The following is a 72,089-nucleotide window of genomic DNA, read 5'->3' as shown; positions in this document are numbered from 1 at the left end:
AGGCATTCTGACCTAACACAAGAGAAACGAACGTTCTATAACATTTTATTGATTCTGTCATTCGAATCTATTGGTAACAACGTCATGGTAAGTAATACGAATAGTTAACTACCAGTAAATTTAATGTTCTTGACAGTAGTTCGTAAACCTCAGCTGTCGCAGTCGTATGATAAATTTCATCACCATATTGATAATAAGCCAATCGCATATCGGTAAAAAGTCACGTGAAATCACCCAGTCCCCATGTGCTACACTACTTGTTGCATTCCAATATACCTGCAGCCTTTAGGCCGCAGGCAATAAAATAAGACTTCTTAAATAGTGTCTGTGGTATAAACAAAATTTTTTCCACGCACAATTTCGACCTTACATGGATTTTTCATTGCAGAGCGATAACGAACTTTGTTTAATTAACGAGAACAACAACAACAAACAAACAAACAGAATACCATGACTGAACGTAATTTTCTTTATAATCATTTTCCCAGTAGTAAATCAAGAGAAAATATTTATGCATAAATCAATACAAACAAATTGCACCAGATTTATACCTAAAAGAAACGCATTCCTTTTAAGTTTTATGTTTTGGTTACTTGAAGAATACGGCTTCCAAGAAATGGAATTCATCACTGGGTTTAGGTATGGATGAAAATATACGGCGCGCGAGTAATAGCTGTGCATTAACTCTAAAGTATTATGACATAAAACTGACAGCACTTTATAGCTATTAGTTTGCATGAAAACTTTCGCGGAAATGAAGGAAGTTTTCACATTAATAATGGCGGATTTTATAAAAACAGAAACATATCATGAAGACTAGTTAGATATCTTAACACGACATTATGCTAGTAAGTGCTATGAACTTATACCACTTAAAGAAAGTTTTCATTTTCGCGAAAATAAATAGTGGTTTTGATGAAATCAGATCAATTTTCATGAAAGCAAAATTAAATTTTCTCTGAACTGACACCACTTAAAGAAAGTTTTCAGGAAAAGTTTCGCGAAAATAATAGTGGTTTTCAGAAACCAGATAAATCAGAGTACCGGTATGTTGCGCTCATTTGCGCTAAACAAGAGGGTTATGATGGCCCTTTATCATTCATCTGGGTAACTTTGCACATGTTATTGAACTAAAAGGGTTTGAAATTGACCTCAGAGTAGAAGGCGTCGTCTACCAGTCAAGACGTACCTCCCTATCAAGTGTGAAGATCAAGGCAAAATAGTTTGACAGTTACTTTAAATGATAGGTTTGCTTTTGACCTTTGACAAGACACACATCCATAAATTTGACGGGTGTAAGGCTCAAGTGCTAATCCGTTATTTAACATAAAAGGAGGGTAAATAAGGGTCATTTGCTAGGCAAGACTCCTTAACTCTCTATCTATTTGGAACACTTCGGTGCCATCTAAGGAACATGATAGATTTGCCCTTGACATTTGTCTCATTGACCTCCAACTTCATAGAGGTCACCTGTCGTTCAAAGTCCACCGGTGTATGAAAATAAATAATCTTAGTCCCAATGCTTTGGCAAACTTAACAATACCCCCATAACACCGCCTGAACGAAATAAAGACATGTATTAAAGCTGTAAAATGGCCATAAAGGACCTGACTGTGTAAAAGACCTGTGACTCTAAAACAGTCGCAATTTTACAGCTATAACATCAAAGAATACGTAGTTACCACCCCTATAAGAAAAAGAGCCACGTTGAACATGGCCAATTCCCCCGCCGAAACAAAGTTTTCATCTGAAATGTTATGAAATAAATTAATTTTTGGTACTGAAGTGTAAACATATCAGTTAGAGGAGCTGGTTTATTCACTGTTATAAACTTAATGTCTTCTATCATTATGTGAAGTATCAATTTAATAAAGGGAGATAATTGAAAAAATAGGCATGGTAGAGTTATGGTTCTTGTACTCTGCACTTCCCCGTATTGTCCTCTATTTATGTATACAGTTGGAATAAATTCCCTCGAGTATTTTTAGAGTTACGCCCCGAACAAGTTAATTTAGTTAAGGGAGATAACTAAAAATTTTGGTATGGTAGTTATGGTTTTTATACACTGCACTTGTCCTCTATGTATGCAGTTTGAATGAATTCCCTTCAGTTCTTCAAGAGTTAAGGCCCGGACAAGTAAATTAAATAAAGGGAGATAATTCAAAAAGTGAGCAAGATAGAGTTATGCTTCTTGTACGTTGCACTTTCACTTAATGTCCTCTGTCTATGTATGCATTTTGAATAAATTCCCTTGAGCACTTATAGAGTTACGCACCGGACAAGTGGATTTAATAAAGGGAAATAATTAAAAAAGAGGGCAAGATAGAGTTATGGTTCCTGTACACTGCACTTCCCCTTAATGCCCTCTATCTATAAATTGTTTACCTTGTTCGCTGTACGGAACGACAGATTGAGTGCTGAAGGCAGAAGAAGCGGTCCGAATGTTCTGTTTCTATTTTCAGTAAAGTAGACTAGTTTATTTTTTCACGAAAAAAAACCAACAACCTTTTTCAGAAAGTAAAAAATATCATGAAAAGTTTACTTTCATGAAAAGTTAGCTAATATCATGAAACTTTATCTGGTATGTTGTGGCAGTTTAATGCACTAACTAGCAAATTTTCATTTTGAGATGTTTATCTTGCATTCATGAAAAATTTATCTGTTTTCACGACATATTTTTTTAGTTTTCATGAAAACCCTTTATTTTCGCGAAAGTTTTCATGAAAACTAATAGTAAAGTGGGGGCAGTTTTATGCCACTACACAGAATAGCCTTGTTACCACTCTCAAGCCAGATATTTCCATCTGCAACTGCAATTAGTGAAATAGTCGTACAAGTCTAGCATCAAGAAAATGAAACGTACCATGGATAAATGACAACTTGTTCGTTCATTGATAACACTGGTTCTCATATATTAACGAACATATTGGCACATGAAAATATTCCAAATAATGCCATACACAATGCAAGTTAAAAGGAAAACTTGATTTTAGTAGGGAAAAAAACAAATACGGACTATTGGTTTAGAGGAATAAAACATAAAAAGCATTTATAAGTTTGTTCAATTGAGATTGTGTGAGCATTATGGTTAATATGCTGTAAACCTAGGTCATTGGTGGTTTTTTATGAGGAAAAAAACAAAAAGGTGTCCACTTGATTGCGTTGCGTAGCGACCTACTCCGAGCTGCATTGCATTCGGTTTTCGGCCAATTTTTCAGAAACAAACCTGAATAATTCTGTGAACTGTATGCTTAATTTGTCTTAAGAAGGAGCCTTTTAGATATGAAATGTTTCAATAATTGCTTGATCATGATAAGCACTGTACGTACACGATGCGATATTACCAAAAACTGATTCAAGACACATACCTTTAAAGGTCTAGGACACACTTAGAAGTGAAAATTGTTGCATAATTTTTCGTGACTTGTCTATAACTTTTCTACGAATGGATGGATATTCTTGTAACTTGGCACAAGTACTCACCATTACAGTTTAACTAGATGACTTGTTGAGTCTAGACACTTAATTCAAAAGTCAAGGTCCCACAGGTCAGAGATTTTTCTCAATTTTTCTTTTTTGGTGTGTAAATTTTGTATTTTTGTACACATGCATGGATATTCAAACAATTGGCGAAAACATTCACCATAATGATACAATGTGTCAAGTACAAGTCTTAAACCACTAAATATCAAAGGTCAAGATAACTATTTAGTGTCAAAGATTTTATCTTGTTTTTCTTTTCTGGTCTATAAAATTTGTAACCGGATCACTTTGGGAAAGAAACTTCTTCTTTTTCTTCTTGTCGTTCGCGACTATACTGTCAGACCAGTAGCCTCGATGAAACTTGTGGTTTGCCGCAGATCCTCAATGCCTCCATACAGTTTCTGGTGGATTGAGGTATCTATCTGCCAAGTCGCAGCTCGCTCCTGGTCATGCCTTTTACATCTCTGAAGTATATGCTCCGCAGTCTGATCTTCTTCACCACATGGACAAGTTGGCGATGATGTCAGTCTGTATTTCTTGTACATGTGAGCATTGAGCTTGTTGTGCCCTGAGCGGAGCCTGACCATCATCACTTGTTCAGGCCGATCAAGGAGATGAAAAACATCTTCCTCCATCCTTGGTCTCGTTAGTGCCTTGATGATGGTGACTTTCTCCTTGTAACTTACAGGTTCTGTTGGTTGTTCTGACTGAGCTCCTAGCTTAGCCAGTTTGTCTGCCTCTTCATTGCCTGCAAGTCCACAATGGGATGGAATCCACTGATGTGCTACTTTGCAGGTTATACTCAGGCTCTGCATTTTCCTGGCTAGCTGCGGAGCTTTATTGTTGATCAGAGCTTCCATGACAGATAGTGCATCTGTGAGAAAGACGACTGAGGAGCTTTCTTCTGCCGAGTCTTCAACCATAGAGACGGCCTTCATGAGTGCTTCAGTCTCTGCCTTGTAATTACTGCAGTGTTTTCCTGTGGCTGCATGTAGTGTTTCTCTCTTCCAGATGGGTATTGAATGAAAAACTCCTGCTCCTCCATCTTTGACGGCGCATGTGGCTGATCCGTCTGTATAGACATGAGTCCATGATTCCGGAGGATAGTCTTCATTGATCATAGCAAGTGTGAGGCTCTTCCGAATGCCTTCATCCTCTTGCTTCCCGCGGTCAAGGTCTCACAGTCACTGAGGACAGATCATTCGCTAGTGAGTTTATAATGTTTTCACTACCTAGGGGAGTCGTTAGTATGCTCAGCTCAGTTTTGAACTCTCGGTTGAGTTTCATTGCCTCATCTACGAAGCTGCTACGTTTTCTTTGTGTAGCCATCTAGCTTGGCTTTCATGGGATGGTCTTGAAAAGACCTGAACTTCTCTGCTTGAAGCAGAACCTTTGCATGTCTTCTGTCTTGTAATGGCTGTGTGCCTGTTAGCTTCTCATGAAGGAGATTGGTGTAAACTTTGTAGCAACTGTCATGATCCGCAATGCTTGGTTCTGAACCTTGTCTAAAGCCTGTTGGTTAGCTTTGGCAGTAGTGGACCAGGCAGTTGAGCTATACTCTAAATGGGGTCTCACTGTTCCCTGATATACTGTCTTGAGTATTTGTTCATTTGCTCCCCACGTTGTTCCAGCAAGTTTGCGCATCATGGCAAGCTTCCTACGGGCCTTCCCTTCTGCTTGACTAATGTGGGGCTTCCAGGTTAGCCGTTTGTCAAAGGTCACTCCGAGGTATTTTGCCAGGTCTGCTTCAATCAACGAAGTATTTCCCATCTTGATTTTACCCGCCCTCTGCTTTGACGACAGGGAGAATAGTGTGGTGGACGATTTCTCTGTATTGATCGATACACACCAATCTTCAGCCTAAGCTGAAAGCTTGTTGATGGCTTCTTGCATCCTGTATGTGGCTGTAGTTGCATGTTCTTCCTTACACCATAACACCAGATCGTCAGCGTAGAGAGCAGCCTTAACTCCTTTCGGTAGGTCAGACACCAGATCATTGATGAAAAGCAAGAAGAGTGTAGGGGATAAGACTCCGCCTTGTGAGACACCATGACGCAACAGGAACTTCCTACTGCTGGCATGTTCTAAACTGATTCTTGCTCTCCTGTTGTGGAGGTATGACTTAATCCACCTCAGCATGTGACCTCCTACTCCAGTCCTCATCAGCTTGACGAGGAGTCCAGACTTTATCAAACGCCCTCTGCAGATCAATCCATGCTGTAAGCACGACTTTCTGCTCTTGGAAGGCGTCCTCTATCTCTTGCGATAGATAAATGGTCTGGGCCCGGTTGTTCGAAACTTTAACCAGCTGTTAAACTAACCTCCGGTTAAATTTTGATTCAAGATACCTGTCTTAGTGGGACACACTAGTATGATGTTTTGATTTTATTGTAAAGATTTTCCAGTGTTCAAAATTCTTACCTCATACATTTAGTTTTCAAAGTTTTCTGAAATGCCGAAAAATAACCCTGAAAGTTAATCAACCGTTGCTTAATCGCCTGTTAAAGTTTCGAACAACTGGGCCCTGGTCCTCAGTGGAGCGGAATTGTCTGAAGCCAGCTTGTTGCGTTGCGAATAGATTGTTAGTCTCCATGTACCACTTCAGGGCTGCATTCACAATCCTCTCCATGGTCTTTCCAACACAACTGGTTAGGCTGATTGGGCGGTAGCTTGCAGCCTTCTTTGGATCCTTCCCTTTCTTGTGGATGGGGATCATGACTGCCTCTTTCCTTATCTGTGGAAGTAGTCCTTGTGTCCAGCTGTAGTTGTAAATATCCAGGAGTTTGCAAATTGCTTCAGTGCCTAGATGGGTCAGCATTTCATTTGTGACTCCATCTGGTCCAGGAGACTTCTTAGTCTTCAACTGCCTAAGAGCTGTCTGTAGCTCATGCAGTTTAAGACCCTGCTTCATGCATTCTGGTGTCACTTGGCTTGTCTGCCTTTCCCTTTTTTCTCTTCGGGCTTCCCTTTGCCGTTCCCTGTTGATGGGGATGTTGGAAACATCTTTGTAGTTAGAGGCAAAAGTGTTTGCCGCTTGTTTACCCGTCAACAGTTCACCATTTTCTTCCAAAGTTACTGAGCCTCTTCCTGTTTCTTCAATGAAGGGAAAGAAACGTCAAAAGGTCCATTCATTGAAAAACTTAGTTAATAAACCTGCAGATTTACATAAAACAATGTTTGTCTGTATGAAATCTGGTTTAAATTATTTCACAGAAAAGTTCGTCTGGTGAGCTTTTACCAAGTTTGTTCTAATAGTTCTCGTTTGGCGGTAGTCACTTCCATATCATGTAGTACTTCCTAGAAGCCTCTAATGGAAACTTGTAAAAATATTATTGTCAGATAATGCTGGTCCAATTTCACAATAATTATACAAATGAGCGGCGCCATGAGAAAACTAACATAGTGGCTTTGCGACCAGCATGGATCCAGACCAGCCTGCGCATCCGCGCAGTCTGGTCAGGATCCATGCTGTTCGCTTTCAAAGCCTATTGCAATTAGAAAAACTGTTAGCGAACAGCATGGATCCTGACCAGACTGCGGGGGGGGGGGTGGGGTTCGACCAAAGGTCAAGATCATACTGATGTTGAAACCGAAAACGTTTCTGCTCTGCTCAGTAACTAAAGAACACTTACGTCTACAGCTTTCAAACTTTTATAGGAATATTGCTTTGGCCAGTAAATGACCACTATTGATTTAGAGGTCTGTAGGTCAAAGATTAAGGTTACAGTGGCCGTAAGACTGAACAAGAGCACCGCCTACCGTTGCCATCGCTCGTCTGCAAGTGCTGGACAATATTTAAGAAAAAGAGTTATAGTTCAGATTTTCTAAGTACAAAATGGGCCAGAATTCTGATAAAACGTGGGTTACGGTTATGGTTCTTGACCTACACTGTCCCCTAATGATGGTAAACAAATGTGCAAAGTTTCAAAGCTATAGCTCTTACAGTTTTTGAGAAAAGGTGGACCTAAACAAAAAAAATAACCAATAAACTCAAATTTTCAAAGTACAAAAAGGGCCATATTTCTGATAAAATGCATATCAGAGTTATTGGTCTTGGCCTACATAGTCCCCTAATAATGATAAACAAGTGCGCTAAGTTTCAAAGCTGTAGCTCTTATACTTTTTGAGAAAAGGTGGACCTTAGACAAACATTTTAACAAAGAAAGTACAAAATGGGCCATTCTTACAAATTGCATATCAGAGTTATGAATAGTAAACAAGTGTGCAAAGTCTCAAAGCTGTAGCTCTTAAGTATTTGATAAAAGGTGGACCTAAACAAAAATGTTAACCAACGCCGATATCGACGCCGACAATCAAGTGACGACAATACCTCCTAGGTTTTCTTTTCAAAAATCAGACGACCTAAAATGGTTTTCATTCAATAACTTTACCTTTTCAGGGAATTATCGAATATTGAGAGTCAGTCATACTGAGTACACAAGTTCTGTAACCTGTTAATCCTGAAGTCAGGCATCCGAAGATAGCACTAAAAACCTCGGGAACAATTATTTATTTTTGAGTAATATATACAATTTAAATACAACTTGTAAATTGTAATACACACTTGTATTATATCATAAGACAAAATTACTTTCTTGATATTTGAAAGTGTTACAGGTCCACTTCCCCAATACCAACATGGGTTCGAAACCTCGCTTGGATCACATAATTTTTTATCAAAGAGTTTGATATAAATGTAATTCTGGCATGAGTAAAACTAGTAGAAAAGAAACTGTTATGGAAAAATTGTAAAATCGCATCCAGAATGTTGATTTTATTCGTGATTTCAAAAACATCTTTAGAGGTTTTACTTCTTTTGAGTCGCTGCTTTTGTACTCATAAAGTTCATTTGTCAGAAAGCTTTGCCAAATGCCATTTTTACAAAATACATATTTAAAACACAAGAAGAATTATTGTTATTTTTTATCTCAAATTAGAGATATACTCGATATTTGTGATATTTGATGTACCAAACCTTTTTTCCAGAGTGGACAAATATGTGACGCAATTCTACCGGTGAGACTTATTACCGTTATGTTTAGGTTATATATATAACACTAGTTCATGACAAGAATAATAACTCTCATTCTATATATGGTACTTTCTAAAAATGAAAATTATTTCTATCACTATGTAACACGATATTAATAAAGACCCGTGGTGACATTTCAGCTTCATTATTTCACGCTTTCTGCTTCGTGGTTTCACGATTTCCACTTCATGAGTTCACGAATTCACAATTTCTACTTCCTGATTTCACGATTTCCACTTCACGATTTCACGCAAAAACTTCACGCATTCACAACTTCACCATAACACTTCACGATTTCTTGATTTCACAATTTCCACTTTACGAATTCACGAATTCACGATTTCACGATATAACTTAACGCATTCACTATTTCATGAATTCATGAATTCACGATTTCACGATTTCATGAATTCACGAATTCACGATTTCATGAATTCATAATTTCACCATTAAACTTCATGATTTCACGATTTCTTGATTTCACGAATTCACGATTTCACCATTAAACTACACGATTTCACGACTTCTTGGTATCACTATTTCACCATTAAACTTCACGATTTCACGGTTTCTTGATTTCACGATTGCACAAATTCACGATTTCACGATTAAACTTCACAATTTCATGATTTCACGATTTCCACTTCACGAATTCACGATTTCACCATTAAATTTCACGATTTCATGATTTCTTGATTTCACTATTTCCAATTGGCCAATCCATTCCGTAACTCTCCATCGTAATGAATGGCCTGGGTTACCGAGGATGAGTTTATAATCCTGCATACGTCTGTGTGGAGGTTGGGGAGGGATATTGGTGCCTGTACAAACACAGTATTGGATACTTTCAGCACTTTAATGAATAATATTGAAAATAATAATGATAATAAAACACAGGTATAGTGAAAACTCAATGAGTTCTTTGTGTTGACAAACAATATTTTCCAATATCATAATTATTATGAAAAAGGTCATATTGATGAAGGTGATCCTTCCATTATATTTATACAGAATACTTACAAAAACGAATGGGAAAATGATTTTCTCGTATTCATGTAGTCTAGTATCCATGCAATCGCCATTATTTGAATATAATATTACTGGGTAAAATCAAATTATTGTGTTCCATCTATACTGAATTTTAAATTTCAGTAATTTACCAAAGTGTACTTTTTCATGCTTTACTTTGTAACTCTGAAATGCACATTCGGTTTTCAATTTTAGACAAATGTTATTTACAGTATTCCGCAAGCTTTATATGAGTAAAAGTCACATTTTTCTGAAATATCACAATTCTCTAGACAGAATTTGAAAAAATAAAAACTTGCTTATTTCCTAAAGTAAGTTTCTCATTAATTTATTATTGTGAAAATACGTTTCTCATTAATTTATTATTGTGAAAATACGTTTCTTATTATTTTATTAGTGTGCTTGATCAACAAATATTTTTCTTTACATAAAAATGCCAAAAATAGGTACATGTATAACTTTAAAAGTTATCAATATTTATTAAATAAATTACTCTCCTTCTCACTAATTGATACACATGTAAGGTAATTGACTCTCCAATAAACAATTTCCTTTCTTGTTACCATTAGGGAAATATGGTTCACTAATACCAGACACATCAAAATGGTTGTCGGCACCGTTCACGGTTTAAAGTCGAGCCTCGTGGATGTTTCAAAACGTACGGATACTTGTGGTAATCCCCGATGCTTAGGCTGCCACTCACGATTCCTCATCTCTAGTGCTTATTTTTTATAAACTTAAACAAAGAAGTATAAAATATTTTTATAGCTCTTTGACTTAAATTAGAAAAAAAATGTTTTGTAGTAGAAATACACTCAACTTTCACAGCTAGCAGACGTTCTATCAAAGTTTGATCGCAAATGTGAAAATTTTAAGGCTGTTTGATTATTTATAGTATAGAAAATGGACCTGGTGTGTCCATTAATTACCACCGCAGGCACGTGTCCAGGTGGGGGGCCAGGGGGCCTGGGCCCCCCCAGCTGGCTGGCTAGTTACGATTTTTATTCCTATGGGCCCCTTTATACACCAGCGCAATTGGCTTGATTTGACAGACCGCAATACACAGGCTAAAGAGCCATAAAACCGTGTCCGGTAGTGGAAATTAGCCCCAGGAGTAGTATAGGGGCCGGTTTGCTTGTAAACAATCGGGCGCCATCTTGGATGACCTAATTACTATAATTAGTAACTCATTTGCATATAAGAATTCATAATAAGTGCGCGTGTGCGGCGGCCATTTTGAATTCTAATGACGTATTTATGAAAATGCTTAGGAATGTCTTGTATACTTATCTAGGGCGTGTTCGCGCACATCGAGGGTCAGCCCTACAGGTCACAATAGCCTAAATAGTTTTCCCTATATATTCTATATAAAACTGACTTTTTTCAAAGAGCTAGCAAACATAGCTAGACCCATTTCAGAGAACAAATCCTTTCCTCATTTTAAAGAGTTATGATAAAACTGATATAAAATGAAGAGAAAAGTAGGGGTCATGTATCTTCTAAGAGAGATTTCTCTAGTCACATTACTGTAAACTGACATCAAAATCACACTTCTGTGACCGGAAGTACTACTCATACTAAAATTGAGCTGACTTCACCGAATACAACCTGCTCTCCCACGTTTCCTACCAAAATGTCAACAATACATCCACAGTGAAATTTAAACAAAAACTAGCCTCAATTTAGACCTCTGTTAAGCCAAAAAATAGTATTCAAATACCTGGCAGCCATTACGCGACTAGACCAGATGGCTCACACGCTGGTTCCTTTTAGTTTAGTTAGGCCCGGAGATAACACGAAAACAAAGCTATACGCATGCGTTATAAAGAAACTCTAGTATAAAAATCATTCGAAAGAAAATGTATAATATAATTACGTACTGCTGACCAGTCATTAAAACTATACGAGAATACCTATTTATAAAATGAAATTAAAAGACAAACTATTACGCACTCAACGGATGTAAACCCGTCGATATCCCACGCTAAAATGAACCAACACTTTTAGAATACAGATTAATACCGTCGTTTCTAAACATAAAATAGTCAATCAGAAGGCAGGAAAACGAACCAATGTAACATCTCCAATAAAGTCGTTTTGACCAATGAAAACGTCGAAATTTTAACCAATCGACGCTCAATATTATTAACGAATGACATCGCGAATTCAGAAAGCGAATCGTATATAAGAGAGTGCACAGCCGTCATCCATTGGAATTCATACGGGTGACATGGAAAACTTTACCGTTGACACTTTTACCGGCGCAGACGAATTTTGCGGGGATACAGGCGTTCTCTTCTGCAAATGACAACGGTAAGTCTGAATACTGATCTGAGAATAAACTATTTTGACAGGCTTAAACCCGTTCTATAACGTACAAATATGATGATTTTACATAGCGCGTTTATGAGCGCATTAATATAATGATTACATTTCTTTAGTAAACCCGATACGAAATACAATAGAAATAATTAACTAAATTATTCATACAACTACCAGTCCGGATAAATTCGCCTAATGAATCAATGGTTGAATAGAAATATCGTTTCACTACCAACAGCCGATCGGAATGCATTATTTTGACAAGCGGTAACGTTTTTCCAATACAGGTTGAGACACGTATCGCTTTACGTCTACTCCACGCTACATATATATCGATTTTAAACAGCGCCGTTAACGCTTTATACATAATTATAGAAATGATAATAGCAAAATGTCATGAATTTACGCGATACGAAAATGAAACAGAAATACCTAATTTAATCGTTCATACAACTTACCTGTCCGGATAAATTCGCCCAATGAATCAAATCTTTAGATGGTTGAATAGAAATATCGTTTCACTACCAACAGCCAATCGGAATGCAGTATTTGACAAGCGGTAACGTTTTTCCAATACACCTGACAGGTTAAGACCCGATCGCTTTACGTCTACTCCGCGCTATAGTGTACATATATTATTGATTTTAAAGAGCGCCGTTAACGCTTCATACATAAGTATAGAAATGATTAAAGCAAAATGTCTTTAATAAACCCGATACGAAAATGAAATACAAGCACCTAATTTAATCGTTCATACAGCATAAACCGTGATGTGCGCTTTACCTGAGATCCTTTAACCTAATGATATTTACCTGTAGAACTGGAGTATATAACACTTCGCTACCTACAACCAATCAGGAAGCAGAATTTTGCAAGCGATAGCGCGTAGTTTAACATTTGGCCGCATTATTGAGCGCGTTTTATAATTTCAGTGTATAGCTTTATAAATACTAACGGAATTAAAAAGCTAGGTTATTGAGTTTATTTATTTCCACTAACGGTTTTTAATGTGATAATAGAAAGGAATGTTTACTGTTCTTTAATACATAGATGAATAACTATTAACACGGCAGTCAATTAAGCACGATGGCTGTCTTACCTTACCTATCTGTTAAAAAACGTAAAGTACAACATTTCTCTATTATGCTTGGAACGGCTTTAGCAGTGTTTGGTATCAAATGAAAGGTTTTGACGAGTACTATTGACAAAATGATTTGTTTTATCACATATCCAAAATGGCAGCGAATGAATTTACAGGGCGAAGTATAATAAATAGAGCCAAAGCAACGTTCTGATTAGTTAATATAACTTATAGCATTGCTTTGATTTGCTAGCGATAAGGCGCATTTTGATTGCTCGCACAGGGATCACACGCATATAAGTCAAAAGTAAATTTAACCATGACTGAAGGGGTTACGAGTTACTGTATATACCTACACCACCTCCTCTCCCTCCTCCTCCTCCTCCTCCTCCACACCTCCTTCTCTCCTCCTCCTCCTCCTCCACTCCTCCTCCTCCTTCACTCCTCCTCCTCCTCCTCCTCCACTCCTCCTCCTCCTCCTCTTCCTCCTCCTCCTCCACTCCTCTCCTCCACTCCTCCTCCTCCACTCCTCCTTCACTCCTCCTCCTCATCATCCTCCATTCCTCCTCCTCCTCCACTCCTCCTCCTCTCGTCCTCCTCCTCCACTCCTCCTCCTCCACTTCCTCCTCCTCCACTCCTCCTCCTCCTCCTCCTCTTCTTTCTCCTCTGCCCCAAGAAAGCGTAAGAATGGCAAACAGAATAAAGCAGTGTCTTTTTGATAAAAGATACTTACATCGATTTCACAAATGCATCAGTGTCCTGTTTGCCATCAGTCTTTCTCTAGGATCGACAACATGCGGAGACATCAACGTTATGTCCACGGAAATGACGAAGCCATGACAGTTTTTCACCGCCATTACAAGCATGGGACTATCTCAAGAGAGATCACGTTTCAACATCCATTTTCTATGGTCGTTTCAGGACCAAGTGGTAGTGGAAAAACTGAATGGACAAGAAAACTGTTATCATCAAATCTTGTAAGACCTCAGCCTCAGCGTATCATATGGTGTTTTGGACAATGGCAACCATTGTATGATGAACTTCGGCGTGAAATTCCCGGGGTCGAATTTGTACACGGTATTCCAGACTACCTAAACGATTCCCAATATATAAATGTTAATCGAAGGAACCTGCTGGTCTTTGACGGACTTGATGACTGAAGCTAAATGCGATCAAAGAATTGCTGATCTCTTTACCAAGGGCAGTCACCACAGGAACATATCTGTCGTATATCTCACCCAAAATTTGTTCCCTCAAGGTAAAGCTTGTAGAGATATCGCTTTGAATACGCAGTATCTGGTGCTATTTAATAATCCTATGACAGACAACAAGTTGCTACATTGGCCAGAAGAATTTACCCTTCGTCTAGTAACATCTTTATGAAACGGTTTGAACGAGCGACATCAAGACCGCACGGTTATTTGGTAATAGACTTAAAATCGAGCACCCCAGAACAACACCGTTTACGCGAAAACATTTTCGAGGCGATCAATCCAGAAAAGAAAAAACGAACGAATGATGAATATAAACAAAAGACTATTTCAATGGAGAAGGATACTTATCTGACAAAAAATGATGACAAGGATAAAGATGAGGAGGAGGATTATGATGACCATGATGATGATGATGATGATGATGATGATAGTGATGATGAAACAGAAAATAGAAATAATGTCACAAGCTTTGTAAAGAAACGATCTTTGATCAAGGACCTCCAGGTAAACGTAGAAAAGTTGAGATTATAGAAGAGCGATCACGCCGTGAGATATGGGATAAGCGTTTTCAGTATCCTCTCAGACAATCTATTAAAGAACAATTCAGCGCTAAAGTTAACAACTATACGGAACAAGGGCTCTCTTTTGAGACGCGTACCGTCACACCGCTAATGACGTGCTGCCTGAACTAAGAAAGAGACTGAGACAAAATTATGCCCGATTTCTAATCGACTTTTATGAGCTACAAAACGACCCTACTCAGCAGCAGATTATACAGTCGGCTAAGAAACTTAAAAATCAGCACGGGATGACTGTCAAAGAATCTATTCGGCAAGCCATTGCCCTTAGAAAAGACCTTTTTGTTGAGTTGTGGCCCGATCATAAAAGCAAAGGAGACTATTCAATGGAGGATAATAAAGAAAGTGATGACGATCAAGAATCGGATGATGATGAATGAACGTTGTAAGAAGGATTGGCGTGCTTTAACTTTCACCGTGACAAAATGGGTTCCATAGAAGTGTACGATTTAAACAAGAACAATGGGTCCCGGATAAACCGGACCCTGAAAAATGGATACAACATTTCAAAGACCTGAGGGACGGATACGTACGGCCTGATCATATGGGCCGTTACTTTGTAGGAAGCGGTGCATATCGAAGAAAAATGGCCGAATTAAAAGAGGAACGAGAAAGGGAAGCAATGAAACAAGAACAAAAAGGGGAAGATCTCCCCGTAGTAAAACTTGTGACACCCGTAGCGCAAGCGGTTGATATTGCTAGGTCGGAAATAAGACAGTCACGAAAGCATAGTGATCTGAAAGCGACATAGGTATAAAATGGACACACCTTTGAGTCGTGATTTAGACAGCCCAAGACGTAAGAAATATCGCGAAAGCATGACCCAAGATACTATAGATTGGAACACCTATACATTTTAAAATGAATAACTACGAACTCGAGGAAATGTTAAAAGAGTACCCTGTGACAATATACGCCGCGGACCAACTTCAAATACGTAGAGGACAATACGTCATTTCGAATACAGACACGAGCCAGGGATCAGGAAAACATTGGGTGGTCTTTTACTTTCAAAAAGAGGGCCCGACGAATTTTTCGATTCACTAGGTAATAGACCGGAGCACTACAAAGTTCATTTTGAGCAAGCGTTAAAGAAGCGTTATTGGATGAACTTCAGTCAAATACAGGATACGGATTCAAACATATGCGGGCTGTATTGCGTATATTACATTATGAACGATGTTCCGGACGAAAAATGAAGGACATTTTAAAACCGTTTGATGCGTATCGCAAGAAGTCGAATGATGAATTTATTGTGTCTTATTTTAGTTGATACATGTAGTCTGTATATGTGTTACAAGCTTTCGCAATAAAAGATTGAAAGTACAATATGTCTTTGTTATTTATAACCTATACATTCGAATTTGATTTAACGGAAAAGATGAAGCGTCGGTAGGTGTGGTGGTGCACACAAATAAAACAACATATTCCTTTATTGTATTTTATTTCTTCAACATCGTTTCACTAATTGATAAAATAACATACCAGTTTCGAACAGCTTTGAACCAAAATATCGCAAAAATGACAAGTTTTAACACGTAAGCTAGCCTTCCTTTGAGAATTAAACCAATCAAAATGCGCCTTATCGCTAGCAAATCAAAGCAATGCTATAAGTTATATTAACTAATCAGAACGTTGCTTTGGCTCTATTTATTATACTTCGCCCTGTAAATTCATTCGCTGCCATTTTGGATATGTGATAAAACAAATCATTTTGTCAATAGTACTCGTCAAAACCTTTCATTTGATACCAAACACTGCTAAAGCCGTTCCAAGCATAATAGAGAAATGTTGTACTTTACGTTTTTTAACAGATAGGTAAGGTAAGACAGCCATCGTGCTTAATTGACTGCCGTGTTAATAGTTATTCATCTATGTATTAAAGAACAGTAAACATTCCTTTCTATTATCACATTAAAAACCGTTAGTGGAAATAAATAAACTCAATAACTAGCTTTTTAATTCCGTTAGTATTTATAAAGCTATACACTGAAATTATAAAACGCGCTCAATAATGCGGCAAATGTTAAACTACGCGCTATCGCTTGTCAAAATTCTGCTTCCTGATTGGTTGTAGGTAGCGAAGTGTTATATACTCCAGTTCTACAGGTAAATATCATTAGGTTAAAGGATCTCAGGTAAAGCGCACATCACGGTTTATGCTGTATGAACGATTAAATTAGGTGCTTGTATTTCATTTTCGTATCGGGTTTATTAAAGACATTTTGCTTTAATCATTTCTATACTTATGTATGAAGCGTTAACGGCGCTCTTTAAAATCAATATATATGTACACTATAGCGCGGAGATAGACGTAAGCGATACGGGTCTTAACCTGTCAGGTGTATTGGAAAAACGTTACCGCTTGTCAAAATACTGCATTCCGATTGGCTGTTGGTAGTGAAACGATATTTCTATTCAACCATCTAAAGATTTGATTCATTGGGCGAATTTATCCGGACAGGTAAGTTGTATGAACGATTAAATTAGGTATTTCTGTTTCATTTTCGTATCGCGTAAATTCATGACATTTTGCTATTATCATTTCTATAATTATGTATAAAGCGTTAACGGCGCTGTTTAAAATCGATATATATGTAGCGTGGAGTAGACGTAAAGCGATACGTGTCTCAACCTGTATTGGAAAAAACGTTACCGCTTGTCAAAATAATGCATTCCGATCGGCTGTTGGTAGTGAAACGATATTTCTATTCAACCATTGATTCATTAGGCGAATTTATCCGGACTGGTAGGTTGTATGAATAATTTAGTTAATTATTTCTATTGTATTTCGTATCGGGTTTACTAAAGAAATTGTAATCATTATATTAATGCGCTCATAAATCGCGCTATGTAAAATCATCATATTTGTACGTTATAGAACGGGTTTAAGCCTGTCAAAATAGTTTATTCTCAGATCAGTATTCAGACTTACCGTTGTCATTTGCAGAAGAGAACGCCTGTATCCCCGCAAAATTCGTCTGCGCCGGTAAAAGTGTCAACGGTAAAGTTTTCCATGTCACCCGTATGAATTCCAATGGATGACGGCTGTGCACTCTCTTATATACGATTCGCTTTCTGAATTCGCGATGTCATTCGTTAATAATATTGAGCGTCGATTGGTTAAAATTTCGACGTTTTCATTGGTCAAAACGACTTTATTGGAGATGTTACATTGGTTCGTTTTCCTGCCTTCTGATTGACTATTTTATGTTTAGAAACGACGGTATTAATCTGTATTCTAAAAGTGTTGGTTCATTTTAGCGTGGGATATCGACGGGTTTACATCCGTTGAGTGCGTAATAGTTTGTCTTTTAATTTCATTTTATAAATAGGTATTCTCGTATAGTTTTATGACTGGTCAGCAGTACGTAATTATATTATACATTTTCTTTCGAATGATTTTTATACTAGAGTTTCTTTATAACGCATGCGTATAGCTTTGTTTTCGTGTTATCTCCGGGCCTAACTAAACTAAAAGGAACCAGCGTGTGAGCCATCTGGTCTAGTCGCGTAATGGCTGCCAGGTATTTGAATACTATTTTTTGGCTTAACAGAGGTCTAAATTGAGGCTAGTTTTTGTTTAAATTTCACTGTGGATGTATTGTTGACATTTTGGTAGGAAACGTGGGAGAGCAGGTTGTATTCGGTGAAGTCAAGCTCAATTTTAGTATGAGTAGTACTTCCGGGTCACAGAAGTGTGATTTTGATGTCAGTTTACAGTAATGTGACTAGAGAAATCTCTCTTAGAAGATACATGACCCCTACTTTTCTCTTCATTTTATATCAGTTTTATCATAACTCTTTAAAATGAGGAAAGGATTTGTTCTCTGAAATGGGTCTAGCTATGTTTGCTAGCTCTTTGAAAAAAGTCAGTTTTATATAGAATATATAGGGAAAACTATTTAGGCTATTGTGACCTGTAGGGCTGACCCTCGATGTGCGCGAACACGCCCTAGATAAGTATACAAGACATTCCTAAGCATTTTCATAAATACGTCATTAGAATTCAAAATGGCCGCCGCACACGCGCACTTATTATGAATTCTTATATGCAAATGAGTTACTAATTATAGTAATTAGGTCATCCAAGATGGCGCCCGATTGTTTACAAGCAAACCGGCCCCTATACTACTCCCAGGCATGTTACAGGTAAAAATTTATCTGTATATGCTTCATAGCCTGGGAATCTAGTCTGACAATTTCTAATGCTACAGCTTCATTGATCGCTTGCTTTTTAAACGTGGTACTTGATTGGGTAGTGGGTAGTTTTTCATTATATTTGCTTAGAACACAAGAAATGCAGAAAAAGTTCCAAAAAATATTTTTGTGTTTTTATTTATTTTATTATTAATACCTATTTGTGAACTTAGTAAATCATTTTTCTACAAATCATGTCATTTTGTATATCAGTTTTGAGCAGTTTTTGATAACTTTCTTTTTAGTGAAATTACACATATTATATTTTTTTTTAAATTTAATTAGAAAACATTTTTTTTATATTATGATTGAAAGAAAAGGGTAGAATGAATGAAATTTTATTCATTTGATTAAAATGTAGTATAATTATTGCTGACAATCATATAGTTTGTTTTATTATGATAAATAAAGTTGATTTTCAAACCACTAGCTTCTTTAGTACTGGTAGCTGGTTATACATTGGATTGATAGATATCAGAGCCAATACACTGAGACCTGGGTATCATACAGAAAAATGAAGTCCATACACTGTGACTGTACAATCATACATACATTGAAAAGGCTTGATGAAATGATTAAAAAATAGACTTTTCCTTAATTATATAATACATTCATGCATCCTTAAAGGTGTTTCAGGTAGCAGGAAAACGCATCTTTTCATGTACCATATTAAAAAAATTTCAACATCGGGAGGGGATACCCCTCCCAAACCCACCCCAGGTTGGGCCCCCCCAGCAAAAAAATCCTGGACACGGGCCTGCACCGGTCCATGAATACCCGAACCCGCTCTTTATCTCCAGTTCAGTTGCCTATAAATACACTGAGGCGCCCGCATATACTTCCAGAGGATTAAGAGATCAGTGGGTATTTCTGTGATTTTAAAAAAGTGGATTGATTTTGATAAAATTGTTATTTTGGGAGCTGTTACGATGTTGTTTGATGGTCTTTGTTGCAGAAATTTGGCCAATTTATAGATCAGGTCAGGGTCGTAGCTGGTCAAAATTTATTTATTTATTGACATTTAAGATCAATAGCATAAAACACAACACAAGGCAATAAATATAATATCATAGCATATAAAAACCAATTTCTATACATGGTAAATAAAAAACAAATCTAGGCTATATAGAATAAATGTAGGCCTATTAAATATAAGAATATCATATAGCATATATTTAAGACTAGGTTAAGATGCATGGGTACTTTTAATAAAACTGAAAATTCTACTAGTAAGCCAGGTGTTACACTTCAGAGAAAGCTAGAGACCTATGGATAACCCATTAAGCTAAAAGCTTATTTCCAATGGGGTCCGTGCTAATCTAAAAGATGCAGTGTGTGAAAGGAAAATGTAATATAAGAATAATCTACCAAATAATGCAGATAAATATATTTTCTTGTCTACCCTTCACAAATCTGATTTGATGAGATATCTGTTCTTAATCTCATCTTATTTGTCACACTTTTGTGTTAGTTTTGCTAATCAGTTTTTTTTTATATTACTTTTATGGCAGATTTTAGGCCTAGGTCAAGATCAGCAGCTTTCCCACAGGTTTTACTTTTTTTCTGTATTATATTCTTCATGCCTCATTTTATTTTAATTTCTTAAGTTGCATCTTATAGTTTTAGTTTAGTTTCCCTAGTATTAGTTTGCATGTGCTTTAAAAGCCTATTATTAATAATGTGCTCCTCTCTTAGTTTGTCTTAGTTTAGTTAATTTTATGTAAATATGTAAGTTGTTGTTGTTGTTTTTTATGTTTTAACTTGTTTGCTTCTTTTTTCCTCGTCTGGTGTAGCTTCAGCGCGTGTGGAGTGGCCGTACCGCTGGCGAAGCCAGTCGAGGTAAAATGATATGAATATGACCTAGGGTAGATGACAGATATGGGTGTGGTGAAGTGAATGACCCCTTTTCCCAAATCTACACTTTTCTTTCGGTAGTTTTTTGGACACTACTTGATAGGTGTTTTGTTTACACTTGCCACAATACCCATATGTCATCTACTTATTTGTAATTAACTAAATTTTTATTTTGCTTATTTATTTTGTATCCCTCTTTTCAGCATGTATGTTTAAACTGAATTTTGCTTTGAAGGGAAGTAACAAAGTCAGTAATGTATATGTACTGTTACAGAGTTACTTCCATTGCTCTTTTATGAATGTGCTTTTCTTTACAGCTGTTTTATTTTTTCATTTTATATTGTTATTACAATAGCATTTGTTTGTCGGTAAATAGCTTTAAGCTAATGTTAATTGTTAATTTCGTATCCGACGTTAAATAAAGTTTCTTGTATCTTGTATCTTCAAAATAAGAAATAAAACGTACATAGGCCAAAACTACAATGTCTGTATTTATTCAATATAGACGACGCTGATTTTATCTATTGAGACTACTGCAGTTTTTTACCATTTTTATAAGTAGGCTATTGTATAATTAAATGTAAGGTCATTTTTTTTATATATAATAGTGCAGATCTATACATGTGTTATTGGAAGATACTATTTGTCAATAAAACCAAACCAAACCAAACAACACCTTGGGCAATATTTATCGCATTTTATCTCTCTACCAGATGTTTGTTTCGCAGGTAAAGTTCTTCTCGAGTTGCCCCCCTTTGTGTATTTTGACAGATGTGACGTCACACAAGGAAGGTACAAGCAGAAACATGCGGAAAAATACAGTACACTTAGACAGAAAGTAAATTGACGGAGGATTCAGTTCGAAAATTTTCTATCAAACTTAGAACTAAAGTGCGCGAATGATCTGCAGCGGGAAATGTGGTAAAAAGCAATCGTTGTGGACGTAGATTTATTGACTGCTGGTCAGCTTTTGTGTTTTACCATGAGGACGCAGGATTGCCGAGAGTGTAGATCTAGATCTACTTCAATTATCGGACATATAACTGTGTATAAATATGGAAAATTGTTTTCACCAGCAGTGCCTCAAAAATGCAAGAAAACTAACAAAGATCCAAGATCAAATCTGGGGTCAACGACGTTTGACCGACCTGGATTAATTTCCAAAATACACCACTTGCTCGGGATGCACAGAGCTCAGAGGAAGGTTAATATTCGGAAGAGGACTAGATGCTCCTTAAATGTTCACGTCGCTCTTCTCAAAGCTATCAGATTATGCTACGAAAAGGAAATTTGCGAGAGTAAACTTTATCCAGTGGGTGATCTATTTTTAGAACTCTTCCTTTGTACTGGAAATTCTTACGCTATATTTAGTATTTTGATGGACGGTCACATGACCATGACGTCACAACTCATGAATACAGATGTCAATATTTTGTATCCGAGCCACGTGCGCAATGACAACAAAGCCTCACTAGAGTATTATCTCAACCATATCAGCAATGTCAGTCATGGAGATGGGAAAGAAAGACTGGACTATGTAAATAAAGAGATAGATCAACATTCAGGGATTACGCCACTTGTTGCAGCAGTGCAAAAAAGGGACCCATCACTTGTGCTTATCTTACTGCGGTTTGGAGCCGACCCGTTTTTGTCTGCTGTGGATGCAAGTTTTGATGAGAGAACACAAAATCCTACAGAACAGGTGATAGATGATTTGAATGGACTATTCCTTTTCAAAAACACAGATTTTAGTGTAGAAACACGTGCAAAACTTGCGGCTGAAGAAGGCAAAATGTGGGAAATTCTTTCATATTTCCGTCGCGCTGTACCAGGGATTCCATTAACATCAACAAACCACATTATAACAACATCGTCCGAAGATGAACCAGACTGTGTTGAGTACGTTGACGACCGTTTTCTTGCTAAACAGATGTATGGTATTCACCCAAGAATAGCCGAAACCATTGACATTGATTATTTTAAACCAACTGTATCTCTAAAACACTTGTGCAGGTGCGCTATTCGGGGCCAGCTGAAAAAGAGTCAATCAAAAGTCACCAGTATTCCAAAAGGCATCAGTATGCTTCCTTTACCTTCAAAGCTGAAATCCTACCTGGACCTACAGGAAGACTGACATATTTGTGGAGCTTGTATTTTTACTTGTCTTCAACTTGACGGTTTGCTTTGATGTTGAAATAGCCACTGATAAAGTGCCTTGAACTGCCTTCTGAATGTAAAACTAAAAATTGGTGTTGATAGATTTAAGTGAAACTTGCAATAACTTATTTATTAATAATAGTATATATAATTTTAAGGTAACATACTGATTATTTATTCATTATTTATTTCTATTTATTTTTGTGATTGTAAGTTACCAGTCTAATTTATTTTGTTTAATCTGATCTCTATTTATTTTTTTAGCATAATAGTCTCTAATAGTATTTATACAGATGTTAACAGTATTTTAACAGATTGATAGTGAACAGCTTTCAGTAGCATTTATGTAGAACATTGTTATTTATTTATAATCAAGCACTGCAAACAGAATTATTTATTGATGATTTTTTTAAACAGTCGGTCTAAACAAAGCTGTGTTAAAAAAATAACGCACAATTTAGACAGAGAGCACTTTTTTTTTTAAAGACCGCTAGTTTCAACATTTGCTGTGCATTTACCAGATGAGTAAAAGGCAAATGTCTGGTTTTCATATACAGGTTAGACTGTAATACTATATGGACTGTACAAGTGTAGGTCAAACAAAATTGCAATCTTAGAGTTAGAAAACTGAGCTTTGCCATTTAAACCCTTTTCATTTGACTGTTCCCTCTTTTCTGTTTTATGTTATATGTTATTAAGGATTTTATTGATCAAATACATCTCGGTAACACACAGTGACATTTATAGCACCAAAATCCTCCAGCATTAAATTTGCAAAAGGCAGTTGTCAAAATCAAAAATGAAATTTTCTTATTTCTATTTAGTACCTTTAGGGGAATTTTATCAAGGTGACAATAATGTCATTTTCGTATACATGTATATCATTCTCATATCTTAACAAAAAACATACCCTCTAATCTAAAAGGAAAATTCTCTGTGATTGTCTAAGTGGTCTATTGTGTTATTTCCCCTCTCAGTTGGATGAAATCATGTTTTATTTTCAGTCTTAGGTAATTAAGTATTCTGTAATTAGCTGTTGTAAATATATCATATATCATTTAATTTATATACATTTAAAGTATCATATCTAGAGTTTTATAACCTATACTGTGTTGGTGCGCCGTAAAACCCAAATAAATAAATAAATTAAAAATTAAATGTTAATTTCACTATTAAAATTATTTTAAACTTTTTATACCCCCACCAAACATGTTTGAGGGGGGTATATAGGAGTCAGTTTTGTCGCGTTCGTCGCGTCCCGTCCCGTCCCGTCGCGTCCCGAAATCTATTATCTCAGTTATTACCAAATGGATTTGATTCAAACTTAAAATACATGTTCCACCTTATCACCCACATCATGTGACACAAGGTGCATAACTCTGACACCAAGTTTTCATGAATTATGTCCCCTTTTACTTAGAATTTAAGGTTAATTTTGTTGTATTTTCACTATATCTCAGTTATTACTAAATGGATTTGATTCAAACTTAAAATAGATGTTCCACCTCATCACCCACATCATGTGACACAAGGTGCATAACTCTGACACCATTTTTTTTATGAATTATGCCCCTTTTTACTTAGAATTTAAGGTTGATTTTGAAGTATTTTCACTATATCTCAGTTACTACAAAATGGATTTCATTCAAACTTAAAATAGATGTTCCACTTCATCACCCACATCATGTGTCCACATCATGTGACACAAGGTGCATAACTCTGACACTAAGTTTTCATGAATTATGTCCCCTTTTACTTAGAATTTAAGGTTAATTTTGTTGTATTTTCACTATATCTGAGTTATTACTAAATGGATTCGATTCAAACTTAAAATAGTTGTTCCACCTCATCACCCAGATCATGTGACATAAGGTGCTTAACTCTGACATAATTTTTTTTATGAATTATGTCCCCTTTTACTTTAAATTTAAGGTTGATTTTGATGTATTTTCACTATATCTCAGTTATTACAAAATGGATTTGATTCAAACTTAAAATAGATGTTCCACCTCATCACCCACATCATGTGACACAAGGTGCATAACTCTGACACCAATTTTTCATGAATTATGCCCCTTTTTACTTAGAATTTAAGGTTAATTTTGATGTATTTTCACTATATCTCAGTTACTACTGAATGGATTTGATTCAGACTTAAAATAGATGTTCCACCTCATCACCCACATCATGTGACACAAGGTGCATAACTCTGACACTAATTTTTCTTGAATTGTGTCCCCTTTTACCTAGAATTTAAGGTTAATTTTGATGTATTTTCACTATATCTTATTCTGATTGGCTTAGAGCCAGAGGGAAGTAACCTTTTTTTAACTTTTGTACTGAGTTTCTTCCTCTTAAATTCAAGGAATTAGTCTATTTTTAGAAATCCTATTTTTAGATTTTCAATATTTTAGGTATTTTTCTAACTTTTTTATTATAAGTCCTATGTAAAAAGTAAATACATTTTTCTGTGATAACATGGGTCGGTAAGACATTTTTTTGTATTCACTTTCAGTGTATCTCTAATATTAGAGATTTTTTATATTTACTAGTATTACTATACTAGTATTATACTAGTATTACTTATATGTGGAAGCCCAGGATGAAGTACTCCAAAGACTAAGTATTTTTAAGATTTCTTATGGTTGCCATTCTTCTGTGACAAGACCGTATGGTGGGGGTATGAGTCACTCCTGTGACAGTTCTAGTTATTTATTGTAATTGGCGAAGGATATTATGGTGACAGTAATGATTTTATTCACTAAATTCTGCAAAGGTTTCATACTTTCTTTACTATCTTTAGAAAGCTTATAAGGATATTCATGTTTTGTTCTTCAAACAGATAAAATGAAACTGATTAAAATTATTCTTATGGCTACAAAGAGGCCTATAGGCCACTAACTAGAATACAGTGACTAAACCATTATCCATTTCTTACTACTAGTAGGGTTACAGCTAGAGCTGAAGAAGTTTAACTGTATTTTATACAGCATTCCCTGTTTGAGAGAACAATGTCACAGTATTGTGATATTTGTCTTCAAGTTGAATTTTATAATCTGTATATGTGCAGTGATAAAGGATTATACCCCCTTAACTATACAGAAAAGGTCAAATCATTTTCAGATATAAATCTTTTACACTTTTCCCTCAAAGAGGGAATAATGTACAAAATACAGTCAGACTGTTATTCTTGTTCAAAATTTGATGAGGAGTAAGAAATTTTTTATTATTATTATTATACCAGATTTATAATTTTTGTATAGATTTCACCCCCTTTAGTGGCATCCATAACGCCTGTGATCAGTTTGATTTTATCTGTGTAAAGATTTAAAATACATTTCTATAAAATTGTACATAGGTTTATATAATTTCTACATATGATTAAAAAGAAACAAACATTTGAAGATTTTAGCAAGACATGAGTTGCCTCTTTAAATAGTTAATGTTGTCCCAAATTGATCAGATTTGTAATATATGAATTAAATTATTTATTTTATTTAACACTGTAAAGATGAGCTTTTTAAAAAAAAGTATGCATGTGTTTTAGAAAAATACCTTTCTCCTTTTACATTTTTTACTGTCATCTGTGATATATTTAATTCAAACTCGACATATCTGTATCATTATAAATAGTCATGTGGAATAATTTTTAACTGGGTTACTGGTAGTTTCCAAGAAAGATTAAACCTGTCAGATAATGATCTTATCCCATATATATGTGTAGATGTTCTCAGTCTGAAATTCTAACATCAAATACAAATATACACATGTTGACATGTATATTTGTTCTATACACTGTAGTCTGTAAATTCTGTAAAAATCTGTGATATATTTAACAATGAATTTGATTTGTAACTTTTTAAACTGTATTATGTTTGGTCATATCTTGGGAAACAATATTGACTTTGTCATGTCTGTCTATCTGTCAATCAATTCACCTGTTACTTCAACCAGATTTTATAAGGATCTATACTAAGCCTGGGTTTTCATATTGCTCTTGTTTTCCAGTTGAGTTATTATAGCATTTTAGGGTTTTTGTTAAAATACAGCTTGTCAAGACTACTACAAACTTGCTATTTTTAAAAAGGATCAGTACTATTGTTTTGCATATCATCAGCATTTGGATATAATTTGGCAGAGTTATTGCCCTTTAGCGTTTGTTTTCAATGAATAAAATTTGTCTGGACTACTTCTCCAAAACTGCTGGTTTCATTTCAATCAAAACTGTTGGAAGAATCAGTACCAAGCCAAGTTGAATAAAAGACAATTTCTTGCTGAGTTAGTTTTACAGAGTTATTACCCTTTGAAGCTTGTTTTGTAAAAGTACTGTTTGTCCAGATCACTTCTCCAAAACAGCTTCCCCATAATCCGGACTACCCCTCCACCCCACCCCACCCCCTGCTGATCCGTTTGAAGCCTTTTTTGTTAATATTGTTGGTCAAACTGTATACTTTTAATTCGTTTTGTATGATATTGTAGCCAATTTATGGTATATTTCATATTTTCCATTGAAATTAAGAAGTATGCGGGGATTTGTGCGTTCTAAAGCAATATACAGTTTTAACTTCTATTTTAAATTCATTTATAATAGTTTTTCTCTAAATTTGTACATGCATAATTATATTACAAGACTAAATAAATGAAAAGTTCAAATATAATTTGCAATGCGGTTGAAATATTGTCTTTTTCAAGCTTCTAGTTTATTTCATGTATATTTTATCTTGGGATGTAAAAAGATAATAAATGTTTTAAAATTTTGATTAAATTTAATAGAAATATTGTATTAAATTAATTTTTGTGTATTTGTCTATTTATTAAGGTCTAAAGATTAGGCTACAGGAAGAGTTAAATTATACATATATACAGTGCATGATAATTATATTTACAAAAAAAAGAATAAATCAGTACGTATCTTGGAACTTTATGGCTTTTTCATTTATTTCTGAATTACTTTGGAGGAAAGATTTCATATGACTTATGTTCTGCTGTGTTTTAAGCTAAGCTAAAACACAGCAGAACACATATGAAATCCGTTAGTTCAAACCCAACTATGTTGTTGCCAAAAACTCATATCGTTTTTTTTTGCGGTAACTGCATCTAAAGAAAGGTATATCGTTGAAGGATTATATAAGGTTATGTCAATGTTAAATGATTAACTACACACAACGCGTTGTGCATATAGGTTGGATTATTCGCTTTGATGTCTGGAGGATTTCTCTAAGCTCACAATTCATCAAGACACGCTGTCTGTTTGTTTACCTACATGCATTTACAAAAAGAATTGGACCTGTCTCATTAACTCCATGATTTTTTCCAAAATACAATATGACTATGCTCATGGCGGGCATGGGCGGGCACCTACTGAGTAGAACCACTGACCTTCCGCAAGCCAGCTGGATGATTTCCTCATATGAAATAGTTGTACATCCCAAGCCAGGTTTCAAACCAACAGCGTAGGGAGGCAAATGAATCAAAATTAGCGACCTCCACACCCCAAGTACGCATACAAACCTAGAACACAATCGAAACTTATAACGCCCTCTCCATATTTTTGAAAATTTTCTCATGTTATAAAGAACTTATTTTTTTAAATGTGTGAGAAGTTTCATAAATGTACTCTTAGCCCTTCTCATGCTGGACACGATTGATTCTGCCTTTGCGACCAGTGCACATAGATCATGATCAGCCTGCATATCCGTGCAGTCTGATCAAGAGCTGCACTGTTCGCCATTTGGTCAGTATCTTTTTGGTAAGCACCCATTTTAACAGTTAATGGTTCAGTCCAAATTGAAAGATGGACGAGTTCATTATAGAAATTTAGCATTTTAATATAAAAACATAGAAGTTACACTTGTACCGGAAACGTCAATATTTTTCCATACACTGACGCCTGAATTTCATATCGGGCGCGTGACGTAATTCAGTGTGTGTTGTTGTACTATTTTTTTTCTCTTTAGTTCAGTATTGTCAATCCTATTCAGGCTATTGAACATATTTATGATATTTACATAATATTTATACATGTAGATGCGTATGTAATAAAAAGGTTATTATCTCTGCATCGGGAAATATGCACTCGTTCTTCAGAGGAAGAATATTGCGCTCCTAAAGTCGCTTAATATTTCCTCTGAAGAACTCGTGCATATTTCCTGATACAAAGCTAATAACCTACAAGTATTTATGAAAAATATTGACAAAATATCGAGTGGGCGTTCGAAGTTTCGATTAGTATATATGACAAATTGGCACAACAAGCACTCGACTGATGTATGATTGATAATTGAGCCGCGCCAAGCGAAAACCAACAAAGTGCGTTTGCGTTGTTCGCTTTCAAAGCCTATTGCAATTAGAGAAACAGTTAAGCGAACAGCATGGATCCTGACCAGATTGCGCGGATGCGCAGGCTGGTCTGGATCCATGCTGGTCGCAAACGCACTATGTTGGTTTTCTCATGGTGCGGCTCAATTTATGTAACTTGTACATAGCAGATATGCTTGTAATGCACTTAAGAAACATTCGTAGCATGCATGATTTGCATACTAGTATGCTCCGGGTCACGTGTTCAAGACAAAATGACTCAGACCTTAAAATCAGTGACGGACCTTGAAATCGGATGTATGTACTTGCTCCAGTCTGTCTGTCCGGCAATCCCATCCCTACGCTTGTCTAGAAAATCATGTGTAATTTCTTGTCGGAATTTGTGCAAATTTTCTGATCCATGTGATGTATTGACAGAGCATAATCTCCACCGTTAGTGAAAAAAATAATCTGTTAATCTCGTTTGCAATATTTTGTTAGTTTGCTGTATCTTTATATATTTGTTGTTTGTTTGTTTCGGTGGGTTTAAGTTCACACCGACACAACTATAGGTCATGTGGTGTATTTCGAGCTTTGATGATGGAGGAAGACCCAAGGTGTCCCTCCGGGCCCTCCGTGCATTATTTCATCACGGGCGGACACCAGGGTAGAACCACCGACCTTCCGTAAGCCAGCTGGATGGCTTCCTCACATGAAGAGTTCAACGCCTCGAATCCTTATCGGCGAGAGGCAAGTGATTTGAAGACATCGACCTTAACCACTCGACCACGTAAAATTGCAGCTTTGTTTTCAAAACGAATGGAATTTTAGAAGTGCCAAAGACTTGAATACTTTTAAAATATAAAGCTGTGACTTGGTCTTTGTTGAATGTGAAAATAAATGGACAGAGATGCTCACCGTGATTAAAATATCTGAGTTGTATGTGTAAAATTTATTAAAAAACCAAAACGTTTTGGAAAAAATGACAAAAATTGGTGTGATATTAATCTCCGTGATGTTAAAAATACTGGCATGTCACACGCAATGTAGAACAGAACAGACTACTGCAATGGTCTTCCATTGTTTTGTTGGGTTTAACGTCGCACCGGCACACTTATAGGTCATTTTAGGGCGACTTTTCTGCTTTGATGTACGTGGAGGAAGACCCCAGGTACCCTTCCGTGCATTATTTCATTATGGGCGGGCACCTGGGTAGACCCACTGTCCTTCCGTAAGCCAGCTGGATGACTTCCTTTCATGAAAAATTCAATGCCATGAGTGAGGCTCGAACCCACTTTGGTGAGGGACAAGTGATTCAGAGTCACTGACCTTAATCACGGTCTTCAGAAAGGGTGTAAACTTGTTGAGGAAAATATACATGTATACGTGATACCCGTGGAATACTTCTACCAAATGGAAAATTTATATGACGTAATCCTGCTCAAGCAATGTTGTCAAAAAAGGAGATTGCCTTTGGAACCGTTTTTGCGCTGACCTTAAGGACGCGCTTAAATGATTGAATTTCACAGCTACAGCAGCTTTCACTGTATCCCAACACATTTTTACAGGTGTATTTTTACATGCATTATAAGATCTTAGTATAAACTAAACTTATTATCAAGATGAGTTCCTGATAAACCATTCCTTCTAATATTATGATAGTATTTACTATAATACAGTATGGTATAGACAGTGAAACAGGATCAAAGGCCAAACACACATGACTAAGAAAGAGACGAACGAGTCGAAATCTGAGACTGTATACATAAGTCTACCTCAATACCATACACGTTGACCTATTCTAACAGGAATGGCCTGGCTGTATAAAATAAAGTGCCGCCCTGGATCCGCCGTTTCGATTATTTCAGGAATTCCAGGCAGTTTGTTATTATTTTAGTTATACTAGTCAGTAGCCAGATTATTGGCCAGGTATATACAAAGATCCCAAATTCCCCATACGGACGTTTGGTGGGCGAAACTCAAGTACTTCCACGCTGCTCAATAAACGTCCTTATACTATTTTTGAACTCCTTCAGATTTATTTCAAAACTGCAACGTAAGTGCAAACTTTCTTAGTCATAATTTAAATTTTAAGGAAATTTTAACTTTGACCATCTTGTAAATTTGAGATGGAAATCTAATCGGTCTGTTTTATCAGACAAGCGTGGTATTAAAATGTCAGGAAGCTTAGAGGTCATGTTTGAAGGTTAGTCTTGGAACTCAAAGATCTCAATGGTTTGTTCTGACAATGAACTAAAAGTTGACATATCTGAGACTAAACTCTCCGATATAAGGACTACCTGGATACTACATGTAGGAAGAGAAAAGTGAAGCTTAGCTTTGTAACAGGAATTTAAAAAACACAAACCAGTCATTAGAAAGGTATTTTCAGAAATAAAGGCTATTCGAGATTATAACTGATTAGTCAGAAGTTTATATGGTGATGTGATAAATATAAACTATTTCAATTGTTTTCACTTATGACGTGGTGGGCGACCACTTGAAAAATAAAGAAGACCTTGTGATGTTATAATGTAATGTAACTTAAATTAGATTTCCCGGTTTGTTTAGGAAATTCCAGAGTCTTAATTTTATATATAAATAAAAAACTAATTCGATACCACGTAAATTCCAAACAGTTGTCATATAAAAATCACACCGCCATCAAAACGCTTTCATATAGCTAAATAAGACTGAGGTAAAAAAGCTAAATAAGACTGAAGTAAAAAAGAGACACATTGAGAATGAATATAGTTACTGATTATATTTCGACAAGTGAGCCTGAATCGAAAGAAACTGCGAGTTTGTTAGGAGTTGGCGCCACAGTTAAAAACCCAAATGACTTTGAAAAAATACTGAATGTGAGATTTTTTGTTTATTGCTCTGTGATAGCAATTGGATTTATTCTCAATTTAGTTGTGATTATCGTATATGCAAGAAAACTTCAGAAATCGACGCACATTTTCTTATTTTGTCTGGCAATCTGTGATTTACTGAACTGTTTAAATATAGCACTGGACATTTTAAGAACGGCAGACGTATTACCGGAAATGAGCCAACGCGCGCTTTGCATTGCGCATCCCTATTTGGTGGACACCGGATGCCTAATTTCGGCAATATTGGTGCTCTACTTAGCAATCGATCGCTTTTTGCGATCGAAATACTTGAAGAACTCTTTGTCACGAGCTAGCTGCTTCGCACTCGTTACTGCTGGTGTACTGATTTCATCAATTATTGTGACGTCACCATTTCTTATTGTCCGGCTAGCCAAACTAACGAGACTAAACCAAAATGAAACAGATCTGATGTGCAGACAACAAAATTCGATTCTGCGCCATCATGTTCACTATTCGGACACGAGTGAAACTGGATTTTCGAACTCGAGAATTTTTATGGTCTCTTTTTACGGGGTGATTTTAACGATGTTTATTTGTATTTTTCTGTCAATGACAGTACTTTATGTAAAAATGACACTGCAAATTAGAAAGAAGTCCTTTTCAAGACTCTCCAAGATATCACCACAGCCACAAAGCAGTGAGCCAGTAAAATACAATTACAGTGAAGCAATTCGTGAGATTAGGTTTGATGAAACGTCGATTGCGAATTCGGAAATGTCAAGTACGGACATCGGGGAACTTGCGGACAGTACGTCCAAAGAACTCGCGAAGTCATCCGCTGGTCAGAGTGAAAATGAAAAATACAGAAAATATCAAGATAAAAACTCATCAAAAGACAGTTTTGCTCTGAGAAGAAAATCAAGTCTTTTCTCGGTGGGAAAACGAGTTCCGTCCAAAATTCTGTCTACCAGATACTACTGTCTAATTATTTTTTCTCTAATATTATTTTCTTTTTATTTTATACACTTTCTTTTACATATCATCAATATTTGTAATTTCAAAACTGAGCTACAGAGCGGTATGCAACATGTTCTGTTCGAGTGCCTTAGAAATTCGTACATGTTATGCTTTATTTTAAATCCTATTATATACAGTTACCTAAATCGTGGATTTTTCCGAAATTTCAAACGTACATTTTGTTGTGATCAAACACCATTATATAATTCTAAAAGAAGCTCAACAGATTCGTCTTTCTTTTCAGTTTAAACAAGTGTTTTGCACTAGGAAATATAATGCAATATAACTATCATCCGTCCATCCGTCTTTGCAAGTGGCATAGTACTATTTTTATGATTGTTATATATAGTGTGTATATAAATATATCCATATTGCATTAGCCAAGTAGTAAATTAAATAGCAAGAACTGTATAAATATAGATTTAAACAATATTTATTTGCTATCTCTTAATCGTTTGCTATCAGTTATGAACATTTTGAATTTTATATACAATGCATAACCTATATTGAGCTATGTTATTGATTTTTATAACTATGTTAAGTTTTGATAAAATAAAAAAACATATATAATGGCTTGTTTATGCTGCTTCGTTTCTGAAAAAAGATGACACTGCCCGTTTTGAAAGTACTCAAGTACGGCATCTATTTCTTCCGAAAATAATACAAGACCTATATACCAGTACAATATTTTCATTGGTGGAAATTTTGAAAGAAGCGAGCGAGTACTTTACATATTTTAAAAATATTGCTGGGCTTGAGTTAAAACGAAATAAGTCGCTCATCTGACATTGACTATTTGACCTTGAATATATGTATGGCACATTGTATCATAAATCATAACCATTGTGTTAAGTATGGAAAATATAGATGCTGAAATGCACAAAGATATGACAAAGATCAGGAACCAGAAGGCCTTGACCTTGAAGATATGACATTAAACTAGTGACCTAGTTTTTACCCATGAGATCCAGGTACAAATTTATCTAGATATTTAACTGACAAACATTCTGACAAAGTCTCAGTAAAATCAGACAGAAAATATAGCCTTGAGTGTTAACAAGGTATTTCTACGATTTGACCTAGTGACCTAGTTTTGACCTACAATCCAGTATCAAACTTGAATCTCATATTTCAAAGAGACAAACATTTTGACAAAGTTTTATGAAAATAAAGTGCAGAATGTGTCCTCTTGTGGGGTTAACAACGTTTTCTTATTATTTTTAACCTAGTGACCTAATTTTTACCTCTGGTACCACACAGTTAAACGTGATCTAGTTTTCATAGAGACAACATTCTGACAACAATTATGATCACCAAGTAGAAAATATGGCCTCTTGAGTGTTGGGTTAAGCTAATGACCTAGTAACCACATTTTGTACTTGACCAAGATCATTCTAATAAATTTATATGATGATAAAGTGGAAAATGTGGCCTCTATGCCTAGAATATTAACAAGGTTTTCAATGACCTAGTAACCTAGTGAAAGAACTTAGGCGCCCCAGTTTCGAATCTGACCCAGATTTCCAAGGGGAAACATCTTGACAAAGTAGAAAATATGGCCTCCAGAGCATTAGCAAGGGTTTTCTACAGTTTGACCTAGTGACCTAGTTTTGACCCTTTGTAACCAAGTTTTGAACTTGACGTAGACATCACAGAGAAAAATACTCTGACACAAATTTATGATGATAAAGTGGAAAATGTGGCCTCTTGTGTGTTAACAAGGTTTTCCTATTAATTGTTCTACTGACTTAGTTTTTTTTACTCCAGACGACTAAGTTACGACCTCTTCCGACATTTTAAGGGTGACAATCCACCAAGTTTCATTAAGTTTTGACCAAACTTTGTGATCTCTATACTATATACTTTGAGCTCAGATGAGCTCAAATTTAAACGAATGATGATGATATATATATACTGGTGGGCCGAAAAACTCAATGCCAAAGTTGTTGCTACGTGACATTTCATGCACACTCTTCTTATCAGAAATTGTGCCTACGCGTGTTAATGCGTTTGTGGTGAGAAACCACACAACACAGGGTATTGTTACAGTCATAACGGAAGACGCCACTCTAAGCTCATCCAAATATGGCAAAACTTACACTGTTTCTATTGTCTGAACTTATACTAGTACATAAAATGGAACGCTTGAATTTTTGATGAACAACTTATTCGCAACACCACGGGTTGGGCTTGGAGCTTGTAAGTTCGATCCTCGATCGGGTCATGACCGTTCCTCTTCATAAGGCATCGGTACAGAACAGAGAGAGCCAATAACTATAACTTTTTTCCTTTGTGCCGCAAGAATTGAAAGATTCAAATTTAATATCAAAATCTGCTTGCGGCTGGTACCCATCTAATTAAAGCATTCGCAGAAAACACAGTTTGTTCCCTTGACAATTTTTAATGAATGTCATATATTCAACTTATGATTAAAAAACATGTGAACAGAATCAGATTTTTTAGATATTACAATTTCAGACAAAACTACCTTTCTGCAATAAACGTCTTTGCCACTTTTTCAAACCTTTTGGACGAAGATGAACTTAATAACAGGTTGTAATTTTGTAAGGTTCTGCTTTTTGTAAATGGGGACAGAGTAAAATGATGAAATATTACTAGAAAATTAAATCGAAGACCCATTGCTTTCATTTATTTGATCGACAGTGCTCATACTAAAACTATTCAAAATTGCCCACCGTGGTTTTAGACGAGACCAGAATAATGAAAATATTTAGCTCAAAAGCCATAGTGACGTCACTAAAACGCAGAGACTGAATTTACGTTACAATGTGTAAATATTTCCAAAAAGTTTATACCAAACAACCATTTCAAAGAACTTTTTCTATGAAAATATGCTCTTTGACTGCGATAAATGGTTATCGACAAAATTGTGAAATTCACGTACACGTTAGAAATGAGGCCTCTATACAACAGACATATTGGTCACTAAACTCTCAATAAATCAACTTATTTTCAACGCTAGACACATGATTAATATAAAAACAAAGGTGATAGTAGATAACATCTATATCCCGTTTCACAGTGTGAAACACGAATAACTTCAAATTGGACCTAAACTATTTAATACTCACGTCCCAAACTATAAAGTAATATCCTTACTATAAGTGCTGGATCATTTGTGAAGCTTCATTCGAAAAAAAGTGAATACATGTGTACTTAAAAGATGATACAATTAATCCAGCATTCAGCAAATAGTATACTGCTTCATGAATCTAATATAAACATGTTCAAAGTTTAAAAGCATATGTCAAATATTTTGACAAAACATGACTTGTATGAAACGAGCCAATTTCAAAGTAAAAGCCATAAATCAGCAAAATAAATACAGAGTTATTTTCTCATTCCTACAGATAGGACTATTATACTAAAAAGTATAAAAAGTTTCAATGCATATATCAAACACTTTACAAAAATATAAACTGGTACGAAAAATTAACCAAGTTTCTGTCAAAGGCAATCACAAAATCTGTGATTATACCTGCTAATGACAGTGAGAACAGGTTGAAGTTCAAGCTACTCAAATGTCAAATAACGACAATATTACAATTCTAATCAAAGGCAAATTCAGCAAAATCCTATGGAGTTACTTGCCTGAATGGCCGTGAGGTAACATGCTGAAAGGCAAAGTTACTAAACTTGTCAAAATATAATGTACGAAAAACTACATTCTAACAAAGCTATTACAGACTCCTGGTTATGCCTTGCTAAGCCAGAAGTAAATGTTGAAGTTCAAGCTACTAAAAACTTGTAAATTGAAGGTACAAACTACATGATTTCTAATAAGGCATAATCAGCAAAATCCTGATGATGTCTCTCTAACTGCCATGATAGGAACAATTGAATTCAAAGCTATCTCAAGCTTTGTCAAAATGGACGACAAATACCAAGTGACCGCGGCCCGACACGACGCGACGCGTGATAGAAGCTTCTATCTACGAATATCATAAAAAATCATGTTTTCAAGGATGTGGTTACCAGTGTACTTAAATGTTTAAATTTTCGCAATTTGTTTTACTTTTTTCACGACAACAGACAGAGAAACTGATAATTTCAAAATAAAAGGAAGAAAGTCAAGAGGGACTACGGGGATACATCGTAAATGGGGATTGTGTTGGGCTCTAAAAGCACGTTGTAGGATAAACAGTAATTATTATACGACTCGTATAAATCGTTGACCAATAGTCTGTGTTATATAACCGGTCTATATTCAACTAATTTCTACTGGAATGGTACGTGAAAAATTTAAGAATAGAACTCTGATGTCATATAATAAAATATTTATTGAATGGCTTGTCGGTCAGTAGTCAAAACCTATTGACCCTCGGTACTTCTGACCTCGTGCAACAGTAATGACTACTGACCGGCAAGCAAATCAACAATTGTATATTGTTCAGTATCTTGCTGGTCAATAGTCAAAACTATTTGCCCGAGATCCAAAGACGACAAATACTCAGTACTGACCAGCAAGCCATTGAAACTGTGTTTAAATATGAACTCAGAAATAAAGACGAACAGATTTTTTCTCTAGTTTTGACAAATAGCTCATATAACACAAACTATAGCCTGGTGATTTATATACGGAGTCTGGTAATAATAAGACTTTCAATGATCATGCAATAAGAAAAACAAATACCGAATTGGACTTTACACTTTGAAAATTTAGGAGGTACTCTGATGGTCTTGCGCTCAATACACGATAAAGGTCAAAAACTAGAAACGTAAAACTCAAAACTTCTTTATTTGCATGGACAAAGTTGAATGATAAAAGCAAATTCAATAAAGCAGATTTATTGCACACCTGAGAGATGTCCAGCTTTGTTTACATTAAATATAGCCGACCTTTAAACACTTTAATATACACTTGCATCTCAATACATATATAAATAGCACGTTTAAATAGATAAAAAAACACATTTTACGTAACAAAGTATACAAAATGTTACACTTATTATGTACATTAACTTAAATTTAGCACAAGCCAAAGAAAAATTTGACATACATATATTTCATAGGCCGGACAAGAAAGTATTGTACTAAAGACATAGTAGCAGTTTTTGCACAGTCATTCAAACGAAGGTCGAAGCCACTGAACAGTTTTTTTATACGTTTGTGACAAAGCATTTACAAATAAAATCGCTTTGATTGGCACTTGACTGTTTTGTAAAAATCAATAAGTAACTGTGTACACTCTCTGCGAAATTTTGGATTTAAGAAACTGTAAATGAGAGGGTTCACAGCATAACTAACGATGAATGAATATTCACCAAACAAAAAACACATGTACGCAATGTCGGTCATACTTTTGACCCAGTCATGATTCAATGTTAAAACAATTTTGACGCATGCGTAAGGCAAATGACTTGCAACAAACGCAATGGTTGCCGATATAAACATAACTGTCGTTCTACTTAATCTCATCCTTTTGCGAAGTCCAGTTAGTGATGGCATGGAACTTTTTCGCCCTAAGTTAACTGCCTGTCGTTTTTTGAAGGATTCTGATTTACGAACTGGCAATGTTTTGCTTCCATTCATGTGTACGCCATCAAGTTTGAGAAAATGATTCCGATCTAGAGAACGCGACAATTCCCGCACATATCCAGGCTTTGTGGATATCGGATCGTCTGCCTTAACATTGTCTTCTGCTGAATTTTCGGACTTTGGCAAAAAGAAAAATGTTTCTGGTAGTGTTGGGCTTGTGTTGTCCGTCTGTGACTCTCTACTCTCAGTGTCGTCTGAAACGGGTACAGCGTTTGCCCGGAAGTATACTTCAGAACGCCGATTGTTCGTCTGCTTTGATTTTCTGCCCTTGTTCCATTTCTTCACTTTATATCCGAGTAAAGTATATACCGTCAGTAGAATAATGACACCGACACCAAAGCAGACGAGAACAAGGGTGTTGAACAATAACGGAACGACTGTGTTCTTTGCGTGTTCTGCTGTTCCGCAACTATGTGCAATTAGTCCTGGGTGATTATCGAACGTGACCTTTTCCGTTCCGTAAACAAATAGTGCCAACGATGAAAAAATCGTGGCTACTGCACAGATGATACAAATGGCAAATTTAGAAAATTTGACACTCAATCCCTGATGTGGTCTTGCGATTCTGAGATATCTGTCGAAGGAAATGCAGACGATAATATAACCGGATGAAATGTCCGCGGTAAAAGATATAAAATGGTGTAAAGCACAAACATGATGCTGGTCGTTTGTAAAAGGTTTGAACATGTCGTATATTTCCATGGGCAATCCTAAACAGAGGTTAATTAGGTCAAAAACGGCTAAACTGAATATAAATAAATTCGTTGAAGATTTATCAACGCGTTTCACATAAGTGAAAATAACAAGTGTATTTCCAATAGTTCCTATTACCATTAAAATCAAGATAAAGCACAGCACTGGTATTGACAAGGCAACTTGTCGTTTGGTTAGAGTTTCGAGCACCTTATAACACACTGATGTATTGTTGTTTTCCATTTTAATGCGACTGGAAATAAAATCCCTTTTCAGATTAAAGCAGTTTTCTTCTCTCGTTTGCACATCAGCTATTTTCAGTAGATCCTTTTGAGTCCAATTTTATCACTGTTTTCTCTTCTTTATTTTTAATTTCAAAATGCAGTTCAAGGCGTGCATGCATTCATGTCTTTGTATCCAACTGATTATGTACGCGAGTTGTGTCAAAACCATTGTATGCTCAGTGTTATATCAGATTTCAAACTTTGAAAAATAGGTGCATTCCTCTTCTTCCGTCTTGTATTTATAGAATTCTGAGTATAAAAGTCCACAGTCAGGTCATCGACTGTCACTATATCCGTTATAATTCGTGTTCACTTTCAATTAAAACGTGTGTCATCTACGCATCTATGTGCTAAATCGCATTTTTCTATTGTTAACTTTCGTATAATCAAGTTCAAATCACTCGTATTTTATTCGATTTGCTTTCAAACACTGATTAACCTCAAATCCGTGTGAAATTTGAACAAACAAGCTTTGAAGTATTTCTGCTTCCCGTTTCCGAGGACAAAGTCCGTTACAAGATATCTATAAGTCATAATCACGTTAATATACTTTTTTTATCCTTTAAACTGGAGACATACCAAAGATATATTTCCTCATCCGGTGCAGAATTAAATGCGACAGTATTAAGGAACGAAAATTTCAATGTCAATAACTGTATGTACATTTATCAATAGATAACATATCACATTTTACAGCTGGGTATTTCCCTCAAGTGAAATTATCTCAAGATTTATAACCGTACGATTATCCTGTATAAATTCAGTTAATTCGGATAAATTGTATTTACAGTCGATACAAATTTTACGTTAATAAAAAGCGCGTTCATTTAGTCAAGTGCACTTCAAAAATTAGGCCGTATCATTTCATTTGGTAACATGTGCTGTTTTTTTTTTCTTATTCACTTTCCTGTATGCCTATCAAAACCAAACAAATGTACCATGATGAACCTCTATCGCTCACCTGAATACTTGCACAAGTTAAATATTTTAGGATTTTATTATATGTGATCTAAGGTGAGAACATAGAAATATTTTTTGGCTAAAGGGCCGTAACTGAGCAGTCTTGTCCATTATTGAACTCTTGTATTACTGAAGCATTCATGGGTCATTGCTTTTGTGTTACTGAAACATTTGTGGGTCATTGTTCTTGCATTACTGAAGTATTCATGGGTCACTGCTCTTGTATTACTGAAGCCTTCATGGGTCATTGCTCTTATATTACCTAAGTATTCATAGGTCACTGCTCTTGTATTACTGAAGCATTCATGGGTCACTAATCTTGTATTACTGAAGCATTCATGGGTCAGTGCTCTTGTATTACTGAAGCACTCATGGGTCACTAATCTTGTATTACTGAAGCATTCATGGGTCATTGCTCTTGTATTACTGAAGCATTCATGGGTCACTAATCTTGTATTACTGAAGCATTCATGGGTCAGTGCTCTTGTATTACTGAAGCATTCATTGGTCACTAATCATGTATTACTAATGCATTCATGAGTCAGTGCTCTTGTGAAACTGAAACATTTGTGGGTCATTGCTCTTGTGTTACTGTAACATTCATGAGTCACTGCTTGTATTACTGAAGCCTTCATGAGTCACTAATCTTGTATTACTGAAGCATTCATGGGTCATTGCTCGTGTTACTGAAGCCTTCATAGGTCACTGTTCTTGTATTACTGAAGCATTCATGGGTCATTGCTCTTGTTTTACTGAAGCATTCATGGGTCACTGCTCTTGTATTACTGAAGCAACCTTGCCCATTATTAAATGTACCCAAGGCCTAGTGACTATATACATTCTATGTAAATTTCGTGAAAATTTATCAAGAACCATCGCTATGAATGTTAGTGATGTAAAAAATGGAAACTTAATGGCAATAACTCAAGCGTATCAAAAGCCCTTCTTCTGTTATTAAACTTGTGTTAAATCTCACTGCTCAACTGTTCCATTAAGATAATTAAAGACAGCTGGCCTCTGGAGTATTAACAGTGTGAAATAAGACTAATAATTCAAGGGCCATAACTCTATAGTGTTATCGAAGCAATCTTACAAAGGATGCGAAACATACGCATTATGTAGGTTTCATAAGACTGCTGACAATGAAGTAAAGTTGCTGATGAATAATGGACAAAGTGTGATCACAACAGCTTGCCCTTTGTGCCCACTTTACCTAAAAGTGAACCAAAAATGCAGATGTAAAATTATTTCATGATTTTATAAATATTGCATTGAAATTTTTGGTCTATGTACAGTGTTGATATCACTATTATAGTGATAAATAGAAGCGGACAATACAGGACTGATTGTCGGATACCCACAGGTGATTATGATTCTATGATGACATGTAGAGTAGCTTAATAAGGCACTAGCAGGTATCCAATGTACAGAATTATGCCATCTTTGAACATACTTTTCTTCTGATACATGTACAGCATATGGGAGATCACCTGTAAAAGTCTGTACCAGGCTCCAAGGTTATAAAATTAGGCTTAGAGACCAGTCGCAAAACCTCAGCCTCTGATTGGTCCGATTTAGAGTTAAATTTTCAAATCAACCAATGACTGAGCTATCATTCTTAGACTGGTCCCCAAAATCAATTTTAATCTTGATACTATTCTGGCCCTTCAGAGGTTCAACATACCCTGCAGTCTACTGAGAGCAGGCAAACATGATAAATGTCTGGTTCTAGTACGTGAGAATGGATAATGAAAAACTTCAATTCACAGGACTTTTAGGACTACACATGGACAGACGAACATAATTCCATATATTTTCCCACTAACCCCTAATCTGAGTCGGCACAATCATTGCTGTATGCGAGAAGTACAATTTATTTAGACCAAGTTCACAATGCATTAGTAACTACTAGGCATTGCGTAACAAAACCAATTTTTATAATAAAATACAGTAAAATTGGATAAAAAACTAATAATTTTTTTTTTTTCCAAAACAATGTTTCAAGAGCAATCAAAATGCAACAATTGAGTTTTGACGGATAAGAAGCCTCAAGTTTCCTGTTTTTCTCTCCCGTTCAAGTGGTGATATGATCGGCAACTGTGAACCAACCGTTATAATTATCCTCTATCTATAAACTTGATGCTCAATCTGTAGTATTATTCAGTGCGTACGAGCTAATGAACAAGGGGTTCGTGCATACAAGTTTCTAAAAATAACATTCCTCGTGCAAAGCGAAGCACACTTCACAGAACAAAGTGTCAAATTAGTTGCTTTGATGTTTGGCGTATGTTCACTAGTCATCCGTGTTCAGATATCAGCAAGTCACGAGTCTGATCCCCTGGCAAGCTGAATGTTTTCTGTGACTCACAGGAAATTATTTGTACGCCTTTTCTATTTAATGTTGTGAAATAAACAGTTACTTGCAAACTAGTGAGTACTTCTACAAACTGTCTTTACATTAACTGGAAATCCTGTTGTAAAATAGCATTAAAACCCTTCTAGAACAAATAAGCCAGACTTGTATCCAAAACAAATCAACAACAAAAAAGCAGAATTTTTTTCCGAATTTATGTAATAAAATTGCACTATGACAAACAATACAGACGTAACAGTGTTGTCTGGCATTCTATCGTCTCCTCTTTTTCTTGAAACCTGCAATATATTAAACAAACATGTAGAAACAACATGCTGATTTAGTGGACTGAGTTATTATTAACCCTTAGCCTGCTGGTGGCAAGTGTTTCTGCCCTTACGACCAGTGCAGACCAAGATCAGCCTGCACATCCGTGCAGTCTGATCATGGTCTGCCTGTTCGCTATTCAGTCAGTAAATTTTTAGTAAACACCCCTTCAAATGATAAGTGGTACTGCCCAAATTAGAGGATGGACCAGTCCATTATAGAAATTTAGCATGGTAAAGGGTCCTAACTTATCAAAACTGAGTTTGGAGACAGTCACTGAATACTACTTTGCCATTGGTCAATTTAAAAAAAATATCTGCAGAAACAGCCAATCAGATTCTGCAATTCTGAGACTGGTTTCAAACCCTTGGGCTCATGTTCTGAATGTGACTTTAAAATTTGACTCAAAACTTGTTAAGTTACAAAATGCTTTTAATTACTACAGAAAATGAAAAATTCCCAGAGTTTTGCTGAATTATTTAAAAATAACAAGTTGGCAGATTTAAATTCAAGCCCGAGACCACAGATTGTTGATAAATACTTTCACAGAAGCCTGTCTGGCATAAAGCTTAGTCAGGCAACACAGCATTTTGTCAGAATGAAATAATCTCAGACAGTCACATACATGAATGTTGCAGACATAAATTGCAGTGTGTGAGAAAAATCTTTAACAAGAGCTGTCTGTTAACAGCTCGCTGGACTATTTTTAACTAGAGCTATCACTGAAGGTGATGAATGTACCCCCCACAAGCACTGACACAGTACATTGCAATTTGACGCACACAAGATTGCATAATTATGTGGACTGCATATATTCTATGTATATAGTATATTAACAAAAAAACAAAATCCCATAACTCTGCAGAATATTTATCTAAAGAACGTAACATGCACCATGCACAAGTAGGGTTGGTACTGATCACTTGTGTGAAGTTTCATTAAATTGTGTGCAAGGGTTCGGGAGATTAGGCGCGCACAAGATTGCATGAACAGACTGTATGTAATTGGATATTAACAAAAAACAAAGTCCCATAACTGTGCAGAATTTTTTTCTGAAAGAACCTAACATGTACCATGCACAACTAGGGTTACTACTGACCACTTGTGTTAAGTTTCATTAAATTGTGTGCATGGGTTCAGGCGATTAGGCACACACAAGGTTGCATATACAGACTGTATGTATATAGTATAGTAACAAAAATCAAAGTCCCGTGACTCTGCAAAAAAAAATTCTGAAAGAACTTAACATGCATCATGAACAAGTACTGTTGTTACTGATTACTTTTGTGAAGTTTCATTAAATTATGTCAAGGAGATGATGAGAGTTAGTGCGCACAAGACTGTGTCTATGGACAGACAGACGGACAGACAGACAACCTAAAACCAGTATACCCCTCCTTACAACTTTGTTGTCGGGGGTACAAAAATTGATGTTAGTATAGTGTCAAAATATAACCAGAGATTTTCAGACAAAAGAAGGAAAATAGATAAAACAAACAATATACCTGTGTTTGTAGAACTGGTATGCGAAACTTAATTTACTTTTTTTACATAATTGAGCCATAACCCTTGTCCTAGTTATGAAGTCTTGCCTACATATGGAGACTATGATGGTAAACAAGTGGTCGAATTTCAAAGCCAAAATTATGTCAAACAGTTTAGACAATATATGGACTGGTAAAACAAAACTTAACTGATTTTCAAGTCCAAAAAGGGCCAAAATTCTGCCAAATATCTTTGACATAGTTAAATATGCTTGACTACAGATGGAGGTCATAATGATGAGCAAGTGTTCAAAGTTTCAAAGCCACATGTCAAATAGTTTTGACAAAACGTGGCCTTGTACGCAAACTAAACCAATTTCCAAGTCCAAAAAGGCCATAATTCAGCCAAAATACATGATAGAGTTATGTACTCTTGTCTACAGATAGAAACTTTATAATAAACAAGTGATAAATGTTTCAAAGCCAAATGTCAAACAGTTTACACAAACTATGTCCTGGTACGAAAAACATAACCAAGATTTCTGAGTTAAAAGGGGTCATAATTCAGACAAAATCCTTGATGGAGTTATGTACTCTTACCTGAAACTGGACATGGTAATGGTAAGCAAGTTTCAAAGCTATAGGTCAAAAGGTTTTGTCAAAATGTGGACTGGTACTAAAAACTTAACCAAGGTGTGACACTGACACAGACACAGTGGTGAGTAGGATAGCTCTCTTTATTCTTCAAATAGTCAAGCTAAAAACCTTTCTTTCTGTAGGTTTCCCTTACGACTATTTTGTGCACCAGAAGCAACACATTAACAAGGACCTGTTTTTTTAAACTGTCGTTTTTTGAGGTTTCAAGTTTAGAGGTGAAGATCATATGAAGGTCCTAGTCATCTGTATTAGGTCAGTTTATAGATCTTGCCTCAAGGTTTGTTGAGTGTAAGCATGGACTAAATTGAGTCATTTGTGTTGGTTGAAGGACCAAAAAAATTTTTTTAAGGTTTTATTTTTATTTTATTGGGTTTAATGTACACCAACACACAATTATAGGTCAAATGACGACTTTCCAGGTTTGATGGTGGAGGAAGATCCCCTCCGTGCATTATTTCGTCATGGGTCGTCAAATGGGTAGAACCACCAACTTCCCCTAACCCAGCTGGATAGCTTCCTCACATAAAGACTTCATCGCCCCAAGTGAGGCTCGAAGCCACATCGGAGAGGGGCAAGTGATTTGAAGTCAGCGACCTTAACCACTCGGCCATGGAGGCTCAAATTTTACAGTCATTTTTGGTCATTAATTTTGGCTATAGGCTATAGGCCGGGGGCATAAAAAAATAAAACAAATCCTAGAATTCTACAATGGGTGCTTTAATACAGACCCATCAGTTTATGACAGGTCTATGTGATTGGACTAGTACTTTCAAATGATACAAAGTAACTGAAACAACAAATAACCGTTGTTCATAGTTTTTTACATTATACTGCCTGTTTTGCATTTTAGTTCCTGCTGACATTAAGTTCATTAAAGTGTTTCAACTGATTCTTTAAGTGTACTTGTGCTTGCCAAATAAGGAAGATATAAAAACAATCACACTTACTGTAATTCTAACCATACCTAAAACGACTGTTCTTTTCTTTTACATTATTATATACTGCCTTTTTAGCTTTTTAGTTCCTGCTGAGGTTAATATCTAGTTTCAAATTCATTAAATTGTTTCAACTGATTTTAGAAAGTGTACTTGTACTTGCCAAATAAGGAAGATATAAAAACAATCACACTTTACTATAAATTTAATGAACATCTGGTATAAAACTTTTTGGGGTTTTGACCAAAACAACTTTTTCATGGGTGAATTGAATTTCTGGATTTCAATTTCAAACAGAAATGTACCCAAAATCATATGTTCATTCATTGGGACTTTGTATCATAGAGAGACACAGCTACAAATTCTATGAAAATTAGACCCCCACGAATATCAATATACAGTATAATTTTGAGGGTTTAAATGAAAGCTTTTGAAAGTAATTCTTTAACAATAGTAATATATGGCAGTTTTTTGTTTGGCTCTTGATGTATAGACCTTTATACTTCCTTGATCAGGTTTCATGTCAGTGTGACATTTCTTTACATTCAGGGAAAAACAGAAATAATTTGTACCTTTCTTTCCTTTCTTGTTTTTACTCTGAAAGTAGAATAAATGAGTTCCAATAAGATTTATGCTCCTTTCCCCAGCCCATTTGCTGTTTATAACACAATATATATATGCAGGTTTAGACTGTACACCTAAGATTTTAGGAACACTTTTCTGTCTACTGATTAACAATAGAATCTGTATAATATTTGTTGCTGTAAGTATCAGTGTATGATCCAGAGGCCTAAATCACAATAAAGATTTAAATTTGACAGATACACCCACTATCACGTATTGCGTTCATTTTTTCTTAAACAGGCGTTTAATAAAGACTTGTTTAAACATCAAATGGTTTAAATGTACTTTTACACAATAAACCTGAAACCGGGGATTTACACTTCAAATCTTTGCTTAAAAAGGAAATATTTATGCTCCTTAAAATGTTCTTGCACAAAAAATTACCTTTTCAACTTTTCTTCTTTTAGCAGGGAAATCCTGAAAAAGAAAATAATATATAATGAACACTCAGATGGGGTTGATTATAGAAGCTTTTAAGACAAGAGGGCCATGATGGCCCTATATCGCTCACCTGTTATCATTGCACTTGAGAACAAGAAGGTCCTCAGAAAAAATATCTTAAGTCCAAGGACAGTAACAACAAAGGGAAGAAATTTAATCAAAAAGAAAAAAAAAATTCTTATAAGGTACAGATATGTCAAAATACACCTAAAAATTGGAGGTACCATCCATGTTGTACCACAGAAAAGTGGTCTCGGTTTTTCCCTACGGCCAATAACAAAAAAGTTACTAAAAATAAGCTATTTATAGTAACGTAAAAGGGATGTAACTGAAATTTTTTTTTATTGTAAGTGAACAAAAGAAGGATCTGCCGAATAAATCTGTTGACATAAATGAAATTTCAGATCAGTATCTTCATTAGTTACGGACATATACCCATTTTAATTTAAAATAAAGGGAGGTAATTTGACATAAAATCAGTCCATAGTTATCTACCCTGATTGGCTCAGTCCAACTAATGATAATAATGAAATTTCAAATAAGTCCTATAAGTACTTACTGATATAAATCCATTTTGATTACAATCAGGGGAGGTAATCAGATATAAAATAACTCTGAACCTACGCTTGGATCTGATTTGTCAAGGAATCCAAGAATTATTGTTGCTGAAGTTATTTTGGAAGTTTGTATCAAATAAAAACATAAATGAAGTCTCTATATGGCTGCAAAAGCCAAAATAGTCAATTTTGGACCTTTAAGGGGCCATAACTCTGGAATCCATAAAGAAATCTGGCCAGTTCAAAAAAGGAACCAAGATCTTGTGGTGATACAAGTTGTGTGCAAGTTTGGTTAAAATCGAATCAAAAATGAAGCTGCTATTGTGCAGACAAGGTCAAAATAGCTAATTTTGGCCCTTTCAGGGGCCATAACTTTGGAACCCATTATGGGATCAGGCCGGTTCAACTACAGAATCAAGATCTTAAGGTGACACAAGTTTTGTGCAAGTCTGATTAAATTCAAATCATAAATGAAGCTGCTATTGTGCAGACAAGGTCAAAATAGCTAATTCTGGCCTTTTCAGGGGCCATAACTCTGGAACCCATAATGGAATCTCGCCAGTTCAAGAAAGGAACCAAGATCTTATGGTGATACAAGTTGTGTGCAAGTTTGGTTAAAATCAAATCATAAATGAAGCTGCTAGTGTGCAGACAAGGTCAAAATAGCTAATTCTGGCCCTTTCAGGGGCCATAACTCTGGAACCCATAACGGAATCTGGCCAGTTCAAGAAAGGAACCAAGATCTTATGGTGATACAAGTTGTGTGCCAGTTTGGTAAAAATCAAATCATAAATAAAGCTGCTATGGTGCAGACAATGTCAAAATAGCTAATTCTGGCCCTTTCAGGGGCCATAACTCTGGAACCCATAATGGGATCTGGCCAGTTCAAGAAAGGATCCGAGATCTTATGGTGATACAAGTTGTGTGCAAGTTTGGTTAAAATAAAATCATAAATGAAACCACTATCGTGCAGACAAGAAATTGTTGACGGACGCACGCACGCACGCACTGACGACGGACGACGGGTGATCACAAAAGCTCACCTTGTCACTATGTGACAGGTGAGCTAAAAAAACGTCAAAACAAAGTCTTAGCTAATAACTATGTTCTTCTAAACATCGTACCAACTTCAAATGTCAGTGTAGCTGGTGATGCATACATGAAACTGTTTCTTAACCTTCTTGAAAAAGAAGATCATTAATAGATCTGGTCAGTCCAAAAGCTGTGAATCCCTATCTAATGTAAATATTTTAACACCAGACATCCCATATGCTTCATGTTGAGTACAAATATTATTTTCTAGCATTTTCATCCAGGCAACATTCTGACAACATAACAAAATATTCCAGGTTTTCTTAAGAACAACTTAATCATTAGATATGTGGTTTTATTTTCGGGTCCTTTAAGATCAAGGGAGTCCTGCCGATTTTAATATAACAGAATTCAACTTAAGCTTGGGCTAAGGAGCTTGAGGGGGTGTTACCAATTTCATTACCTCTCATAAGCAGACTAAATTCTTCCTTTGCGACCAGTGCAGACCAAGATCAGCCTGCACAGATATGCAGGCTGGTCATGGTCTGTTCTGTTCGCAATTCAGTCAGTAAATTTTCTGTTAACACCCCTTCAAATAATAAATGGTATAAAACTGAATAATGGACCATTCCATTTTAGAAATTTAGCAGGCTAAAGGTTAACAAGGCACTATTAAACAGACACAACATAATAATATTCATGGGGGACTATTCTTCCTTTGTGTATTCTATGGTGACACCATCCCACAGAAATTGAGTACCAATGAACAAATAAACTTATACCAATCAATTTTACCTTTTATCAGTTCAAGTTCCTTTGAAATACGTAATTTGGCAGTCAATATAATTAAATGACTTAAAAAAAAAAGAAGTATGTACATGTTTATGCAATGTCAAACTGCATAATATACTTTTGTCTTCAAGTAGAAAGCCACTTGTAAACAATGATAACTGCATCTTGACAGTCTAAATATAGCTGAGTGGGTCATATTTTAATTAGCACAACTGTAATCAGGGAAAATCTAGTTATGTAAATGTGAAAATGATGTAAACACTAGAAGAACTATTATTTGCGAACTACATCAGCGGTGGAATTCCATTTTATCTTCTATGTATAAATATATTGGGTATGATGCTGTGAATTTATAGTTATAAATATTCATATTATCAATAAAGGGATGGAAACTCTCTTTCCTTAAAAATTCTATTAAAATTTGCACATATCCGCACAACTGATTGTTGTTTTTTTTTTACTTTCTTCCTATTTATTTACATTTGACCATACTCCGATGGCTAGGGTATGTATTTGAACAAAACCTCTACATAGCAACAGTGACACATTAACAAACCCTGACTTACTGACATGGTCTGTGACAAAAATAACTTAACTGTTAATACAATATCGTTAGTAAGGCAACTTTCTTGTTTAAATTGTGGAGAAAGACCCAAGAGATCATTTTGTCATTAGCTCATGCACTGCTGGGTTTCTGAAATTTGCAAGTTTATTGGTAACCCATCGGGCTACAAAATTTTCGTCTAGTAGACAAACAAGGCAGTCTGAAAGACAGCTATATCCCCCATAGCTGTTATGGATAGTGAAAGGGTTGATGGTATTGGGTGGAAGCACTGACATTGTTAAGTATATTCTATAGTCCATGTATGATGAAATCAATGGATTTAAGTTTAATTTAATGACAAGTTTCATGAAAATCCTTCAAGGGGTTTAGGAGATACAGAGTGGACACAAAATGGAAGGCTCAAACCTTTGACCTTGAGTTATGACCTTGACCATGAGTCGACATGGCTGACTCATGAGTTCTGCACATCGTCTTGATGCGGTGATCATGTGACCAAAGTTTCATGAAAATCCTTCAAGGGATTTAGGACAAACAGAGCGGACAAAAAAATGTTAAGGAAGGACGGAGGGAGACCATTCCTATAACCCCCCACCACTCGTGGCAGGGGATTAACAAGTTCTGTTTGTTTGGCAACCTTGCTAGCTACATGTGTACTCATTTAAAGTTATATTGAAGGCAGAAATTGATGAAACCTTTCTCTATCTAAGCTTGGCTTCCTGGAATGGCAATAATCTTTACTCATTTTTTTCTCCTGATATTTTTTGTTGGGAGTTTAGAAGAAAACAAGAGCTGTCACTAATGGTGACAAATGCCCCCGCAGCACCTTGACCTTTGACCTGGTGACCCCAAAGTCAGTAGGGGTGGTGTACTCAATAAGTACTATCAGCATGTGAAGTTTGAAGGTCCTGGGTGAAGTGGTTCGCATGTAAAGTGCCTTCATGCAAAAAGTTAACGTTGGCCCCTGTGACCTTGACCTTTGACCTGTGCCCCCAAAGTCAGTAAGGTTGGTGTACTCATAAAGTACTATCAGCATGTAAAGTTTGAAGGTCCTGGGTGAAGTGGTTCGCGAGTAAAGTGCCTTCATGCAAAAAGTTAATGTTGGCCCCTGTGACCTTGACCTTTGACCTGGTGACCCCAAAGTCAGTAGGAGTGGTGTACTCAATAAGTACTATCAGCACGTGAAGTTTGAAGGTCCTGGGTGCAGTGGTTCGCAAGTAAAGTGCCTTCATGCAAGAAGTTAACGCTGGCCCCTGTGACCTTGACCTTTGACCTGGTGACCCCAAAGTCAATAGGGTTAATGTACTCATAAAGTACTATCAGCACGTAAAGTTTGAAGGTCCTGGGTGAAGTGGTTCGCGAGTAAAGTGCCTTCATGCAAAAAGTTAATGTTGGCCCCTGTGACCTTGACCTTTGACCTGGTGACCCCAAAGTCAGTAGGAGTGGTGTACTCAATAAGTACTATTAGCATGTGAAGTTTGAAGGTCCTGGGTGCAGTGGTTCGCGAGTAAAGTGCCTTCAAGCAAAAAGTTAATGTTGGCCCCTGTGACCTTGACCTTTGACTTGGTGACCCCAAAGTCAGTAGGGGTGGTGTACTCAATAAGTACTATCAGCATGTGAAGTTTGAAGGTCCTGGGTGCAGTGGTTCGCGAGTAAAGTGCCTTCATGCAAAAAGTTAACGTTGGCCCGTGACCTTGACCTTTGACCTGGTGACCCCAAAGTCAGTAGGGATGGTGTACTCAATAAGTACTGTCAGCACGTGAAGTCTGAAGGTCCTGGATGCAGTGTTCGCAAGTAAAAGGCCTTTATGCAAAAAGTTAACGTTGGCCCCTGTGACCTTGACCTGGTGACCCCAAAGTCAGTAGGGGTGGTATACTCAATAAGTACTATCAGCAAGTGAAGTTTGAAGGTCCTGTGTGCAGTGGTTCGTGAGTAAAGTGCCTTCATGCAAAAAGTTAACGTTGTGACGAATGAATGAACGAACAAACAAACGAATGGACGGACAGTTGAAAACTAATATGCCTCCCTTTGGGGGCATAAAAATCTAGTTAAACAGGAAATTTTTGTTTAAGTTATTTAAAAATGATAATATATCAATAAATTTTTATAATTATTTTACTGCATCAAATGTAATTTATCTTAAAACAGCATTATAAACCCAGTAATTCTGTCTGATTCAGGCTTCTAAGTAAAATACATAGTGTAGGCTTATCATTCATTGTTTCATAAAAAAGGAAATATAGTTCCACTTTCTTATTTCTGTTTATTCAGCATTTGAGATCATGTTTGTGTGAAATACCTTACAATTCTACATATGAAATAGCCAATTTTTGCTAATTACATTTAATGTTTTGCAAGAATTTCAATTGACATGGTCTTCTTCTATGTTACATAGCAAAAGACTGTTCATTACATTCTGCCCATGCTTGTTTATTCTGCATCACCATTAAATACATTTGTCTATTCCTGCCAACTGTTCCTATTTTATTTCAATAAAGGTCAGTTAAAGAGAGATTAAATGGACCAAAACTCTTTACAGTCTAAAATGTCTGTGATCTGACGACATATCAACTGAGCAAAAACTAAAGTACACTTTGACAAGTAGTGCTAGAATGACAAAAATAACTTTCCTACCTGTTTGCATACTGTTTTGAACACTATGACTTTGCAAACCTGCCAAAATCTACACTTATCTAAATGAATATTCATCTTTCATGAAAACTAGATAATTGATGCATAGACTGACGTCTTGGAAGAAAATAAAACTTTCTGCACACCAGATGACATTCTACTTGCATGGAAGAACTCTACATCCAAAGCCAGGTCCAAACCCACAGCAGTGCTCTGAGGTGTCTCACAGCAGTGCTTTGAGGTGTGGCCTCAACCATATAGCCATCAAGACTATTTTATGATGACAATGAAGTATACCAGAATGTTAATTTTGAATAAAATAAGACGTATATAAAAATTAAGTATACTTACAGCTAACTTTCCATCCTCCATATCTAACGCTGATATACTGTTGAAGTGAGTCAAACTGTTCAATGATGATATTGTGCCCACTTTCTGCTGGGAGTGCTGCGTGTGTAGAAAAATTCTTTTAAATTACTGAACTCAAACCATCAACATAAAAAAGTGCAAAATTCTGTGAAATAGCAAGAAATGTCTTTCAAAAATTATAACATGTAGCATTAAGTGTTATACACTTACTAAATGGCTTGCTGGTCAATAATCAAACTATTTTGGACCACATACAAACAGCTTTGACTATTAACCAGTAAGCCATTCAGTAAATATTTTATTACATCAGAAATTAATTCCAAATTCTCTTTTTTCAGTTTCTACTACTAACTCCACACCCAAAACATTTACATTGGCACTAAATATTCTCACGTTTTGCCACAATAAATTTAATTTTTATGTAAACTGAAAAATGTTTACAAGGGTGATAAATTCTGTTTTACCAGGTCTTTTTTTGAAGTGTTCAACCTCACAAAATGTTCTTCTTCATATCTGAAAAGTAAAATTTACGTTATTTTAGCAAATACCTATCATATCTCCCTATCAAAGGAAATATACCGCGCAATCATTTAGTTCCAAGGGCATGAACTTTTGCAGCTTTGTCTAAAACAACTATTTTTGAATTGATATTAAACTTCTGAATGGGAATCTTATTTTCTGGTTGAGATTTAATCTCAATGTTTGAGTAAAACCATGTTATCAATGTTTGAGTCAAACTGTGTTATCAATGTTTGAGTGAAACCATGTTATCAATGTATCAATGTTTGAGTGACACCGTGTTATCAATGTTTGAGTGAAACCGTGTTATCAATGTTTGAGTGAAACAGTGTTAACAATGTTTGAGTGAAACAGTGTTATCCATTTTTGAGTGAAACATGTTATCAATGTTTGAGTGAAACCATGTTATGAATGAAAATTAGTCCCCCATGAACATCAATTGTTTTACAATATAAGATATCTAATCTACATAGTTCATGAATGCAGATTATATGTCATTGTGGAAATCCATATTGGCTATAGACAGCGTATAACCCAAATTCAGTCACCAACTAACAACTGTCATGCTGGTCAATAGTCTATTTTGTTTTTGTTGGGTTTAACGTCACACTGACACAATTATGGGTCATATGGCGACTTTCCCGCTTTGATGGTGGAGGAAGACCCCAGGTGCCCCTCCGTGCACTATTTCATCACACCACAGGCGAGCACCTGGGTAGAACCACCGACCTTCCATAAGCCAGCTGGATGGCTTCCTCACATGAAGATTTCAATGCCCCGAGTGAGCCTCAAACCCAAATAAGTGAGGGGTAAGTGATTCGAAGTCAGCGACCTCAACCACTCGGCCATAGAGGCCCCCAAATAGAAACAAACTGAAAATGAACACTTCAAAAAACTGAATTCATCATGTTTTGTAGCAGACCTCAATTGAACAAATGTTTTACAAATTCGATTAACATTGCAGGTGATGATATCAAACGTGAAAGCACAATTAGATATCTCGGTGCATTTCTTGACAAACCTTAAACTTTAAAGATCATGTAAATCACAAATGTCGTACAGCCATGTTGAATTAACTACAAATTAAGAACATCTGTAAATATTCAACAAAAGCAGCCACTAAAATTGTAGTTTTGTCTCTAGTTTTTCACATCTGGATTACTGCAATGTCATACTGTATGGTGTAGCTAACAGTGAGGTGCGTAAATGCAACGTATTCAAAACATGTGCGCAAAACTTGTCCTACACAGAAGGAAATTTGACAGTTCTAAACAAGCATTGTATGACCTACATTGGTTGCCGGTAAAAGTAAGGACTGAGTTCAAGATACTTTCTTTAATTTATAGCTGTCACATTGGCAGAGCACCAATGTATTTAACAGAACAGCTTACACAGTACACTCCTAGTAGACAAGGTTTGAGATTGTCAGAAAATATAGAATGTCGTTATGTTGTTCCATACAAGTGCAAAATATTCAATGATAGAAGTTTCTGTACTATTGGTCCAAAACTGTGGAATGAACTGCTGTTTGAACTACACAAAAGTAAATCACTTCACACATTAAAAAAAAATCTTAAGACACCATATTTCAGAGACTTTGTGTCATTGTTCAAAATTTTTTGATAACTGTTTTATATGCGATAGAGACAGATGATAGCTTTTAAATTTTTGTAAAAGGTTTTACATTTCAACATTTATATTTTCAAGGTTTGTTTAATTAAACGTAATTGTTGGTACAGGCTCTATGGTTAGGGTAGTGTGTCATATTTCTTTTTCTCAAATAGTCTGTGATAGCACCATTTTTAACCAGGGGCTTTATATGCAGCCTGTCTGGGTGTACCATGTAAGGCTTTAAGCACTGGTATTCACAACAGAGGTAAAATAATCTCAGGGGGAGGGGTGCTGTCATGACATTTTGTTTAAATAAGGCTGTTATGATTGTTATTATTATTATTGTCATTATTATTACTGTTATTATTATTATTATGTACAATGCCATTGAATATGTCATTGTATAGAAATAAGCCTTTAATCAAATTATTCAGTTTCAGTTTTTATTCAGTTTCAAATCTATTTTGACTAATGAAACAGTTTTGACTATTGTAAAAGCCGGTAAATAGGTGTATTATCACATTCCATCAGAAAAAATTTCTAAATTTCTTTTTTTTTTTTCAATTTTTACCCAGCAAATACGCAATACAGGATATTTAATTTACATGTTTCAGGGGTGAATGGATGCATATTAAATGCTGTCACTGAAATCCTTATTGGCTATATACAGAGTATAACCCAAGTCACACCTGCACAGTTTTGGATATATGACAAATCTCCAAGCTTTGATGGTAAAGAAAGACCTAAGGTGCCCCTCTAGGCATTATTTCATCATAGGTTGGGCACCTGGGTAGAACTTAGCACCACCAACTCCAAAAGCCTGCTGGATGGCTTCCTCACATGCAGAATTCTGCACCTCAAGCTAGGCTTCAAACCTACATCAGTGCGGGGCAAGTGCTTTAACCATTTCACCATGGAGAGCCGCTTACACCAGATGCAATTTTTTTTGTGATGCAGATATATTTTATGTTTTGATATTTAAATTGTGTGAGTTCTTTCACAATAACACAAGAGCTGTCAGTTGACAGCGCTTGACTATTCTCAGTGCTTGATAGTATAATATAAGCTATGAGTAAAACTTTTAACATTACAATAGGCATATTCTAATTCGAAAAGGGGCCATAATTCAGTCAAAATGCTTGATAGAGTTGTCTGCTCCTGTTTACAGACTGGGGTCATGATGGTAAACAAGTATGCAAAATATGAAAGCAATATCTCAATGGACTTTGAAAATATTTGGGGTGGTACGCAAACTTTAACATTACAATAAGCATATTCTAAGTCGAAAAGGGGCCATAATTCAGTCAAAATGCTTGATAGAGTTGTCTGCTCCTGCTTACAGAATGGGGTCATGATGGTAAACAAGTATGCAAAATAGGAAAGCAATATGTCAATGGACTTTGAAAATATTTGGGGTGGTACACAAACTTTAACATTTGTGTGACGCTCAAGCTAACGCTCACGCCGGGGGGAGTAGGATAGCTCCCCTATTCTTCGAATAGTCGAGCTAATAAACTGAGAGTTACAAAAAATATATTGTTTGTTGTTGCTGTTGTTATATTTCAGTAAATGACTGAAAAACACAAAATTGATTATATAAATAGTTATTGGTAGTTACTTAATTAACATAAGTTACTTCTATGTCAATAATAAGTAAAAATTCTGAAATAACAGGCTGCAAAATAAAGACAGTTAAGAACTGCTAAATTAATTTTGATCCTTCCACTTTTAACATAATACTGTTAGAAAGCATACAATAATGCATGAAAACTGATCTAACAGGCATATCATGACAAAGGATAACACAAACCTAGTTTTTTCTTTTGTCTTTCTATCCGCTTTCATCCGATGTAAATCCCTGGATTCCTGTAAAATAAACGACAGATTCAGGCATGGCATACACATTTTTCTAGAAGAGGGGAGGTAAACAAAAATCTTTTGCAAATATTAATTGCAAAATTACTTCCCTTGCTTAAAGTTAAAAATGTCTTATGAACAAGAGAACTAATTTCACCAGAAAAAAAGCAATACAACAAGAGGGCCATGAAGGCCCTGTACCGCTCACCTGACCTATTGATCAAGAGATCATCAAGATTAACATTCTGACCAAGAGATCATCAAGATTAACATTCTGACCAAGTTTCATTAAGATATGGTCATAAATGTGTCCTCTGGAGTGTTAACTAGCTTTTCCTTTGATATGACCTGGTGACCTAGTTTTTGACCCCACATGACCCAGACTTAAACTTGACCTAAAAATTATCAAGATTAACATTCTGACTAAGTTTCATAAAGATACAGTCATAAATTTGGCCTCTAGTGTCAACAAGCTTTTCCTTTGATTTGACCTAGTGACCTAGTTTTTCACCCCACCTGACCCAGATTTGAAACTGACCTATAGATCATCAATATTAACATTCTGACCAAGTTTCATTAAGTTATGGTCATAAATGTGGCCTCTGGAGTGTTAACTAGCTTTTCCTTTTATTTGACCTGGTGACCTAGTTTTTGACCCTACATGACCCAGATAAAAACTGGACCTTAAGATCATCAAGATTAACATTCTGACGAAGTTTCATGAAGATATAGTCATAAATGTGGCCACTACAGTGTCAACAAGCTTTTCCTCTGATTTGACCTGGTGACCTAGTTTTGACCCCTGATGACCCAATATATAATTCGTCCAAGATTTTATTGAGGGTAACATTCTGACCAAGTTTCATGAAGATTCGGCAAAAACTGTGACCTCTAGAGTGTTAACAAGCTTTTTCTTTGATCTGACCTGGTGACCTAGTTTTTGACCCCAGATGAACCAATACCGAACTCGTCCAAGATTTTATTAAAGGTAACATTCTGACCAACTTTCATTAAGATTGGGCCAAAATTGTGACCTATAGAGTGTTAACAAGCTTTTCCTTTGATCTGACCTGGTGACCTAGTTTTTGACCCCAGATGACCCAATCTCAAACTCATCCAAGATTTTATTGAGGGTAACATTCTGACGAAGTTTCATTAAGATTGGGCCCAAATTGCGACCTCTAGAGTGTTAACAAGCTTTTTCTTTGATTTGTCCTGGTGACCTAGTTTTTGACCCCAGATGACCCAATATCGAATTCGTCCAAGATTTTATTGAGAGTAACATTCTGACCAAGTTTCATTAAGATTAGGCCAAAATTGTGACGTCTAAAGTGTTAACAGTCAACTTGTTGACAACGACGGCCGATGGACACAGGGTGATCACAAAAGCTCACCTTTGAGCACTTCGTGCTCAGGTGAGCTAAAAATTGGTTTATCTGTCCTTCAAGACAGAATTGCTGATTTTTTACAGAACAAATTTTGATTCTATAGTATTATGATAAAAAATGTCAGTGGTTTTATGTTCAAACAAACAAGAGCCATGTTAGACATGGCTAATCCCCCCGACGGGCATATTATAATTGAAGGCTAAAGTTCCTGGCAAGTTAGTGTCTGAAAGTATTAATTTTGGGGAAAGCTTTGAAGAACTGTTTAGTTGTGGTCCGCATCAGGGGTTTAAAAGATGTGGAAGAAAGAATAAGTCAGTGGTGAGGTGGTTTACTGCTAAATTTTATTAATCTTCATGAACAGTATAGCTATGATGTTTTTTCTATATGGCTACTGTAAAAAGAAGGAATGGAAAGCTAACAGGGAACAAGAGTGCCAGAATGTCACAATATACGCCCGTCACAGCAAATTTCTTTACTCTAGCAGCTGTATTTGCAAATGGAATTTTAATTTTGTGGTTGTTTAGTAATCATTGTAAGTCTTTTGTTTTTCTAAGTCCACAAAAAAACTCCTTACCAGGTAGAGATACCTTAAAATACACCTAAAATTGGAAAGTAACATCTATGTTGTACCACAGAAAAGTGGTCTTGTTTTTTCCGCTACGGTCAATTATAAAAATGTTACAATATAAGTTATTTATAGTAACAACTAAGGGAAGTTAATCTTAAAAAAAAAAAAAAAACAATTGTAAGTCCACACAAAAATCTTTACCAGGTAGAGATTGGTCAAAATACACCTCAAAACTGGATGTAGCATGCATGTTGTACTACAGAAAAGTGGTCCTGATTTTTCCCTACGACTAGTAATGAAAAAGTTACAATAAAAGCTATTTAAAGCAACAACAAGGGGAAGTAATTCTAAAGAAGGGAACTGCGCATTACACTTCGTCTCATGATGGTGTATAATTGTGCCAAGATACATCAAAATCCCTCCATGCATGAAGAAGAAATGCTTCGAACAAAGTCATTCTTGTATCTGACCTTTGGCCTGTAAGTGTGACCTTGACCTTAGACCTAGGGACCTGGATCTTGCACATGACACTCCGTCTCATGGTGGTGAACATTTGTGCCAAGTTATATCAAAATCCCTCTACGCATGAAGAAGAAATGCTCCGGACAAAGTTTTCATTCTTGTATCCTTTGACCTCTAAGTGTGACCTTGACCTTAGACCTAGGGACCTGGTTCTCGCGCAGGACACTCCGCCTCGTGGTGGTGAACATTTGCGCCAAGATATATCAAAATCCCTCCATGCATGAAGAAGATATGCTCCGGACAATTTTTTTTAAGAAAATAAGATAAAGGGGAATAACTCAAAAAATAGGCAAGGTAGAGTTATTGTTCTTGCACACTGCATTTCCTCCCAATGTGTTCTATCAGTGTATGAAGTCTGAAGACAATCCCTCCAGTACTTTTGGAGTTATGCTCCGGACAAATTTTTTTAAGAAAATAAGATAAAGGGGAATAACTCAAAAAATAGGCAAGGTAGAGTTATTGTTCTTGCACACTGCACTTCCTCCCAATGTGTTCTATCAGTGTTTGAAGTTTGAAGAAAATCCCTCCAGTACTTTTGGAGTTATGCTCCGGACAAAATTTTTTAAGAAAATAAGATAAAGGGGAATAACTCAAAAAAAAGGCAAGGTAGAGTTATTGTTCTTGCACACTGCACTTCCTCCCAATGTGTTCTATCAGTGTAAGAAGTTTGAAGAAAATCCCTCCAGTACTTTTGGAGTTATGCTCTGGACAAAGATCGTTGCGGACGGACGGACGCACGCACGGAGAGCATTTCTAATATCCCCTTCGCCTTTGGCGGGGGGATAAATAAAATACCCAAACTAATTTTACAATCCCAACTGTTTGGACAACCTGTGACTGTAAAGATCACCCTGATTTGGGTCATGATTAATTGATAAGCAGGCTATTCTTGTACTAAAGTTTGACTGATGCCCAACTACAGACATCGAATCACGTAAAACAAGTAGCTAATTCCCTCCATGAGATTATCTATTATATACAGTTGTTCTGGGATCAGTCTGTAGTTACCTACCCTGATTTCTTCAGGTCCATCATAATACTGATCCTTGAGATCCTGCAGTATATCACTATTAAGCGCTCGTTTTCTCAAGTTTTCTATCTGTTTCTCTCGCTTGCTTGACTGATTCTCATCTCCATCTGCTCAAATAAAACACTACATGCATTTAACATTATCTGTTACACGGTTCTCTACGCACCGCTGAAAAAAATCTGGTAACGCAATTGACATTTTTCATCGGGTTTCAGATCTATTTTTAACTGGCACAGAACTATTAAACATGTAAATTTTGGTTAAAAGCATTGATAAAGACATGATATTAAAAGAAAATTGTCTGTTTTAAATGTATGATCAAAATACCTTTCACTCATAAACACCTGCTTGGGGTCATACCCACTGTGAAAACATTTGCCTCTGATGGTCAACTCAGTGGAAGACAGTTTTTAGAGTTGAAGATATATTAAAGTGTTCCTTATTTATATCAACACAATGACCAAATTTGACAAAAACACGAAGTCATGCTGCTTGCACATGTATACTGTCTTATTTCTTTGTCATTTTTAAAGTAAACCATTTGGAGAATGAGGCTTTAACGTTTTTACCTTACATAAAACACTGACCCCTCTTGCAGTCCAGGAACTACTGTGAAATCATTAATATTCGTGGGGGACTAATTTTCGTGGATTTCGTGGTTGAGTCAATCCACGAAATTTAATCCCAATGAATACGTAAAATTCCCATTGATTTTATCTTCAAAAGTTGAAATCCACGAATTCATATCCCCACGAAATTGCCGTATTGACCAAAACCACGAAATTTCATGCCCACGAAATTAAATGATTTTACAGTATGCTTAAAGTTCCATAAGGCTTTAAAGTTTATGTTAAAAACATATGAAACAGCTGCCCAAATAGATGTGCATAATTACATGGTTAGAAAAGCATTACTTTAAATACTGCATATGAACTTACACAGTCCGAGCCAAAAATGGGGGTAATTAAAAACAACAGATTTAATCATACTTTCTACTATGTTAACCAATATTTAAACCTTAAATTATCAGAAATAGGATTTAGTTAGAACTAAAAGCATGAGCCTTTAAACAAAATTTTAAGGGGCCACAAGTCAAAAGCTTATGTCTGTAAGTTGATAAATGAAGCAGCTCATATATGTCTGAAATCATGTTACAATTTTTTATGTAAATCTTTTATAGCCTAATAAACTAGATCTGGTTAAGCACTAAAACATCATCAGATGAAGACAGGAATTTGTTAACTACATGCATTCAAACAGCATCCTGTATAAGAACTAGAAATGATTGGTACGTTTAACATAAAATTTAACAACAGATTAGATACATTTTAACAAGCCAATGTTCAGTAAAAATTAAGGAATATGGAGAGAAATGTAGGGTACATTTAGGAATTCTAAGATTTTAAAAAATTTTTCAAGAATTTTAGCATTACTTCAAAAATTAGGGAAATTAAGAACTTAAAAGACTGTTTGAAAGCCTGACCAACCTTTTTTAATGAATGAAATATGTCATGAGTAATGTATTCTTTTTTCGAAAGTTGTATTAATGAACTGAAACTTGTTACCATAATGAACAGCTGCCATTTTAGGTGGTCTGTACACTTTGCTGGACTTTTCTTCCTCATCCTCTTCTACATCACTTCCACTTTCTGATCCACCACTTTCAATCTAAACAAAGCATTCACAAACTTTGACTTACAGTGATCTATTTTCCTCTAAGTTCAGTAATTAAGAAAGTTTAAGGTAAAATGATACACCCATGCTGAACCTTGATTTGTTTATCATTCATTGTGTGTCTCAGATAATTTACTCCTTCCGATCGTGGTTTCTTTTGCTTTTTACATGGATACTGTTCAGAAATTCGAATGTCATTATTTTGTACCAGGAGCTACTTTTATAAGATAAAAGTTTTCATCCACATTGAAAAAATCCAAGAAAATGCAGGCAAGTTGTTAGATATAAGAAAATTATTGCAATATTTCTTTAAAAAGGCTTTTAAAATTAAAACTTATGTTAAGGAAAAACATAAGAATTAGTTATCTTTACAAACTTTTCTATTCAAAATTGAAAAGCATCTTTTAACAGGATACAGAATGTAAACTGCCTTAATTATAAATCTTATACTGGCATTTAACAACCATTAAGTACGTATTCCCCTATGGTGTATTGGTCAAGAACACAGGAAAATTTTTATTGCTGCAGCAGCCCAGGTTCAATTCTGACTTCTGCATATTTTGTTTTTTTGATTTGGCATTTTTAAGACAGTTAACAAACAAAAACTGAAGTTCTAATGTTCATATTATGACCAAACTTCGACTTTAAAGAAAGATCATTTTTAGCAAAAGTCTGGAGGTCAGTGCCTTTAAAATATATTGTATGTAACAGGGAACAACTTCGTTTTAAACACTGTTTTACTTCTTGTTTTCTAACATGTTTTGGTTTGAAGCCTTCTTCAGAGAATTTTTATGTTATAAAGAAATCATTCTAAAACTTACTTTGCTTTCCAAGCTGTCTGGATTTGCCTTGAATCTCATAGGGTCATTGGAATCTGGAATTTCAACATTCATACTTTATGTTTTTCGACAAAAGCAAAATACAAAGGTAATGGTTCTTAACAAAGGTATTCATATTCTTATGACACATTTGTAATTTGTTTTTGGATTTTCCATTACACCAACACAATTTAAATGTCATATATATATATAGCAATTTTTCAGCTAATGTGATGGTAGCGGAAGAACCCCAGGTGTCCCTTCTGGGAATCATTTCAGTCACAAGTGGACAATTGGGTACAACCAGTGATCTTTTGTATGCTAGCTGGATGGCTTCCTCACATGAAAGACTTCTTCACCACACAGCTGTGATGGGTGATCTGGTCAGCAACCTATTCAACTACCTTGAAGGCCCTTCTCACATATTTCTAGGTGACTGTCATATTTATTCCTTAATCCTTTATTCATGTTAAGTAGAATGGGAGCTACAGGTATGAAAGAATAATTACATACCTTGACCTCCTGTCGCAGCTATACTGATCACTTTGTCTACCTGGTACTTCAACTTCTGATCTATTGGGCGCATTTTCTCTAAAACCTAGTATAAAAAACATACAATATCAAATATATATTACAGTCGACATTGTATTAAAAGACCACCCAAGGGACTGCTAAGAAGTGGTCTCTTAATGGAATGGTCTCTTAATGAATTCCAGTCTGATGAAAAGGAAAGTTTTTTTAACTGTTAATGTAACTGTATTTATTATGAACATACATGTATGGTTTCAAAATCTGTTTTAACATCGTGAACACTTTTCCAAGTCCACAAACCATGAAAATTATGGCTGGATTGTTTGTCAGTTTGACTGATACAAAGGTTAATTGCATTCAGTCACGTGCAAAACGTACTCGCTAATTACACAGATGAAGAAATACGCGGTAGAATTTTGGTACCCGGTCACTTATTAGATACTTTTGTCGAATATTTTACCTGTTGGGACTACATTAATGTGGTCGCTAGTCGTTTAATAAAAAATTTGTTTAATGGGATGAATTTATATACTGAAAACGTTCGGGAGGAATTTTGACTGGTCGTTTAATACAAAAATCGCTTAATAGAGGTGGTCGCAAGTACGATGTCGACTGTATATTTAAGAAATAATGTATAGAAAAACTGTGTTTTAACATTATTAATATACGGAAAGAGGTTATTGGTCTGTGGAATAATTTCACGAGGGCGTAGCCCGAGTGTATTATTTTGGCAACGTATAACCTATTTTGAGTGTATCAATTTTGGTAAAACACGTTCTTGCTATACATTATTTCGATTGTAATATGCCCTTATTCTAAAACAGTAAATGAAATATAGTAGCACTCCTTCTTGGTCGCAAGAAAACATTGACACCATCAAGCGTAAACATGACGTCATTTTAGCATAAGCGTGTTTTAACAGAATCCAGCATATTAGAATGAACTATAAAGAGGATAAAAGGCAGAAAATGTGAGACAAATACATTATTTGACAATTTTTCACTAACACCTATCATGTTAAAACAACTTTCAAAACATAATAAATTGTAAGTATGAAGTAATGACTGTGTGATCAAAGGACACACTGTATCTTAATAATTCAGTCTTTACACTTTCTATTAAAGTTCTGGTTAGCAATATGTCACATTCAATTCTTAGGTCAATATTTCAAGGAACCTATTCTTCTTATTCCTGAATTTGTGATCTAAAAAGATAAAAATTTATTTCTTTTTCTTTGGTTCCATTGTGCTGCTTCCTACTTTCCTAACTTAAGTGCCTTCTACTTTTATTATCACAAACTTTGAAATACCTAACCGCATTTTAGTTTTCAAATATGTTTGAATACTAAAGCTGATTAGAATTTACCAGAATATGCTTCCTTCGAGTCTCTTTAAAGTGTTCTAAACAAAAGCTGAGAAAATTTTAAGTATCTAAAATAAATTAATTAGATTATTAAATGGGAATCTCACGGTTCTAATTTCCACCAGTCTCTCTATAGACTCGTCTCCTTGTATTGCCTGTCCATGTGTCTTTTTCAGCATGACATATGTAAGATTTGTTAGATAACTCAGTAGCAGCTGGTACTTCACCTCCAAGAAACTGATACCCTGAAATCATATATTAAGACTATTTTAGTTATGATTATTTAATAACAGTTTGATGCTTTTCTTAATCAGTATTTTAGTTTTGTAAAAGCTCTCGGTCAACATTCAAAGTGATCCTAGATTCTAGTGTGCAAACTTCTTCACAAGTAACTTTCCCAACATGAATTAGAGTCGGTAGATGAATTGTGCTAAGTCAACTTTTTGTAACCTAATTCACTAGATGCATATCTGAATCACTCTGGGTCAGCTTCCTATTTAACCTTTGGCTTGCTGGCAGAGGTGATTCTGCACATCAGTCAGTAAATTTTCAGTGAACACCCATCTGAATAATAAATGGTATTGCCCAAACTGAATGATGGACCAGTCCATTTTAGAAATTTAGCAGGTTAAAGCCTGCACTGCTATCTTGTGGTGCACTGCAGTGGTGTATGTACTCAACCTCAGATTTCAAGCTGCCCAAATCATATCCATGCATTCCCTTATTGTGCTTGAATTAAATAATGTGTTGAGACGATACTGCCCATTTTACTCGAGATGTGAATAAGTTGTAAAAATATTATTACTATGATTTAAAACACAAAGAAAACAAGATGTGTCTCCACAGAACACTGGTGCTCCCACTTCCTGCCACTGTCATGGTTTCATGACTAGGTGAAATATTTTTAAGATATACTAGTATGCAATACAAACATTTAAGCACTGTATGTGTATTTTTCACTAGTCAAGGACCATAACTCTGGTCTGGCTAAGTCAGTGAAATCCAAAACAGAATACCAGGTGCACAACTTCACATGTATATTACAATTCTCTAAATGTTTTATGGCTCAAGGTCAAATACTTTTTGAGATATACATGCAATTCAAATTTGTAAGCCCTATATGCATATTTTTGACAAATAGCTCTGTTCTGACCAATAGAAATCCCAAACAAAGCTCCAGGTGCACAACTTCACATGCTGAATACTATTCCTATTATGTTTCATAACCCTAAATCAAATACATTTTAAGAATCGTGCGACACAAACTTTTATGCCCTTTTATGCATATTATTTTACTAAGTCAAGGGCCATAACTCTGGTCTGACGGAGTGAAATCTCAAACAAAACCCTAGGTGCACTCTTACGCATACTAAATAATATTCCTATGTTTCGGTATTCCTTGGTAAAATACATTCTAAGACACATCTGACACAAACTTTAAAGACCTTTTTAAAATTTAAACATATTTTTTACCAAGTTTTGGTCCATGACTCTGGCCAGGCTGTGTAAAATGCCACGGTTCACAACTCTCTATGCTGAATGACAGTACTGTGAGGTTTGATGACTCTGGGTCATTGTCACCGTCAAATACTTGTTGAGATATGCATGACACAAATTTGAACAGATCGAAACATATGGGCAACCCTAAGTGCACCCCTCCCCAAAAAAATCTGGAGGGGGAGTGGGGCACAAATATCTTGCATTCAACATTTTTCTTCTACAGTAGGGGCCATTATAGGTAGTTTTCACCTAAAATTGACTTTGCATCAGGAATTTCATTCCCCTGTGCCAAAGCTCTGGGCAATATCCCCCTAAATTACAAAGCCAGGCCCCTTTCCTCTTAGTTGCAAAAAAAAAAAAACTCAGTTATATAGAATATAGATACTTTTTCATATTACATAATTTGCCAAGTACATGTATCAATGATAATATACTGCTACCTTTGATGTGTTAAGATCACCATTTTCAGCTTTGGTAACTAAATTGTTGATATGTGATGTGACATCTTCACACTTGTGCCTCACATCTTTTAATAAAGAAACTGCTTTTTCCACATCTCCTTCCATGTTTCTTCTCTACTACCTGCAACAGTCTAGGTTTGTTTTAAATAAATACATTTGTATCATGGTTTACCTGCAGTGTCATTATAACTGTTAACTTCTATCTGCAATATTCTTCAACTGAGGAAGAGGCGCGGCTAACTAAGTTAGAGAACATGTCTTAGGTCCCGCATACATATAGAATACTGCAGTGAAATGTTGAAATTTCTGAAACCGTTCTCTATTTCAGTTAGACTTAAGAGTACGCTTGTCACGTGGTAGTACCAATGCTTAAAATGGAATGTTAATTTGTCAATCAAAATTAGTAACCGAAAGTACACAGAACTTTGTAGAAAATTCACTTGTCTTTCAGATGGAGCCAAACTAATAAAATAACAAACATTATATCATTTGACAAATTTAAGGCAAAAAAGAAGAAAATGAAAGACCTTGAGAAAAAGGAGATTGTAAATAGGTGATGTGAGGTGTGTAGTGATTTGAGGCTTCTGCAATGGTTAACCATAAGCCAGGTTAGCTCAGTTGGTAGAGCACCTGACTTGCAAGCAGGGGGTTGAAGGTTCGAGTCCTACACTGGGTAGATGATTTTCTCACCAAAATACAACAAGGTAAATTGGAAAGTACGAGCTACAATGGCCAGGTCAGGTAGAGCATGTGGTTTGCAGGGGCAAACTCTGTTGGAAGCTGAACGGTTGATGCCTCGCTCTGCAATTCCACTGTAAAGGAAGACTACCTGGTCCATTAATATAAAGCATGTAGTATTTGCAGGGGCTATATACTCTGTTGAAGGCTGAACAGTTGATGCCACGCTCTATGATTCCAAGTTTTAAGCCATCAAAATTAAAGTGAAGGGAGTGTAGTCTGGTTAACCAGAAGGCTGATTAGCTCAGTTGGAAGAGCACCTGACTTGCAGGCAGATGATTTTCTCACCAAAATACAACAGGTGTGAAAAACAAGCTCTGCAACTTTTTTCAAATTGTTTTACAGGTCGGAGATCATCACAAATCGGTGTGTTATCTACAAATCTGTAGTTAACACACCATTGTCCAATCAATAGTTTTCAGTAACTACCGATCTGTAGATAAATAAGAATAAAAAATTAAAATACCCTTTTAATTTTGTAAACAAGAAAATCCGGGTGTTGATGAACGCTTGCAATAAATGGTATCAACTTCCGCTATCTGAACAAAGTTATTTCAAACAGTTCTGAGGAATAGTATCTTCCGTTTTTTGCATTTTTCAAACATCATAATTTTAATTCTACACAAATGCAGCCATTAAAATCAATTGAAACCACTTTATAATGCTTAAATTTGCATTTAAAACACCTACAGCATTTCCATGCCGTTGATCCATTCTTTGCAGTGATCCTGAGTGCTTTCCCATAATGCATTTTATGTAAGGAGTTATTTTTGGATGCTGTTGCAAGTAAAAGTATGGTGTACAAACAGGAGCATACATTAGTAATACCTTTACAGTATGAAATACATCATTTATTTGATGTACAAGTTTTACATATAATAGTTGCAATGCAGTATTATCCACTGTTTATTTTTAAGTTTTGGGGGAATGGTGGCCGTGCCCGTAAGGAGGTGAAAACTGCGCCGTAACCAAAATAGGGGAAAACTTGCGTCGTGATAAAGCAATATTTTTCATAGATATGTTGCACAAAGAAAGATAATTATTTAAAAGTACATTGCCTCATGTTTTAAATGGTACAATTTACATTATCGTGTCGATCTAGAAAGGTGGAAAGGGTTTTGGTGGCTGGAATATTATATGTATTTTTTTCAGTGGAATTTCTTTGAGAAATATGGGAAAGGGGCCAAATTTCGGCCCCAAAACGGACTAAAAATCACTGTTATCTATCTATCTTCCAGTACTGTTGATGGAGGGTGGGGCGGGGTGCAAAAATGGTTTATCAGTTGAGAAAAATTTAGACGCTATTGTCAATAAATATGGTATAAGAACCAAGTTACAAAATGTACCAATGCATTAACATTACCTTTCAAGCAGGCTATCCCCTTTATTTGAAGTAATCAGTTCTTCTTTTTCCAAAATTTTTGAGACTGGAAGGCATATGATATTATATATTCCCCCATTCTATGCTCCTACTTAATATTAAGCAAATATTTATAGAAAGTAACAATCTAAACCTTTCATTAAAAATCGTGCAAAGTATTAATAATTTTATTTAAAGTTATTCCAACATTATCTAGGTCCTCCCCATTGCTTAAATCATTAATTAATGACTAAAGATATATCTATTGACAATTTATTTTATAAAGATATAGCTGACAATCTTTAGCAAAAGCTTTATGAAACAGTTAAATATGTATATGCAAAACTTTCAATGTCACAAAGGCGTTCGCGATTTTTACCCATACCCGTCTTCCGTACTTTAGCGACCTTTTGACGTGAGCCTGAAGATTTCAGTAAAAGTAGCCAATCACGAGCATTGTTACATTGTTTACTTTACAAGATGGCGGACATCGGATAGGAATGGAAATTGCAAAGTGAAAATAACTAAAATAACAGCTTTTTGCTTGAGATTTTTACAAGTAAAATGCATTTAGTAGTGAAACGTCAATTTATTTTCTGCTTCTGTATCTTTAATATTCGTTGTTGAAATTAAATTTAGACATATTATCGGAGACTTGCCTCCGATAAAACTTGTTGAAGGATAGACATTTTCCGGATGATGAAAACAAACCTTTAAAATGAAAATTTCTAGATTTATGTATTGTGTATCTACAGATCGGTAGTTACTGATAACTACTGATTGATGTGTTAACTACAGATTTGTAGATAACACACCGATTTGTGATGATCTCCGACCTGTTTTAGGTTGTATAATTAACAGGTGCATAATGCATATACATTGTACTCTCAAAGTACATATCAAGCATTTAAAAAAAACTGGCTATGCTGAAAGAGTACACAGTAATTCACCATAAACTGAATTCAGTCAAGGCTAGCGCAAGTACCCTACTGCAGTATCCAATCTTTTTGTATCCGAAAAATATGTCTTCGGCCTGTGTAAATTTTCTAATAACATGCAGGTAGACTGACACTGTAAAACTTTCCTGTGATAGAAATTAATTTTCAAATGGCTTGTAGGGCAGTTTTGTCACATTTAATTCACAATTATAGTCAGAATTACTTAATTTTTTATCATTAGTTCCATGCTGAAACCTACCGGAAGTTTACGTCCTTTGACCGAAAAGGGAAATGAGAAACGAAAAGAAACCATCAATGCGCAATGTACAATTTCATTAATATACTTTACAACAATGTCATGTTTTAAAAGCGCTACCTGGATTTATTTTGTGTGTAAACTGATATACCTTCTAGGCGGGCATTTAACTTTTGGGACTGAACTAATTCCAACATAAACCTTTTAGTGGGGTATGACTGAATAGCGAAATCTAGTAGATTTCGCGAAATCTAATCAAATTAGCGAAATCTAGACATAAAATTTAAACTAATGAATATTTTTAAAAATCCTTTTAAGCTTTTATTAAAAATATAAATTTACATGTGCATGTCAATTTTCAAGAAAAAATATTCATATTTAGGGTGCTTTTGAAGCGAAAAAAACGTATACGGGTCTAGATTTCGCCCGATTCTACATGCGCGGAAATCTCAAGTGTCAGGCAAAATCAAGATATAAAATCTAAAGTGATGAATTTTCTTTTAAAATCTTTTTAGGTTTTTATAAATAATATATTTATAAGTTTGCATGTCAATTTTCAAGAAAAAATATTTATATGTAAGGTGGTTTTGAAACGAAAAACTTATACGGGTGATGATTTCGCCAGAGTTTATATGCGTAGAAATTTCAAGCAACAGGCAAAATCAAGACATAAAATTTAAAGTGATGGATATTTTTCAAAAATCATTTTAAGGTTTTATTCAGAATATATTTCTTAGTTTGCATGTCAATTTTCAAGAAAAAATATTTATATATAAGGTGGTTTTGAAACGAAAAACGTATACGGGTGATGATTTCGCCAGAGTTTATATGCCTAGAAATTACAAGTGGCAGGCAAAATCAAGACATAAAATTGAAAGTGATGGATACTTTTTGAAAATCATTTTAAGGTTTTATTCAGAATATATTTCTTAGTGTGCATGTCAATTTTCAAGAAAAAATATTTATATATAGTTTGGTTTAAAACGAGAAACGTACACAGGTGTTGATTTCGCCAGAGTTTATATGCGAAGAAAGTGGCAGGCAAAATCAAGACATAAAATCTGAAATGATGAATATTTTTTAAAATCCTTTTATGCTTTTATTAAGAATATATTTCTACGTGTGCATGTCAATTTTCAAGAAAAAAATATTTATATTTAATATTAATTAGGAACGAAAAACGTATAAACTAATCTTACCTCATAAAAGATACAGTGGTCGTCGCACTGGTCGGCACATACAGAGCAGGGATAAGAATCCGCCATAATGAAAAGCACAAAAGTCACTGTCTTTTCAACAATTAAAAATTCACATGAAAAGTCACTATCTTTTTAACAATTAAAAATTCACATGAAAAGTCACAATCTTTTCAAAACAACTATTACACACACAAAACACAAAAGTTTTACTCCAGAAAGAAAAACAATAAGTCTAAGATTGATAAAAATCACTTTGAGTGCCAACAATTCATATAATGAATACTAGCAAAGAATGGGGAGAAAATTCAAGTTTTACTACTTATTGGGACGTTTTCCAGCAAAATCGTTTGATAAATAATTATTGTCCATTTTTGGTACAAGAGCAAAGACATTCTT

At 35.6% G+C, this 72,089-nt stretch overlaps 1 protein-coding gene across 1 annotated transcript; it reads right to left on the bottom strand.

The window, feature by feature from the left end:
• Positions 1-43,148: 43,148 nt before the first annotated feature.
• Positions 43,149-70,428, bottom strand: LOC123548888 (neuroguidin-like). Its single transcript, XM_053545900.1, has 13 exons — positions 70,286-70,428; positions 67,182-67,323; positions 65,349-65,486; positions 63,862-63,946; positions 63,352-63,404; positions 62,422-62,524; positions 60,839-60,963; positions 57,302-57,357; positions 53,826-53,874; positions 53,344-53,439; positions 47,362-47,394; positions 46,926-46,950; positions 43,149-43,249 (listed from the first exon to the last, which is right to left on the bottom strand). Exons 2-13 carry the CDS (start codon positions 67,305-67,307, stop codon positions 43,224-43,226), a joined length of 915 nt encoding a protein of 304 aa, XP_053401875.1. The 5' UTR covers positions 67,308-67,323; positions 70,286-70,428; the 3' UTR covers positions 43,149-43,223.
• Positions 70,429-72,089: the final 1,661 nt, after the last annotated feature.

The sequence above is a fragment of the Mercenaria mercenaria genome, chromosome 6, assembly GCF_021730395.1.
Source record: "Mercenaria mercenaria strain notata chromosome 6, MADL_Memer_1, whole genome shotgun sequence".
Taxonomy (NCBI): domain Eukaryota; kingdom Metazoa; phylum Mollusca; class Bivalvia; order Venerida; family Veneridae; genus Mercenaria; species Mercenaria mercenaria.
The sequence above is the reverse complement of the archived record's forward strand: the minus strand, read 5'-3'. Positions and strand labels throughout refer to the sequence as shown.

Excerpts from the sequence above, each read along its gene's own strand:
- LOC123548888 (XM_053545900.1), bottom strand. The coding sequence starts at position 67,307 with ATGGAAGGAGATGTGGAAAAAGCAGTTTCTTTATTAAAAGATGTGAGG. Across the intron at positions 65,487-67,181 it reads GTGATCTTAACACATCAAAG|GGTATCAGTTTCTTGGAGGT; the intron begins GTAGCAGTATAT and ends ATATGATTTCAG. Across the intron at positions 53,875-57,301 it reads AAGACAAAAGAAAAAACTAG|ATATGAAGAAGAACATTTTG; the intron begins GTTTGTGTTATC and ends TTTACTTTTCAG.